The following is a 71268-nucleotide window of genomic DNA, read 5'->3' as shown; positions in this document are numbered from 1 at the left end:
TAGTGATTTGTGTGGACCTATGCCTAACCTATCTCTAGGGGGAGCTTCTTACTTTATGACATTTATAGATGATTACTCGAGGAAAGTATGGGTTCACTTTCTCAAGCACAAGGATGAAGTGTTTAGTGTTTTCAAAACGTTTGTGACACTTGTGGAGAATCAGAGTGGCAAGAAGCTTAAATGCTTACGCACTGACAATGGTGGAGAGTATGTTTCAAAGGCCTTTCAGGACTTTTGTGAGTCAAAAGGTATAAAACGTGAACTTACTGCTCCTTACAATCCTCCTCAAAATGGTGTTGCTAAGAGGATGAATAGGACCATACAAGAGAAGGTCAGAAGTATGTTGTCTAATGCACAGCTGCCAAATGGGTTTTGGGCTGAAGCTGTATCAACAGCTGTTCATCTTGTAAATAGATCTCCTAGCAAGGTTTCGCAGAAGGATTCAGTGCCAGAGATGGTATGGTCAGGCAAAATGCCCTCATACAAGCATCTCAGAGTCTTTGTCTGTGAGGCATATACTCACGTTCCAAAGGAATTTAGGAACAAACTTGAGCCAAAGAGTAGAAAGTGCATCTTCCTAGGCTATGGTAATTCTGGTGAGATGGGGTACAGACTTTGGGATCCCGAATCCAGAAAGGTTGTCCGCAGCAATGATGTTCACTTTAATGAATCCAAATATCATTCTAAACCAGAGAGGATTGAGGAGATTAGAAGAGTTGTCTTCCAAGAAGATGGACCTACACGTGCAAGACAAAATGTCAGGGCTCAAGAGGAGCAAGGACATGATAGATTGGAACCACAGGTTGTGGCTGAGCCTGAGCCACCTATTGTGCGTAGATCTGGACGTGTCACACGACCTCCTGATAGGTTTGTTCCATCTATGAACTATGTCATGTTGACTGATTGCAATGAGCCTTCATGTTACAAGGAAGCAGTGCAAATGAAGGACTCCAGGAATTGGCAATTGGCCATGCAGTCAGAGATGACACCTCTGCATAAAAACAAGACATGGAAGCTAGTTAAATTACCACAGGGCAAAAAGGCTCTACCTTGTAAATGGGTTTACAGGTATAAGATCACCGCTCATGATAGTCAGCCAAAGTACAAAGCAAGGCTTGTTGCCAAGGGCTTTAAGCAAGAACAAGGCATTGACTTTGATGAAGTCTTCTCTCCGGTGGTCAAGATGACTACATTGAGATGCTTTCTTGCATTGGTTGCCATATTAGATTTGGTGTTGCACCAAATGGATGTCAAGACAACGTTCTTGCATGGTGATTTAGATGTGGAAATTTACATGCAGCAGCCAGAAGGGTTTGTTGAGAAAGGCAAGGAAGATTGGGTATGCCAGTTGTTAAAGAGTCTTTATGGCTTAAAACAATCACTGAGGGCATGGTACCATAAATTCCACAAGTTTATGCTTTCTCAAGGCTACAAACGTAGTGAGTTAGATCACTGTCTATATACAAAGAAGGCTAAGGATGGCAGTTGGCTGATCCTTATTTTGTATGTGGATGACATGCTGATTGCTGGCAAGCACTTGGAAGAAATTTCAGCTTTGAAGTCAAAGATGGCAAAATCGTTTGACATGAAAGACATGGGTGAGGCAAGTCATATACTTGGTATGCGCATTGAGAGAGACAGATCAAAGAAGTTGATTTGGTTATCTCAAACAGAGTATATTGACAAGGTTTTGCAACGTTTCAATATGGAGAAGGGAAAGGCATTGAGTGTTCCATTGCCACCATATGTGAAACTTAGCAAACAAGATTGTCCTGTGTCTGTTGTCCTATGTCTGAGGAAGAACAGGCTGAAATGGATAAGATTCCATATGCGTCTGCAGTGGGTAGTTTGATGTATGCAATGATTGCTACTCGCCCAGACATTGCATTTGCAGTGGGAGTAGTAAGTCGATACATGTCAAAACCAGGCAAGAAACATTGGGAGGCACTGAAAGGAATATTGAGATACCTGAAAGCTACAAAGAGTATGCGTATATGCTATGGGAGTCACGAGCTAAGTGTAAAGGGTTTTACAGACTCAGATTATGCAGGTGACTTAGACAACCGAAGGTCTACGTCAGGGTATGTCTTTACATTGGCTGGTGGAGCAGTATCATGGCGTTCTAGATTACAAGATTGTGTTACTCAGTCTACTACAGAGGCTGAATATGTTGCATCATCAGAGGCATGCAAATAATCAATTTGGCTTAATCGACTAGTAACAGATTTGGGAATCAAAGAAGAGATGCCTGTGTTATATTGTGATAGTCAAAGTGCTATACAATTGGCTCGCAATCCAGTTTATCACTCAAAGACAAAGCATGTGGATGTGAAGTATCATTTCATCAGGGAAATGCTCGAGGATAAGCAACTTCAGCTTGTCAAAGTTCACACCACAGAAAATCCTGTTGATCTACTTACAAAAGGACTTCCCTCAGAGAGCTTTGCGCATTTTCGCAAGCAGTTAGGTGTAGGATAGTACATCACTTCTCTACATCTCTTGTATATTACCTTGTATAGTAGCTTCTCCCACACTTAAAGTACCACATTGGACTTTAAGTGGGAGGTTGTTGGGGTATAAAGCCCAATGTGGTCGCCTAGGTAAGTGGGCGGGCCGCCAAGTATGTACACATATTCTTTTGTAAAAACCTAATAAGAACTCACTATGCTCTACACATTACAGTAGAGCGAGTTCACCATATCGTCGTGCTCTTCTTCTCGCACACTCTCTCGTGTCGCACTTCCGCTCGTACTCCTTCAGAAAGTCCTCGACTGCCTCATGGAGGCAACCCATTGCACTTCTGGCCCACCAAAAATCCAAATTTGCACTCTCACAAATTTGGCGAACTATTCTTTGAAAGGGTAACTTAGGAATAGCAAGAGAAACATGCCTCGGGAGATTGTGCAGCTCATGTAGAACATTTTGGTTCTACTCGTACCTTTGACTAGGCATTGTTGCCCGAAGTCGGGCAAGGTTTGCTTGCAACTCTTGAGGATGAAGGTTGGTTGTCTTGCGAGTAAACCTTCCTTGCGGTTTGCTTCGTGTGAGCCATGGAAACAAGTGTTTACCCTGGAAAGCATTGTGGGGAAGAATAAGGAGAAGATTGAGCAATGAGAAGGCTACGTCGCAAAAACTGATTCTGAGAGGTGAGGACAGTCGTCAAACAGCAGTGGGGTATTCAGAAAAGAAACGTTATATAATCATCAAGGACATCATCATCATTACCAAACGTATGGCGGCCACAACTAATTGTGTCACTCATCATCATTGGGAAGAGTGCATCATCGCATGAACAACACGTGGCATACTGCATGTCAACTGGAGTACGAGGCCGACAATGTGGTTGCCGCAACATAAAGCGATATGGGGATGTGCCTTGTTTGGCCAAACCCCCTCCTCGCATTGTGTCGCAACAAGAAAAAATTTCACGTCATTACGTGAGTAGGGAGAGTGTACCGCAGCCAGACCTCTATATTGCGTTTTGGTGCGCCACTCTTAAAGGCGCACCATAGCGCGATAGAGACTAACCATGCCTCTCTATCCCGTTGTGGTGCGACATTTGGATGTCGTGTCATAATGTGATAGGGACTACCCATATCGTGGACATGCCTCCATATCATGTTGTGGAACGACATTTGGATGTCGCATTACAACGCGATAGGGACCACCCGTATTGTGGATATGCATCCCTATCGCGTTGTGGCGTGATATTTGGATGTCACGTCACAACGGGATAGGGACCACCCATATCGTGGACACGCCTTCCTATCGTATTGTGGTGCGACATTTGGATGTCGCATCACAATCCGACAGGGACCACCTATATCGTGGAGAGAGCTCCCTATCGCGTTGTGTCGCGACATTTTTATGTCGATGCACAGTGCAAGCAAGTCAACGGTTGTGTGACATAAACCTACCACTCACATTGTGGTGCGACACATTTTGATAAAAGCTCTTCCTTCATAATCATTAACCAAAAAAAGAAACAAATAGGCAAAGACAAAGGAACAATATATGAAGACATTTGCATTATCTTCAAGGACTCCATTACAACTTCAAGAAAGCACAATCTTGTTTGTCCATTTCAATTATTCTTTTTCCTCCTTTATCGTTGGTGGTTTCTTGTCCTCGGTCTTTAAGGTGTTGTTTTCCTTAGCCTTTGCCTTTTGGTTTTTCTTCTTCAGCTCCTTTCGAAGAGATTTTGCCTCAGCTATTATCTTCTCTACCTCCTTCATTTCCGCCATCATCTTTTGGGAAAGCTTCGCCTTTCCTCTCTTCTTGTCCTCCATACCTCCTACGTTGTGTAGATGTGAGCGAGTTCTGGAGTGTGCAGTCAAGGTGCTTTATATAGCTACGATACTCACCGCATGAAGGACATGTGTCATAGGGATGGTGGAGCTTGCCTCGGTCTTTGTGCTGCATTCATTGCACCGTTTCTAATGCAATCATAAGGGTGGTTGAAATGACCTAATCGAGTTCCTCAGGAGTCTATATATAGGAGGCCAGTCAGTCCTCCCTTCGTACTCGTTAGTGTTAGCCAGTGCCTTCCTACCTTCACCCTAACCGACAACCCAAGTTTTCTTACCTCTCTCCATAAATGGATCCCTTTCAAATCGAGATAGAGGAGGAGCTGCCTTGCTCTAACGAGGCACCCAAAGACAAGTTGTACCATGTTCTCTATAGAATTGGTTTTCAACAGCGAGAGCAGGAATTCAAGTCTATTTTCAATCCTACCTTCTCATTGCAAGAGTTTTTTACTTTTGCGTCACATTTCCTTGCAAAGTTTTCTCAGACATACGATCAACAGACGATCAGCAGCACATTTAAGTTTGGGGGTTTTCGATATGTTCATATGAAGGATAACAGTTCTGATCGTTCAAAGAAAGATATTTTCTACAGAAGCAGTCTCAAGTTGCCACTGCAGTCTCGTAGGAATGACATCAGATGTCTCGTACATAATCGAAAGTATCGAGTTGCAGAATACTATGCTGGGTTCATACTCTTTTTGAATGTTAATCTGGATTATCACCGCGACACAGCAGAGGAGGCTAAGAGCATTCACAATTCAGTCACTGGTGACGAGTTGGTGCAACCACCTGCTTTGTGTGTTTCAGAAGGTGTTCAACTTCGAGAGGGAGCTTTGCCAATAAATGTGCTCCCTACCGTCCCCATTGGTGATCATCATTATGTAATGCTCAATGACATTATGGAACTGTTTGACTTGAGAGAGGACTACTGCCTTGCTATAGTCGCTCAAAATCTACAAGAGGATGGCAATATAATCGACCTTGCCAATGACAAGTATTCTGTCATGGATGCTCATGTAACAGTGGGTGAGTTTATCGAACCAATAGAGGCAGTAGCAATGATATACAAGGATGCATCCGCAGCCATGATTCTTCCAAAACGGAGTCAGAGTTCAGGGCGGTACAAGAAAGGCTTGGAATCACAGAGATGGGTGGAAATGCTCCATCAACGACATTGGCACCGTCCTCATCCTCTGCAAACAAGAGTACACTTGACTTATGGAATGCTGCATTACTCGAGGAAGACAAAAATCAGAAGGTATACTCCTGTATAAATATTGTTTTGCTTCCTTGTATGAGAGTTTCATGTGTATATACCAACACTTGGCTTTTATTTCTCGTAGCTCATAGTCTATGATGATAAGTTCATTCTTAGTCCCCATGGACAAGGTAAAGGAGACTTGGGAAAGAATTCCTCTCTTGGTCAGTACTTGGAGAATTGGAACGCTCCAAATTTCCTCTGCTTCCATTCCAGCTTCTCCGAAGACAAGGCTGAATTTCTCCTTTTTGTATTGAAAACACTCTCAAGATATCTAGGAGGCGTGGCCATCAGATGGAACGCAGACAAGGTGATGCTGCTAGACAAGCAAGCAGCGGTGTCAATTTTTGGTGTAGGACCTGGCATGTATGGGCTGCGCAGTCGCTACTTTTTGACACATGCTACGTATGGTCTAGCTTGTGGAATCACATACCCATGCCAGTTGCCTCAATATGGAAAACATGATCCGTTGAAACAAAAGCAACCAATCATTCAACTTATAGAAGAGGCCCTGTAGGTTGATGCAATTTTGGAGACCCAATTGCTCGACCTCAACATGCTTGTGGCGAATGCTGATGACGAAATGGGTCATTCAAAGAGACCAAGGCACGAGGAAGAGGGTCCTTTAGATAAGGGCAAGAGGCCATAATATTATGTATCATTTCTAGATGACTAGAAATAAATAGAATGTATTTGTTTTATGCATCAAAGTTAGATTGATTATGGAACAATGTCTTGCAATGTAATTTTTTTGTTTTGCAACCATCATTCACAATATGAAAAGTTGAAATTACATCGATTCTTTTAGACACATTAAGTTTGCTGTTTGGATCTTGCTATGACTGAGAGTTATGGCATAACTTGCAACGGTGTTTTCCAAACTCTTCCAACGCGTTGTTTTTGTAGCCGCCAATCCGCGTTGCCTAGCCGCAGACGATAACTCCCATATCTCCTTTATTCGCCGTTTTTTGGCTAATCTCACTGTATGGCCAATCTGACTTTGTTTGACTTGTTCCTTGCGGTGTGGCCTATGCATTAGTTTTCGATACATCCATTGGTGTAACTCCTTTGAGCTATTTGCTTTGTCCGCACCACCTCCATGTCGAGTGTGACTGAAATAACCAGTACAAGCTTGGTAGTGGGTTTTTTCCACGCCTTGTGTAGACCAAACACCCAAGCTGCCATATTGCCTTGCAAACCAAGGCATGTGGTTACAGATAATGTGCTACACATAAAGCATGCAGACATTATAAGGATGAGTATTCATATTTCAAAAGATTATCATGTCTTCAAACAAATTAAAGTACCATGTAGTGAGTAATATGTTGATTTGTCCATGTACTTATGAATGTTTTGTGGTAGGTCTCTATGGCTTCTTGGAAATTTGTGTAGTTGCCATCAATCCATGAATTCAATTTGCAGAACCTGAATATTGCATCCAAAGTTTTCCATACTTTTGCTTTGTGAGTCCGTGCTGCACCATTGTCTGCATGGTTAACTACAGTATTGTGTAGATTTTTCCACCTATTGTATCTTGATGTTTGTCTTTCTTGTGCACTTTGGCTTTTGCGTTATCATCCAGTTGTGGGCACTGAAAGGAAGAGTCGGGCTTTCACATGACCAATGGGTAGCTTCTTTGGAACATCCCGGCCATTTTTTGATCTCTTCTCATCTTGCTCTATCTTAACATGTCCTCCATGCAAACCCATTTTTGAGGAGTCCGTCTCTAAGGCTGAGATTGCCCTTTGCTTCACAAATAGAGGTCGAGTGGTCCAGGCAAAACAAATGTAGAAAAACATTAGTTTTTCTATTATTCTACAAAGTGCATGCATTGTGCATATGTGTACTCTAGGTAGTGGGATATCCAAAATGGGTCGAAAGTTAGGGTCACGCAGATACCTATCCGGAGCTCTCCTCCAAAATGGTTTGTCAAGGATGCGAACCCCTCCCATGCAATACAAGCAAGGGCTTTTGCTTGTTGCTCCTTTGGAAAAGTTGTACATGCATTTCAAGGTTTTTAGGTCTCTAGCCATGTGCCACTCAACATTGTAGGATCCCATGCCCTCCACATCCAATTTCTTTCCATTTCTTTGTTCGCTTATTGTTTCTGGTATGTTTGTTTGATGAAAAACCCAATTCAATATATCAAAGTTCTCAGTGGGCATCTAAAAGGATAATGTTGAACTTTTTACAATGCACATCCGAAAGAATTCAACTGAAACATAATGATAAGTTATCTTAAACATAACTTCTATGAACCTTGAACGTCGCAAGAAGGAAATGTTGTGCTCAGATTGCACACTAAAGTTTCGAGGATCATCTGGTCCAATGCTTGCATCTAGAGCTCTTTTCATAAGTGTGATTGTGACTCGTTCAACCTTTGTCTCCTTTACAAGCTCGCACTCATCTAGCTTGATGACAAACTTCAGGACGTCGTTGCACTCTTCAGCAGTGACATTAAACAACTGCACAATGTATGACTACAGCGCAATTATATCATAGAAAATATTATTATAATTGTCATAGACCATTTATTCTCCTTTTGGCGATTTGTATGTCGATTCAATGTGGAAAGGACTTCCTAGCTTTTGAAGCACCTCCTCATTGACTTCCCGTCTTGTTTTTAAATAGAGAAAGGGTTTGGAAGAAGCGTGTGCTTGATGCAGAACTTTTTGACCTGTCTTTGCACAGACCTGAGTAAGAGGAGTTAAGAATCAAAACCCTTTTCTAGTGGAGCAGCACTGCAAATGATGCTACATACTTGAAAATGGTAGCATATCCCTTATTGGATATACCAGCTTCATCCAAAATTGATTGAACGTCCCGTGCAGAGAATTGGTTGTCCTTTAAAAGGCTGTCAAGCTGTTTAGCAACGATCTTACCATAGCGCTTATCATCCAAGAGGCCAGCTACGTTTTTGCGATTCAATATGAGCCCATAATGGGCCAAGGAGGTGGTTGTGCTATGCTCCACTTCCTTGTCAGGGTGAAGCAAAGATCTACGCAAGCATGTTAGCAGTAAGAGATGTGAGATTTTATGAATATAAACCTAAGAAGGTGGCTTGCACTCTTTTCTTAATTCCTCCCGGGCCAACTTTCAAGTCCTCGATGTCTCTTAGTTTTCTTTCTCTTTGGCGAAAACCTAGCACTGTTTTTTTTTCTCTGAGTTGTTGTGTAAGCTCCTTGATGGTCTCCTTGCTACCTTCAACCTATTGAGCACATTGCACGACTTTCTGGTGTAAGCGGACATTCTTGTTGTATACAATATCTCTCTCTTGTTGCAGAATGTCATTTCTTGTAGTCAACTGCTTAGTGTAGCCATACAAGCCATGGTGGCCATCCCCGACATAGTTCACTAAGGATGTAAATTCCTTAAATGGTGGAGTTGAGTTTGTGACGGGATGCTTTGGATACATTCTACTGTCGAGCCAAAGGTCCACATTTTTCATGCCTGTGATCTTCGGTTCTCTTTCGAAGCTTCAGAAAGCGTCTGCTACTTGTTTTTCTTGTAGAGGGGTTCATACTCTCGTGAGAGCTCTATGTGCATGTGATATACATCTCTCCTATTCCTCGTAGAAGTTCTTTGTGGAGAAGCTACAAGTGTCGACTAAGACATGACTGATCAAAACTGTGTGCAGAAGGAGGTGGAGGCGATTGAAGAATGGCAATTTGAATATCATGCACGCGAGAGAGAACGCAGGAGGGAATGGGGGAAGAAGGAGGCGAGGAAACAGAGCTTAGTTTTCAAAAATGCAGAAGAGTGAGGTATTCGGCATTGAATTCAGTAGCCGCCGCGCACAATGAAGTGTTATCATGACTGGAATACTTTTTTAATAAACGTACCTTGCATGAATAAGATATCCAGATTTTAGAAAGCAGGTATGAAAAAGGGTAAAATGATTTTTCTATTATCTCTCTCTACACTGACATGGCATTTCTTACAAGGCCCAAATTTGAGTCCAAACTTTTCCAAATGTAAGTCAAATATATGCATATGTCTTGCGAGAGATAACTCTCCATTTTTGGGACAAATTTTTGGGTAAACAAAAAATAGCTTACCTAATGCAATGTTGCAAAAAATAGAGTATGTTGGAACTTGATTTCCCACCTATGAGTCGATAGGAGCTTCCTCGTGTACCTCACTTGGAGTACTCCCTTTCACAGCTTCCTCCCTTTTACTAGCATCATAGTCATGACTTGCTCTAGCATGCTTTGAAAAGGGTTTCTTCTCAAAAGAAAATATTGTCTGTTTTGGTGCCATTACTAAATGTTTGACAGTTGTAAAGTGAGTTTATTTGTTTTCAAAATGAAATTTTATATGCAAGGGACTATAACGGGGGCTGCTCTGATATTAGTCTACCAGATTTGTAGCATAAATAGATGTCATGTTTTTTTCTTTAAAATTTTTTTATGGTCTTTTTTATATGGTTCAATCAAATTGAAGCTTAACCCTAGGTGATTCATTCTTAATAATTCATTTTTTAATAAGTTTCCTAGCTAAAAATGTGTTAATTCTTATTGCCTTTTTAACTAAACAATCAATATTTGGATATCAATGATTTTGAAATAATTAACATAGAAAAATCATAGCAAGTTCCAGCTCTGATAATTATCTTACTATTTTTTTAGCTTCTTATATTTTTATTATAGTTAAAATATGTGAAAATAGCTCTGTTTTTATTTATAGTTATTAAAATTACAAGTTTAATTTTTACAAAATTATGAGAGCTTAAACTCATCAGACAAAATCTTAAAAATCTATACTAACCTTAATTGAGTTGGGCATGTAATTTTTTTCTTCATAAAGTATACTAAAATCAAGTCTTATCACTAATTATAATCGATAAATTATTAAATTAATTTTGACATACTTATAAGAGCTTACAATCATCAAAAGAAAGTCCTAACAATTATCTCAATCATAAAATATTATAAATCCAAGTTTAAATCACTATCTATAATTAGTAAGGTTATTGATAATTATGAGAGCTTGAACACATTAATAAAAAAGCTTTGATAATTATATCAACCTTAATTGATCTCTGCACATAATCTATGAGAGCTTAAACTCATTGATAGGATTATGAGAGCTTAAAATTACTAATTATAATTAATGAATGAAAACAAAAATTACAAAACCAAAATTCCACAATCTGAGAGCATAATTGAAGCTCCAAAAATTATTATGCATGATTGATTTCATTTGTACAAAATCTATCATTAAAAAGTAGTCATTTTTTACATAGTTTAAATAGTTATAAGTGACATGTAATTCATCATTGTCCTATCCTAAAATGAGCATGCATTTTGTTAAGATCATGATTATTATTAAAATCATGATTGAGTTTATTTCTTTCAAATCATGATTGAGTTTATTTCTTTCAAATTAAAGAGAAAACAACGTGTATAAAGAGGAAATTAAGAGAAGAGAGTCTTGGTATGGAAATTAGTGCTAATTGTATGCTTAAAAAAGTAATTAAGCTTCACTACCTTACTAATCTGTCTGTATGAAGTGAGTTTGATGAAGGCTCGGTTGGTGTGAGAGTGTTTGCAAGTCCCCCCAAGTGATCAATCCTAAAGGGGGAACCAGTATGGGGAAGTTAGCTATTGGTTGAGTGTAAAGTGGTTGTCTAGGGTTAGGTTTAATGTGAAATGTATACCTTGATTGCAATAAACTACCTCTATAATGTATTGTTTGAATAAAATTTTCTAAAATCAACACTTTATGTTTATTATAAGTATTTTGATTGTGTATCTTTAGGGCAACTCTTAGAGTACTTGAGAGAGAGAGAGAGAGAGAGAGAGAGAGAGAGAGAGAGAGAGAGAGAGTTGGAGTTGGAAAGAGATAACAACCCTTTAAATTAAATAAGATCTCTTTTTTTAAAATAATAGTGTTTGTTTGAAGAAGAAGGATTTCCATAAAAACAGTTGGAGTGGTTCGAGGCACATGCAATGGATCAATGTAAGCACTATTGGGAAGTAGAAGTGCTACATTTGGGGCTGATGTTGGCCACAGATGGTCGATGGATACCTCCTCGATGAAGGAAAGTGGGAGACACAAAGCTATGCAAGATGCGCCACCTGATGGTCGTGTTTTTCGGGGAGTATTCTAACCTAGGGAGGTTCCATGATATGCAATTGAAGCGAACACATTGCTTGCTCAGCATGAAACAGGAGGGTTTGTGTGGCTGATTTTTTGCTCCTGAGGAGAGCAAATTGACCAATGTCACCGCATGTGGTACTATTTATGCTTCTCCGGATGAAGGGCTCAAGGCTTGCGAGCCCCTTGTGTTGTTTGAGGATTGCTCAAGTTGGAGTTGGAGTGAAGAGCATCATATGGGCATGGTTGCCCCTTTTTTCCCTTGTGATGGGGAAGTGTTGATGTATGAGGGAATGCCCAACGAGAGAGCCAATGACTTCCTTACACTACTGCGGTGGTCACCTCTTCGGAGGAAGAAATGGCTTGGAGAATAGATGAAGCACCTAGTAGATTCCCACTCGATGAGGTGGGCTGCATGATGATGTGATATTTGCAATGAGTGGTCGATACAAAGTTCTGCATGCGGGGCACCAGAGGATTAATTTGTCCATAATGCATTAGATGTTGGCGACAACGACTCAACTGGCTATACCCGGTTGATACAAGGTTCACAGAGGATTGAAACTATCTTCGATAATCCAAAACATATTGCATGTGGTGTAATTGACGTTGCTAGTTACCCATCAAAATAAGCACCTTTAGACTCGAAAAAACCAGTATCGTCCACCCCATCAGGCTGTCCATAGGGTCATCATCGACCATCATGCACCTTTGCACATACACGAGTGTCTGCTCTTCCTCGATAAGTTGGCACAAAGGATCTTCCTTTGGCCATACATTTCCTTTAACGCCACTCGTAATACCTGTAGCCTCTCTTCCATATTTGCACTCTAATTCTCTACCCGGCTCTCATCATCGCAGTCACCAGCCAAATTGCGAACATCATCAGCTAACGGGTTTAATATTGTACCCAATTTTCCACCTAAAAACATCGTGTCCGAATAAAACTCGTCGAGATGCCTTTGTTGACCTGTGTCCCACACGTTTGGTACATTTCCTAGCTCAATTGCATGTATACAAAACTCCAACTGAACATGGGGGGCCTCCAAGGCATCAACCTTAGAGCCGAGTCGCACTGGATGCTAGTAGGGTTATGAGGGTTTATTGAAATAAAGTGAAGGCATGTGGTCGCACCCATGAGGAAAAGAAAAGGTTCCTGAAATTTAGGGAAAAAGGCACCACATCTATTGGTTGAAAGGTGAGAGAAATACTCTCCTTTGACGTTCACCTAAAGAATAGCTTAACCCCTTCAATTTTGAATGGGTTAGTGGGGTTAGTGGCAAGCTTCTACATTCACGCACAGGTTCCAACAATAGTGAGATTCTTGCATCTCTATCCACCCACTACCCCTACTCCTCGTGGGTGCGACTCAGCCCTTATCACACATTAACTGGCGACTTAGATTCTCACATAGAAAAGGTCCATTCCTGACACAGTTTTCTTGTCCTTTACTCATAAAATCTAATAACAAGGGGGGGCGGGGGCGGGGGCGGGGGCGGGATATGGTCTAGCCGTTGCTCCCATAAAACGAGGACCTTCATCTATTTCCCAAGGGCCAAGCCATTTCCTCCAGGTCTTTGCCCCATTTTCTTGCTGACTGCAGTGCCGGTTTTTGATAGGTGTTTAGGGATAGCTTGGCTTGCTCTAGATTCATGCAATACATGCGGTAGGTGAGTTTGAACAGGATCACATGCTCTTCTCTATCTTTTCCCTGCATGCTCCAACATAAACCCCTTGCTCAAGTGCAGCATCTCCCGTCGCCTTTGCAAAACATTTCAAATTATAAACGAGGTAATGATTTCCCATTTCACCATCAACACAAATGCCTTAAGAACTATAGCAAGCCATGCTTGATAGCTTGTTACAATTCCATAAAGTTCACAAAACCAAGTGCATTGTGTTGGTGCCACAAGAAGACCGATGGCCGCCCTGATGTGAGATATCTTGTGTTTAGGTACACCACTAGCCCTCATATCTGACCTAACTTGACTATATAAAGCCCTCAAGTTCACTCTTAGCCCTAATATCTAGCCAATGTCACCTTATGTGACCTTTGCGATGTGGTATATCCCCATTCCTCCTTTTATCTTATATCTATATTAAAAAGGCAAGAGAGGACTGCCATGTGGCAGCAAATGCAATAGACCCTCCCTCAGGCAATAGACCCTCCCTTCCAACTAACGATGCCCCTTGCCAGCTCGGACTGAAACGACACGCGCTCTCTTGCTCTCTCGGCGTCCTTGAGTTGCGGGCACGCCCCGCCCCGCCCCCCCCAACCCCCAGCTTCCTCTCTTCGTAGCGCAGAGCCCTTGGGTTGCGGGCTAGGCTTGATTTAAACTGCCACACGCTTCCACGAAAGCTTGCTTGCCTCGAATGTTCAAGCTACACCCGCCTCCCTTCCAGTTCCCAGCTCCCGCCTCCACGTAATCTCTCTCCCTATCTGTGTAGCTTGCTGCCTCAGCGCTCTCTCTCTTTTCTCTCTCTCTCTCTCTCTCTCTCTCTCTCTCTCTCTCCGTATATCTTAAGATGGAATGGCGTCAGTGCTTCCGGCTGTCGTATGCAGAGACGAAGGATTTCTGGAAGAGGAGAAGCTTGGTGGGCATTCTGTTGATCGTGCTGATCTGTGTATCAACGGGGAGCATTACCCTGTACGGTCCAGCTCCTATGGTGACTCCCTCTCCGTGCAGTCTGGGTGCGGCGCCCCCTCTCCCCCATCCATTGCTCTGCTCTGTCCAGCTAAGGCATCAAGCAGGTTGCTGGAGGTCCCTGCGCTACTGGCAATGGCAATCTTTGTTGCCCACCTCCTTCCCTTGCAATAGGGCAGCCACATGCAGTAGCGACGGTAGAGCCGCATTGCAACATTGTAGGGACGCAAGGGTGGAGGGCAGACGTAGGTCGAAGGTAGAGAAACAGTCTGCAGTTCATATAGGCCTGAAGCACTGCACAAGACATGGACATGCCTCTGGTGGCATCATCGGGTAAACCCCGGCCAATTAGGATACGCATTGGACAGGTTGCAATTGGATATGATGAAGCTTGATTGAATGTCATGGCACTCATCGGATGGGAAGGAGACGTTCACTTTGCCGGAAGAACATATGGAGCTGTGATTGGTGGATGCAAGGCATGTCGGAGTTTCCACGGCAGGGCGATTTTAGTCTGACATTTTTAGCCTTAATTTTAGTCTTTCACTTTATTTCAGTTTATTTTTGTGCCCAGATATGACAAGGATTGTATCAATTTGGTCTCATAGGTTCATTTTGGCCTTTTGAAGACGTTTAATATAACATTTCATTTCATCTCTCTCTCTCTCTCAAAAGCGTTGAAGTAGAGAAGCCCGATAGGGGACGGAGTGACAACAAGGAACTGTAGGAAGAGGAGGAGGGAGAGAAGAATCACTAAGGGAAGGGAGGATGCATGCAAGCATTGGCACAGATACCCCCTAACATTATGTGTGTTGTGCGTGAGAGAGAGAGAGAGAGAGAGGGAGAGGCGAATCTTTTGAGTAATTGGTAATTTTTTGAGTAAGTTTTCATGTATAATACAGGTCACATGTTTCTCCTCTACAAGCCACGAGTTAAAATGGATCATTGAGTAACGCTTGGGAACAATTGGATACGACGTTTCATGTTAAATTTAACTCAGCTACGATATTAAAAATTCTCTCTCTCTCTCTCTCTCTCTCTCTCAAGAGTAGCTGAGAGAGGATCTAAATCAAAGTATTGTTATTTCTTAAAAACCAGCAGTCTATTTTTTAAAGTCCCGATTGTAGAAAATTGCCTCCAAGAAAGCTACGCATGTTTGAAATTAAATGATTGATCCTTAGCAAGAGCACTATTTCAAAGCGAAAATTCTCAGAACTTGAGGCTTTTTTTCATACTTCATGCTAAAAATGTAGGCTATTACTCTTAATGAGCATTTAAGCGGCTGCAAAGTCTATGAAGGAAGCTTGAAATTTCCTAGCTCTGTCTTCTATATGCACTTCAATCTATCTAAAGTAACATAATCTGGCGGAAGTGGTGGCCCTTTACACGTCAATATCTGCGACATCTATACTCTTTATAATGCAGCTTAAATTTTTCAAGGAAGGGGAGACACTCCATGTGTCACTCACTGCTTCACTTAAGAGAAAACCTCTCTGAAAGTCTCCTCCATGTGTCACTCATTGCTTCACTTAAGAGAAAACCTCTTTAAAATGTAAAAGGGAGAGTAAGATTGTAAGAAGCTTTTCAGCTTTTGTCAGAATGTAAAATCAAAAGAATTTTTTTTTCTTTGGTAGTAAAAAGTGCTTTAGTCATAGAAAGTCAAATACTTTCTCCTCTACAAAGAATAACTGTATTGGTTAAAATGCACATAATAAAAAGGAAATAAATTTAGTGAAGATTTTATTATTTAATGAAAATTTAAGTTTTGAAGATTTATTTGGTTTTTTCTTTTGAAGAGGTTTTTTTCAAGACCAATATTAACCTTATTATGGTAAAAATTTTTATTTCTTTAAAGAGATTGAAAAAGAAAGTAAACAACTCGTGTGGTTTCGACTTGGGGTAGTTTCACTTTTAGAAAATACATGCAAATGAAGGAGTAGCGGGAGAGAGAGAGAGAGAGAGAGAGAGAGAGAGAGAGAGAGAGAGAGATTTTTCTTTCGAGCTCATAGGGCTCCATCTCACCAAGGACACCCATCAAGCCCTTCAAATTTCTTGGGGAGGTCACTTAATATTTATGCGACTATCGCTTTTTTTTTCCCTCACATTTTCACATACAAAAACATACCATAAAATATAATTGATTTTTTTTTTTATAGACTAAATTGTTTGTAAAAAATTCACAGATAAGGAGTTTAAAATAGTCCTTGAGCGCACATGATATACAAAATTTATATTAAGTGACACACCAAGTCAAATTTCCAAGATAATATGGTTTTCTTAGAGTAATAGTGTATTTTCAAAAGGGTAGCTAACACTTTTCACCCATAGAAAATAAGTAAAATGCCCAACAAAAATCAACCCTCTCATTGGCATCCCAAATAGGGAGAGAGATTGCCCAGTTAACGTACCTTTAACCAGCTCTTGGATATTTTGTCATTTTTGTTGTTAAGAGTTAAATCGTGGAAAATGCTTAAAATCAATAAATTCTCTTAATTTTGATAGGAAAAACTGCCTATAAAAAATCAACCCCACACACGCACGCATACATAGAGAAAAATGTTTTAGCGTCGAGCAAACAACTCAGCAAGTAGAAGGGAGAAGAGGAGAAAGAGAGAATAAAATATTTAAGGGTGTAAGGACAATCTAAAAAAGACGCTAAAGTTACACAACAAGTCTTTAACACTTGAATATCTATGGAGAGAGAGAGAGAGAGAGAGAGAGAGAGAGAGAGAGAGAGAGAGAGAGAGAGAGAGAGAGATGAAACAAAAATAACTTTATTCTCACCCAAGTTGCCATATATATCTTCTGGATTGTTCCTGTGGGTTAAAAATCTCTCTCTCTCTCTCTCTCTCTCTCTCTCTCTCTCTCTCTCTCTCTCTCACACACACACACACACACACACACACACACACACACACACGCGCGCGTGCACATATGCATGTCTTGAAAAATAAAGAATTTAAAATGTTGTAGGAGCGATCCAATGGGATCTCAAAGATCTATTCGATGGTCTGAAGTTCAAGACCTTAGAGAGAGAGAGAGAGAGTCACATTGCATGTGTGTGTGTGTGTGTGTGTGTGTACGTGCACGTGCACATGAGAGAGAGAGAGAGAGAGATATTTTCCTTTCGAGCTCATAGGGCTCCGTCTCACCAAGGACACCCTTCAAGCCCTTCAAATTTTTAGGGGGGGGTCACTTAATATTTATGCGACTATCACATGAGTACCATAAAATGTAATTGATTTTTTTAAAATGTAGATTGAATCGTTTGTCAAAAATTTATAGAGAAGGAGTTTAAAATAGTCCTTGAAGGCAAGTGATATACAAAATTTATATTTAGTGACACACAAAGTCAAATTTCCAAGATAATATGGTTTTTTTAGAGTAGTAGAGTATTTTCAAAAGGGTAGCTAACATTTTTCACCCATAGAAAATAAATAAAATGTCCAACAAAAATCAACCCTCTCATTGGCACCCCAAATAAAGAGAGAGATTGCCCAGTTATGGTACCTTTTACTAGTTCTTGGATATATTTGTCCTTTTCTCTGAATTTTGATAGGCAAAGATGCCTATCAAAATCAACCCCACACACACATACACATAAAGAAAAATGTTTTAGCGCCGAAAGAATGACGCAGCAAGTTGAAGGGAAAAGAGAAGAAAGAGAGAATCTAAAAAAGACACTAAAGTTACACAACAAGGCTTTTAACACTTGAATATCTTTGAAAAGGGGAGAGAGAGAGAGAGAGAGAGAGAGAGAGAGAGAGAGAGAGAGAGAGAAGAAGAAGAAGAAAAAAAATAATAATAATAATAAAATTTTTAATCCCATAAGAACAATCCCAGAAGATATATATGGCAACTTGGGTGAGAATAAAGTTATTTTTGTTTCATCTTCCATCTCTCTCTCTCTCTCTCTCTCTCTCTCTCTCTCACTCACACACACACACACACACACACACACACACACACACACACACACACACACACATACACACATGCGTGCGCGTGCGCACACACACACACAAGTCTTGAAAAAAGAAGAATTTAAAATGTTGTAGGAGCGATCCAATGAGATCTCAAAGATCTATTCGATGGTCTCAAGTTCAAGACTAGAGAGAGAGAGAGAGAGAGAGAGAGAGAGAGACCAATCATAGCCATCTATACTTTTCTTTACAGAGATTGAAAATAGAAGTTTGCTCATCATTTTCATGTGTTGACTTGAGGTCGTCACTTCAACCGCACTACCAATTTTTCAACTACTATACCACGATGACAAGTCATATGTGTATGCACACATGAACTCCATGAAAATTGCTATCCATCTAATACGTGTGTGTGTGTGTGTGTGTGTGTGTGAGAGAGAGAGAGAGAGAGAGAGAGAGAGAGAGAGAGAGAAGAAAGAGAGAGAGTTTGGGGGGGGTGGAGGGGGGGCACGAAGGGAGCATATAAAAAGCTTTGAATGTCATAGTTATTGTACTATAACAAAAACAAGAGGCTTCAAGACGTATGTGACAAATCTTTGATATAAGAAATATATATATGTACACACACACACACACATACATACATACATATACATACATATAATATATATATATATATGTGTGTGTGTGTGTGTGTGTGTGTGTGTGTGTGTGTGTGTGTATGTCTGTATGCGTATGTATGTAGTTATGTATACATACACACACACACACACACAAATACACATATATACATGTATGTGTGTGTGTGTGTGTGTGTACACTCAACTAGGGTATGATACTCATATTCTCAAATTTTCAAGGAACCTAATGTGTACACAAAAAGAGGCTGTCCTACATTGCCTCGATGTCCAATCACACATTTAATAGAGCAACAATTAAGCCAAATGGTTGGTATATTATAGATTGTGCGCAAGGAAACAGGCTCAAGCTGGTTGAATACAATCTGCTGTCTCAAAGATGAATATGGTTTTGTAATTAGAGGATAAGCATAGATTGAGATCAATGGCACCAATTCTAGAACGCACTCCATTTTCAAAAAAAGATTTATTGTTACATTGATTCCAAACGGCTTTCATCTCTTCATACCATGCTAGCTTACCTAATCTATATAATCAACATTGGTAGCATTGCTAGACTAAGATACACCAGAAGGAGGAGACTCTCTCTCTCTCTCTCTCGCCCCCCCCCCCCCCCCCCCCCCCAAATAGAAGTAGAGCACTCCTAAGTTTTTTGAACAAGGGCTAGCATCTTATTGAAAACAATGTCTATAATCTTACATATATTTACGTTTGTTAGAATCTTCCAGAGGTTGTGTAATGCATTACTTTTAGAAATGCAATAGAATATACATGTAGGAATAGAGAAATGCAATAGAATATACATGTAGGAATAGAGTATTGATAGTGTTTCACTTGGAAGAGAAGATATCCCTACAAGATTAGAAGCGATGTTTCTTTGGCCGCAGCAACACGCGGGTCACATACTAATGAAGGCTAAACTCCAAAACTGAGAGAAGCCCATGTGCACGTGATAAAAAGAGAGAGAGAGAGAGAGAGAGAGAGAGAGAGAGAGAGAGAGAGAGCCGCCTTCGCCGTACTAGTCCTAGCATGGATATGGCAGAAATGGTGATCTTCTTTCCTGCTTAGCTGACCTTGGGGATGTGTTAGATTCCTATTCCCCCTTTATGAGGGAATGCGCTGATTGCAGGAGATTCTGAACATGGTCATTTGGGAATGGCATTGAGCTGTGTTGATAGCATGAAAGATGAGGGACGTTTCCCAGATGCAATGACATTTGCTTGTATTCTAAAAGCTTGTAGCAGCTTGGGAACAACTAACAAGGGACTTTATATGCGTTACCAATGGGGATTATGTTTACAAATTGAGGTATTGGCTGGTTATGTACGTGGTTGTGAGGTTGCTCTTGCATCCAGGCTTTTATCCGTGTCATTGACTATTGACTTCCGCCCTTTCCGGGATTATCTTCGGATCAGCATTTGGCCGATCTTGGGGCTTATTTTCTTCAGCCGGCAATATTCTTTGGTACCATCCAATTGAGGCTCTGTCCAGCCCTATTCTGGGCTGATTTGGATCAGTTTTGTTTCAGCAAGTGGTGTCGGCTTCCTTTGCCCATTCCAGATTTGTTTTTTGATCAGCCGATTGTGGTTTTTTTTGCATTGTGTGGAGCTCAATGGGAGTTGTTTTGCTGGTGGGTTTTGGCTCTACACCTGGGTTCAGTCAAGTCAATTTCCTGGCTGATCTTGATCTTGCTTTGTGTTAGTTTTCATCATCGCTTGTGGTAGCCAGGTATGGTTCGATGAGGAGTCAGCTTGTGACAGGTTTGATCCGCAGCTGGCAAAGGGGGTGGAAAACCTCCAGGTGTTGCAGGTTCTATTGGATCGTATGTGGGAGGATGAAACTAGAGGTGGTTACACTCTCGAGGTGTTTCAACTATTCAAAAAAGAATGGATTGCGGCTATAGAGGATTGGAAGGTTATGCAAGATATACATTTGGAATCGCCTCCAAGTTTGCAAAGGATGTACAAAGTATGGAGAAGAGGAAAGCACAAAGACTCAGGGTGCAGACAGGATGGATGGCTTGACATGCGTGATGGCGTTTCACATCATGAGCGGGATGTAGGGATTTTACTTGAAAGGTTACAAGGTTGTTATGAAGAAGAATGCTGTGGAATCCATGGCGACTAACATACTGTGCAAGAAAAAAGTCGCCCTGAGGCTTACGTGCAAGCTTTATGTGAGAGCCATCAATTGCACCACACATGTTCGGTAGGTCCGTAATGCCCTGAAAATATTCTATGATCTTTGCTAATCGCCTTCCCGAAGGCGTCTCTAAGTGGAACCGGGCAAGCATCTCCTGAGTGGTGAGTGCTCTAATGATAAGGTTGGTGTACTTTCTAATGGTAGAATCTCCCATCCCAAATAATTGACATAATGTTCTTGCGGAATGGCCATGTGCAAGTCTCCATAGGAGGCAACCAAGTGCTTGGCCAGCTTCGATGGGAACCCTAGACCATCCATGCACGTCAGGATACGGGAGATGGGGCAAGATCAATTCTTTCAGCTCATGAAATGCCTCGTAAGACATCCTATAATACATCCTAAAAATAGCTTCACAGTTTAGTCACCCTGATGTCCAAATAGTTGAGTGGATGACATTCCAAAATGTCACCTGCCTAGGGAAGCACCACCACATCCGTGGCTCCATCCCAACCAAACCCTCCTCTATCAAACCAAACATGGATGCAATGCAACAGACTACACAACCAATCAAACAAAAATACATAGACTGCATTCTATGCCTCCTACGATCTGCCCTGGGTCTTCCTCGCTAGGGGAAACAAGATGCAAATTTAGCAACAACAAAAGAAGCAGTTCAGCTGCATCAATATCATCCATCCTACATTTCCAAAAAACAAAATAACGCATTAAAGAATAATACCAAGCAAAACTCTGATTCCATTTCATTCCTCCCTCCCTCACTCCCTCCCTCAAAAACAATTTTACGGTGATTAGTAAAGCACCTTGGGTTTGGTGACAATCTATGCGAGGTCAAGTTGAAATTTTATGTACATCTCCATTAGTCGAGCCTCCTCGTCCATCCTGAGCTTCAACAATCTTTCCTCTTGGGCAGCCCGCTCCTTCTCGCAGTCTTTCATTGTTTGGGCCATCCCTTTCATCCCCTCCCCGAGCACTTTGGCAATAGATCCTAGCAATGTGCGTTTGGGATCTTTCACTTTTTGTGCTTTAACTCCAGAAAGGTCATCGACCTGAGGGATTCGTGTTGCATCCCCGTCATCCACTGCACCTGCCACACTCGCAGTCTCCTCTACAATAGTCTCACCCTCGCGTCGACCCTCGCCCCCTGTCTCCCCATCAATCTCTCCCTCCCCCTCATCTCTCCATCATTGCAGCTATCTCCCTGTTGAGTGCCCTGACTCCATGCATGAGTGCTTTGCGAGCTAGCACTATCAAAGGCTCCGGGAATCCCCACACATCGTGGAGTGGATTACCACAAAGTGTCGACCACCTCGAAGTATTCCCATGTGGACCTTACCCCCCCGGTGGTTGTTGTTTTTTATTTTTCTTTTTTATATTTTTTCTAAGAGTGTCTATGCGGCTCCTGACCTAGTGTGGTGTAAAGGTGCTAGTGACCTCATTGTTTAATTTGCTATGTAACTTCGTCCCAATCTTTCGGTCTCAAATTGTCTTTGTTCACATGAGACCATCGATCTTCGTAGTGTTTAAGCAAGGTCAATGTTGCGGTCTCGTCCCACACTGGTATCGCCACACGAGGGCGTTTAGCCCCCTTGGTCGACTCACTAGGTGAGGTCACAGGAGGACGCAATGGAACAATAGATGGGGCAGTGGACAGAATAGAAGGCCTAACATTCAATGCGGGCATGTTCATAGAAGCCCCCATGCGAGGAGGCCTGAAGCCTTGGGGAATCAATGGGGAAACTGATGCACGTTGGGGTCTTGGCCGTATGAAGGAAACACCCGAAACAACCCTTGGCTGGAAAAGGATGGTCGACTGGCTCAATCCTATGTTCTCAATTGACTGACCCTCATTCAATGAGCCCCCCCAAACATCCTCTTGAAGCAACTGCATAAACGTTAGGTCTTTGTTCAAGTGGGTTTCAGACATTGTTTCGTTACCACCCAACCCACTAGTCTCTCTCGAAGGAGCACTCTCTTGGTTGTCTAACCTTCCCTCGTTAACCCTAGCCATTCGTTGACCACCCCTAGGTCGCTTTAGGATGCGTGCATTGTAGTGACTCATTGGATTTTGGCCTGCAAATATCCCTAACGATCAATGACATTCATTCATAGACTGAAGAAGGAATATATGCATTTCACTTATTGGGAGACCCTACTCTAAAACCAAAAGACAATTTACAGAAGCTGTCTTTTTTTTTTTGTGGAAACACATAAAAGAGTACTCTTAAACTAAACATTAAGCTTGAGGTGCAATACTCCTTAGCAATAGTTTTTTTTGGGATACGCAGTACTCAAAAATTAAACATGAAGCTTGAGGTGCAATAATTTATTCATTAGCAATAGTTAGTGACTGTGTGTGTGTGTAAGAAATGCACAAAAGAATTTTGTTTTCTAGAAAAGCATAAGTGTGTGTGTAATCCCGAAGCATGGCGTGTGTTTGGGGGGGGGGGAGGTTGTCAAATCAAATATCTGTTAATTGGTTAAATCTTGAGCTCGTGAAGCTGTCGAAAGAAGTCTTGCACGCGTGTGTGGAGAACCGAAACGTAGTTGCATATGAGGGCTACATCTAAGCGCTTTTGCCGGCAAGGGGATGAGGAGCCGTTGCGCCGTCTTGCTTTTGATTGGCCAGCCAAATATGGCATGGCCGGCTATAGTGGGAGAGGCCTAACTCTTCTCGACAAGTGGCCAGCAAAACAGGGCTTGCCACGTCAGCAAAATTGAAGCTGCCCGGAGCCTTTTCATTCATGTGCTAACTACGAGAGAGAGAGAGAGAGAGAGAGAGAGAGAGAGAGAGCTCTTGTAGTGAGCACAAGAGTGAAAAGGCTCCAGCCGGCTTCAACATCGCTGACGTGGAAGGCCCTTTCTAGCTGGCCGCTCGCCGAGAAGATTTAGGCCTCTCCCACTCTAGCCAGCCATGCCATATTTGGCTGGCCAATCAAAAGCAAGAGAGCGCAACGCCTCCCCATCCCCTTGTCGGCAAAAGCCCTCATATGCAACGCTTCTTCTCTGTTTCGGTTCTCCACACACGCTTGTAGGAGTTCTTTCGACAGCTTCACGAGCTCACGATAATCAACCAATTCACAGGTATTTGATTTGACAACCCCCCCCCCCCCCCCCCCCCCCCCCCCCCCCCCCCCCCCTCAACACACGCCATGCTTCAGGATTACACACACTAATATTATTGCCAGACAGGCTGTTTGATCTCTCTCTCTCTCACACACACACACACACACACACTAACTATTGCTGCCAATATATTGCACCTCAAGCTGAAAGAATTGTTTTTGAGTACTCATTTATGTTTTTCCAAAAAAAAAAAAAGTCTTTTATGCATTTCTCTCACACAATCACAAACTGATGCTAACGATTATTGCACCTCAAGCTTAATGTTTGATTTTTGAGTACTCTTTTATGCATATCCAGAAAAAAACTATTGCTAACGATTATTGCACCTCAAGCTTAATGTTTCTTTTATGCATTTCCTGGAAAAAAAAAAAGCTTATGTAAATTGTCTTTTGGTTTTAGAGAGGGTCTCCCAATAAGTGAAATGCATGTATTCTTTTTTCAATCTATAAATGAATGTCATTGATTGTTAGGGATATTTGCAGGTCAAAATCCAAAGAGTCACTACAATGCACGCATCTTGAAGCAACCTAGGGGTGGTCAACGAATGGCTAGGGTTAACGACAGAGAGTTAGACAGCCAAGAGAGTGTTTCTTCAAGAGAGACTAGTGGGTTGGGTGGTAACGAAACAATGTTTGAAACCTAATTGAACAAAAACCTAGGGTTTATGCAGTTGCTTCAAGAGGATGGTTGGGGGGGCTCATTGAATGAGGGTCACTCAATTGAGAACATAGGATAGAGCCATCCGACCATCCCTTTTCAGTCGAGGGTTGTTCCGGGTGTTTCCTTCATACGGCCAGGACCCCAACCTGCATCAGTTTCCCCGTTGATTCCCAAAGGCTTCATGCCTCCTCGCATGGGGGCTTCTATGACCGTACCCGCATTGAATGTTAGGCCTTCTCTTCTGTCCACTGCCCGATCGATTGTTCCATTGTGACCTCCTGTGACCTCACCTAGTGAGTCGACCAAGGGGGGCTAAACGCCCTCGTATGGCGATACCAGTGTGGGACGAGACCGCAACATCGACCTTGCTTAAACACTACGAAGATCGATGGTCTCATGTGAACAAAGGCAATTTGAGACCGAAAGATTGGGACGAAGTTACATTGCAAATTAAAAAATGAGGTCACTGAGACCTTTACACCAGAGCAGGTTAGGAACCGCATAGACACTCTTAGAAAAAAATATAAAAAATAAAAATAAAAAACAACAATCACTGAGGGAGTAAGGTCCACATGGGAATACTTCAAGGTGGTCGACACTTTGTGGTCATCCACTCCACGATGTGTGGGGATTCCGGGAGCCTTTGATAGTGCTAGCTCGCAAAGCACTCATGCAGGGAGTCAAGGCACTCAACAGGGAGATGGCTGCAATGATGGAGAGGATGAGGGGAAGGGAGAGATTGGTGGAGAGACAGGGGGCGAGGGTGGAGGTGAGAGTGAGACTATTGTAGAGGAGACTGTGAGTGTGGCAGGTGCAGCGGATGTAGGGGATGCAACACGAATCCCTCAGATTGAAGACCTTCCTGGAGTTAAAGCACAAAAAGTGAAAGAGCCCAAATGAAAATCGCTAGGATCTATTGCCAAAGTGCTCAGGGAGGGGATAAAAGGGATGGCCCAAACAATTAAAGACTGCGAGAAGGAGCGGATTGCCCAAGAGGAAAGATTGTTGAAGCTCAGGATGGACTAGGAGGCTCGACGAATGGAGATGTACATAAAATTTCAACTGGACCTCGCAAAGATTGTCATCAAAGCCAAGGTACTTTACTAATCGCCATAAAATTGTTTTGAGGGAGGGTGGAACTAAATGGAATCAAAGTTTTGCTTGGTATTATTCTTTAATGCATTATTTAGTTTTTTCAAAATGTAGAATGGATGAAATTGATGCAGCTGAACTGCTTCTTTTGTTGTTGCTAAATTTGCATCTTGTTTCCCCTAGTGAGGAAGACCCAGGGCAGGATCGTAGGAGGCATAGAATGCAGTCTATGTATTTTTGTTTGATTGGTTGTGTAGTCTGTTGCATTGCATCCATGTTTGGTTTGATAGAGGAGGGTTTGGTTGGGATGGAGCCACGGATGTGGTGGTGCTTCCCTAGGCAGGTGACATTTTGGAATGTCATACACTCAACTATTTGGACATCAGGGTGACTAAACTGTGAAGCTATTTTTAGGATGTATTATAGGATGTCTTACGAGGCATTTCATGAGCTGAAAGAATTGATCTTGCCCCATCTCCCGTATCCTGACGTGCATGGATGGTCTAAAGTTCCCATCCAAGCTGGCCAAGCACTTGGTTGCCTCCTATGGAGACTTGCACATGGCCATTCCGCAAGAACATTATGTCAATTATTTGGGATGGGAGATTCTACCATTACAAAGTACACCAACCTTATCATTACAACACTCACCACTCAGGAGATGCTTGTCTGGACCCACTTAGAGATGCCTTTGGGAAGGCGATTAGCAAAGATCATAGAAGATTTTTAAGACATTACGGACCTACCGAACATGTGTGGTGCAGTTGATGGCACTCACATAAAGCTTGCACGTAAGCCTCAGGCGACTTTTTTCCTGCACAGTATGTTAGTCGCCATGGATTCCACAGCTTTCTTCTTCCGGGCAACGAGGTCGTATATTGTGGGGGATTCAGCATATAAGCCAACGAGTTTTCTTCTAAAAGCTTCTAAATCCAAAGGTGGGCAAGACCTACCACAGAAGAATGTTTCTGATAGACATATTGCGAAGGTAGGGTTAAGGTTGAGAATGCATTTGGTATATTAAAAAATCGATGGCGCATTCTCCGCGACCTCAATGTAAATCTTCCCTTTGCTCCCTTGGTTATTAGCGCTTGCGGCGTATTGCAAAATTTTGTACAATTGAAGGGTGAACCGGAGCCTTTGAAGAAAATCGACCCACACCCCAATGTGGAGGAGGCCTTGACGTGGCGTGCAATGACGCGTCAACGCGCAGCAGGCCTAAGGATGCACACGGCACTATATACGGATTTCAATAGGTGAATCGCACAAAATTGAGAGCGCGAATCTTTATGTGTGAATTAATTGGATGAATTAAATTGACTTGTTTTTTTGTGTGTTCTGCAGAAATAGCTGGATCTGACGGTACGCTTTTCTATTTTTGCATTGTTGCATGTTTCTATGTGTGTGCATATTGTATCATGTGTTTGTTTCATATGCTTGTTTTGTGTGTTTTATGGCTTCATGTGTTTCACTGTTTGTTTGTGTGTGGTGTTTGATTGACGTATGCTTGCATGCCATTTTTTTAATTAAAAAAAGAATATTATCCTTGAAAGGCTTGGACAACCTTTGAGGAGAATGTGTGCATGGCCTGTGGAGGGGTTGGGTTCAAATCCCAGGTGACTTTGATGGAGTGGATCTCCCCCCGTAGCACGCGTCTACGCAACTACAAAAATAAAAGAAACTCAATAAATATTTTTTAGGGAGACCAAGAGCTTATTGTCTCCATCTGGCCACTATCCATGTGCTCAAATCCTCCGGCGGCCTAACGGCCGGGCCTAACGACCGGCCACCAATTGGGCGCTGACCGGCTATCATGTGCTCAATATCGCCGGCCGCCCAGAGTATATTCTTGGAATAAAGGAGCCATGGTATGGCGGCCGTCTGGCCTCATGTGCTAAGTCTTAGCACATCTAGCCGGGCGGCCACTTTCCAGCCATCAAAAGATCCCACGGAATCACAGCCGGCCGGCCGGCAATCTTGAGCACAAATAGTCCGGCCGGTTGACGGTCATCCATTTTTTTTACCAACAAACCTGCCGGCCGTGGGATGGCCACGATGCTTGAGCACAACGAAGGCAGCCAGCCTGCCAGCCAAGAGACACTCTTACAATTATATAGAGCTCCTTTTTTTTGTAGTTCCTTAGGAGCGTGCTATGGGGGGATCCAATCCATTAAAGACACCCGAGAATCAAATTCTGCCCCTCCACAGGCCATGCTCACATTGTCCATGAGGGTTGCCCAAGCCTCCATAGACTAATGCGGACATGCACGTGCACACACACACACACACACAGACGCATCCACACACGCAACACAATGCACCCAATGCAAATATCTTTTGTTCTTTTTATGATTAAAAAACATGGACACACAGCACGCCATAAAATGCTTTTGGGGTTTTCCAAGAATAATGCTCTCACATGCACAAAGCAAAAAATATAAAAAAAAGTATATACATGCAACACAAGAATGCAAGATCACAATCATGCTCAAGACATACAAACCATAAATCTACCACAAAAAAAAAAAACAAAGAACAACCTGATTGCGAGCCTTCTTTCCTCATTCCTGCATAAACCCGCAACGCACAAGAAACAAATTTGAAGCGATTGAATAAACACTCAACACGCATGATCACATGTGCCCCTAGGTACCTGCAAGCATCTCAAGCTCGTTGGGAATTGCATGTCACAAAATCATTGAACAATGCTGCACGCATCTTGAGTCCAGCAGCCCATTGTTGGGTTACCGTTCGCCACCTTAAGGGCTCAACATCATTTGGATGTGGGTCATTAGCATCGCCGGGCTAAGATTCTCCTTTTTCTTGAATGCAATACACAACATTCTATTACCACATTTGGTGCAAAAGGCAAATTCACATTGAGATCACGCAAGATGCGCCATCGGTTCTTCAATATGCCAAATGCATTTTCTACCTTGACCCTACCTTTTGCAACTTGTTTGTCGAATGCATTCTTGGAAGCCAAGTCCTATCGTGCTTTTGACTTGAATGCTTTGAGTAAAAAACTAGTGGGTTTATATGCAAAGGCCAGCTTGATGTGTGTACCATCAACGGCACCACACATATTGGGAAGACCAGTGATTGCTTCAAAGTCACTAATGCAAGGCGTGCTCCTGAAGGAACTACAATCTGATATCTATTCAACATTTCTTGTTTACATAGGACACCCACTATCAATTGGGTGTACTTTCGGATTGTGGAATCCCCTAATCGAAATAATTGTGACAACGTACGAGAGGAGTGACCATGGGCAAAACGCCAAAGCACACAAGCAAGTGCAAGGTCAGCTTGGATAGGATCCTTGTGGAACTCTATCACCTCTCCTTATGGAAAATGGGGAAAAATGAGGTCCTTCAGCTCATGGAAAGCCTCAAATGCCATTCTATAGTACATCCTAAAGGTGGTTTGGTTTTCAACACGAGACGCTCTTCAAAATCCAGAGTGAATGGAATGCCAAAACACCACTTGCCTTGGGTAGCACCACCACATGCGTGGCCGAGTAGACAATAAACCATCTTCCAGCAACATGCACACAGATGACACATAGGACTCACTTTTGTGCCTTGTAAGAAGTTCCACGTCGGCTTAGAGAGAGAAAATGAAAATGTTAAATTGTGCATTTTATGTGATACTTTTTTGCGCCAACAAAAAGTCAAAATGACATTCTTTGGTAGGTAGCCACCGTCTTTATCATTCTTATCCTTTGTTCTCTTGTCAGGAATCCAACTAACCGTATGACTAATGATTTGAAATGCCAACTTACAAGCGTTCCCTCCAGAAACATAAGCCACATAAACTCTATCAACTCTAAACATAAGAATATGGCCTTCCCTCCCAAAACATGAGATATTTCATGAGTTTCGAGTGTCTATCTATTTCTCTATCAACTCTAGGAATGGAGAACGCTTCTTTTTCTGATATAAAAACACCAATTTGAACTTGCAATCCTTAACCCCTTCATTTTCAACACTTACCCAAAGAAAGAACACACATCATCTTCATGTTGATGTATTGCAAGAGTACGCACCGTTGTAGACACGTAGGAGGGAGTCTTTCTTATCTCAATGGGAGAAAGAACTTAGAAGGACAAACAAGGAACATCATTTGGATTTGTGGACCGATGGGTCTATTTATCCAAAGGATCCTACAACAAATGCGCCACCTCCCTTTGCTAATATCACTAACCTCTTAGATTTCACAGGCGATGGCAAGGATGGGCTATTGGGATACACCAAAAATTTTGAATGAGAGGATTGAATGCGGAAAGGAAAAGAAACCTCCTGGAAATGGAGAACATGCAGCTGAAGAAACTTAATGAAGCATGCTCTCAGAAGATTTCATCAAACAAAGAGACAATCCAAAGCCTTGAAAATAAGATCACAAGTTTGCAAGAGAAAGACACCGTGCTTGGTAGTCGGAAAAGAAAATGAGATCTGTGCAACATTGAGAACATGAAGATTGGTAGTGGTGGCCTCAAAAAATGAATACGAGCTTTAAGGTAACTCGAAGTTTGTTTCTGCTTTTGTATCTTCAATGTGCTTCACTAACAAACGGATACACTTTCCTATACATGATCATAATGCATGGTGCTTTTTTGGCAGGTATTTACTGCATCCAAACTCGAACGGTGTAGACTTCAATGCCGGAGTGCATAAGCCGTCTAGTTCCAAAAGAAGTAGTTGAAGAGATGATAACTCAGAAAAAATTCCATAAGTTGAAAGGGAGACTCCTTACCTCCTTCATGAACGAGAATCAGCTGGAAATAATGGAAGTGCAAGCAATACTTGGGCGAGAGTGGCATCTCGCAGATGGGATACATGGCACTCTTCAAAGCATTATCTAAAAAGTCTCAAAATAAACTACAGAGAGGATCATTGCTGCCAAATCCATCACATGTAAAGGCTGCTCGTCGGCACGTAAACAATGTAGGTCACCATTCCATATTGAAGCAACGTTCTTAGGCAAGGACGGTAAAGAGGTACAATTTAACAAGCACAACAACCTCTTCGTTGATCTTGAAGCATTGCAAAGATATGATGTCACTTCTTTGACATCAGTCGAGAGGAGTGCGCTGGGGTTCTCAAGTTTGTTTTGAAGTTCGACGAGTGTGAGGTCCTGAAGAACAAGAAGCTGGAGAGAGTCACCATTATCCTCATGAACAGAGCTCTGGATCCATCAATAATGAAAGAGGATACACGATACTTTAGCATGCAATCCAAAAACAACATTCTAACTCTAGGATCATTTCAAGTATACTTAGTTCACTCTATAATAACAAAAATATTGATTATTTGGTTGTTGATTTTCTATTTTCATTTTTCATTGCAGGTTGATAAGGAAGATTTTAAAAATCCTCGGTATGGTTTTTAGTCAAACCCAAATTACTTCTATCATCAGTCAACAAAGAAACAGAGTCGTTCTTTCAGTGGAAGGATTTGGTGTCTATACAGTGGAATGGAACATGGCAGGTGACTTAAAGACTCTTAAGTGAATGTACAACATAACACACAAAGCAGCTGTGTCAAATCCATGCTTATATTGCATGGCTGATGCACAATATGTTGAGAGTGTGCAATGAAATAGAGCTCCCAACAGACATCTTCAAGATAAAACTTTTAGGCCAGTGCTTGATATTCCTCTGAGTAGAGGTCACGTCTGTACACTTCATGCGCTCTGTCGAATAATTGAAAAGGTGGTTCATTTGTACATATGTTTTGCATGGACATCAAAGCCAGAGAGTGAGTCAAAAAGAGTGATCAAAGCATTAGAGGTAGTGCTCTCAGACATTGGTTTGCATGGAGGCAATGTCAAAAGCGAAGAGGACCCTAAGATGTCTCAAACTCATTACAAGGTACCTAGGAAAGCATCGATAGGCAACGTGAAGGCCAGAAGGTTTCTTGGGTTTAGCCTCAAAGATTCACATAGAGAAGAGAGGAGAAACTTGTTCAACAAATGGAAACAGTTACATAAAGTGGTTAAATACAATGCTGGTGGTGGGGCAATCCAAAATCACAAGGCGAACGTGTGGAAATCACTAGATAAAATTTTCCACTATGTTGAGCAGCATACAGTGGGAACTTTGCATTGTCCTCGGAGTATTCCTTGTGGTATATTATGATCTACAAAACAATATTAAAACATTTATGGGCCGTAAGTGAGATGAGTACAATTGCCAAGTACTTGAATTGTTTCTACAAACCTTTTTGTGGTTGAAACGCCCGATGTAGTGCGACAACGCCGCATCCTTGCCTTGTACTCCAGTGACAAGCCCTTGCCGTGAGCCTCCCGCTCTTCTAAAGAAAATATCGTCATCCACTAGCACCTGTCAACAAAAAGATTGATCATGATATTTCATCACTGGGCCATCTCCAATACCGTCTGAATGCCTTTAAAAATTATCATCTGATTCTCGTCCATTTTTAGTATCGACCTTCCCCACAAGTGAATAGACTGACTATTCATTATCTAAGCTCTGGGTGCCACGGGCCTACCCATGTTTTCCAAGCCGATTTGTTTTGTTGTTGATTGAAACTACTCATCTATTGGTAAATTGGCCTCTCCGGACTTCGCTTCATTGAATGTATCTTTGATCAGTTGCCACCCTGAAGTGAACAATGAGTCGTGGACAGCTGTGTCGACAACAAGATGTTGGTCCACTCCATCATCATCCACAAATCACATGTCTTCCTCATAAAAATTTGCAATTGCAGCTAGGCAATAGTCCTCCCGTATATTTAGCTCATGCATGATGCCTTTGAGCAGAACATAGTGGGTGTCGCCCTCCATAGCAAAGCTAGGAGCACAATTCAGAGGCAAAGTCACTTCCTTATTTGGGCTTTCTTGCTTCCACCCTAATGCTGCATTCGCAAGAGAAGCAAGAGTTAAGCCCACATCAAATGTTTTCTTTAATGCCTCTACCCGCTCTTCTTCTGGATCAAATTGCACCTCCACATCTTCTCCCTCAAGTAACAGATAAACCCGTGGTTGAATTTCACTAAGCGACACTTCTTTAAGTGCTTCATACACTTGTCTTGTACAAGCACTGCACTGGAGGGACACTTTTCTAGAGAGCGATTCAATCTCCTTACTGCACTCTTGTCAGAGTCAAGGTCGGCTGGGTGCACATATCTCATGCCATCAATTGTCATGGAATTGTCACAAATGACTGGCTCATACTGTTGCAAATGAGTTTGTAGGTACTCAAATGAGCAATCTATGATCCTCTGTATAGACAAGTCTGCATTAAACATTCCTGATAGTTCTGGTGCACGGTGATGAGCACGGGCATTGTATAAGAACGTGAATAGTTTTTCTTCACATGTATCCTCGCCCACATCGTTTGTCTCCAAGACTATGATCCCCATGACTAAAAGAAAAAGCAAGACAAAATTGGTATGTATCTGGTGTCATAACCAAGCGAATATTGAGCCTGGAGTATCCCTCAAGGTCTCTATTTGTTTGTTTATGTCCCATGCGCTAATGTCATAATAGATGACGTGACTAAAGTCAGAACCAGGCAAAAGGGGGCCCCAAGAATCTCTGAAGGGCCCTATTCACTTGGTTCTGACCCAAGTTGAATTTACGTTGTACCCATGACCATTCGAAACAGGTGGATTGAAACAGAGCATTTAATGTTATTAGTAAATGCTCTGTATCCTCGCCCACATCGTCTATCTCCAGGACTATGATCCCCATGTCTGAAAGAAAAAGCAAGCCAAAACTAATATTGAAAATTGGTCTATATTTGGTGTCATAACCAAGCGAATATGGGACCTGGAGTATCCCTCAAGGTCTCTATTCGCTTGGTTCTGTTCCATGCGCTCATGTCATAATAGGTGACGTGACCAGAGTCAGAACCAGGAGAATAGGGACCCCAAGAATCTCTGAAGGGCCCTATTCGCTTAGTTCTGACCCAAGTTGAATTTACGTTATACCCACCTCCATTCGGAATAGGTGGATTGGAATAGAGCATTTAATGTTATTAGTAAAAGATATATAGACCTACTCACTCACTATGCCCAAACATAGCATTGAATAACAACTCAGGCACGGTCACATAAGGAGTAATTATTCCAACCATACGGTGCATGGAGAATCTCAACTAATACGTACAATTTGTAACTATGCCAATCTTGAGGTTGCAAGACTACTAATCTTACCCTAACGACCACTCTTTGCCCTTGGAGTGTTGTTCCCCTTGTGTCCTAACCTTGTAACGCAGTGGCTTCGGTGCGCACACAATTAACAACACACAGGCAAGGGGGGAGAGAGAGAGAGAGAGAGAGAGAGAGAGAGAGAGAGAGAGAGAGAGAGAAAGAGAGAGAGAGAGAACCTGTCTCTGCAATATCCAATGGCGCCGAGTTGGATGGTGATGTTGCAGGTCGCTGAGAGCAAGACAGAAGGTGGCCAGGAGGAAGAGGACAAAAAGGCAAAGGCAAGGGTGATGGCGATGCGACAACAATGGACTCAAACCAGTGGAGGTCGCTCAATGTAGGATCGCAAGAGGTGGCCAAGGGGAAGAGCGCAGAAAAGGCAAAGGCAAGGGCGATCTTTTTGTTCTACTTGGAGATGGAGATGGCGACTGCAATGATGATCGGGCATCTGATCTAAAAGCGACAACAATGGACTCAAACCAGTGGAGGTCGCTCAATGTAGGATCGCAAGAGGTGGCCAAGGGGAAGAGCGCAGAAAAGGCAAAGGCAAGGGCGATCTTTTTGTTCTACTTGGAGATGGAGATGGCGACTGCAATGATGATCGGCATCTGAGTCTAAACGGTCACTCGAAAAAGGCACGTGGGTTGTGCTCACAAGGACAACTAGTTTAAGAGTAATAAACTGGCTCCACGCCAAACATTTTAACTATACCCTCGCCCCAGATGAGCGCTCATGCAGTGAGCAAACAGTAAAAGCTTGATCGCTCTTCTCCCTCTTTTTGCATCCTCTACTACCCAGCGTTTTAACTCTGCCCCCGTCGATGCTATGCAGTAAGCAAACCATCTCTTTTGTGCTCCCAAACCTTTTTGTGCATCCTCATCTTATTCTTGTTAGGAAATAAAACGTAGCTAAATAGATATTTGAGTAGATTACTTAATGGAGAGATATAGATTTCACACACAAGAGATTATAGAGTAGAGAGAGAGAGAGAGTACACACGATATATGTGGTTCACCCAATGTGGGCTACGTCCACGAGAAAGCAGCCACTCAATGGCTTTAGCACTTCAAAAGAAGAAGTAGTTTACAAAGGGATTAAACCCTTAATAGAGCTCCCGCCTTGCTTCACTCTCACCACCTCACAGTCACTTGTTTCATCAACTTCACACTATGAAATGTGTGTAGAAATGGCCTCCTTTTATAGGCCAAAAGGGCTGCCCTCTCTTATGAGAGACAGCCATGTGTAGCCGCCCTTGTGCGAATAAGTCCAAATCGGACCCTCCAATCCGCCCATGTGTGACCGCCCTTGAGAAGACAAGTCCGCTTTTGAATTCGGCCACCGGCCACCGGCCATTGACTTCCAACCACCGTCCATCGGCCATTGACTACCGGCCACCGGCCAACCGACCGGTTGTTTTCTGACCACTTTCCGGCCGCCGGCCGGCCATAATATTCCGGCAAAAAGGAATATTCCGGCAAAAAAAAGTCTCGGCCTCTAAAGTTGCCTCTGATTCTTGTCCGTGAAAATTTTGGTTTCCGGTGAGTGATTTTCCTTCACGCACGATGGCTTCTCCTCATAATGGAGGCCTTACAAATGTGCGCTTTTACCACAGAAAATTACAAGGGTAAATCAGGCTCCATACTTAACAACTCTCTAGTGCTCCTCCTTTTTGCGCATCCTCCTCTTACTCTTGTTAGTGACGCAGAACTCTACACACAATGAAGAGGTATGCTACTCCACTTTTGTGCACTTGTATTTTGTGAGGTCAGCACCAAGGAAATAAGGGAAGGCAAACTCTGTTCGTTGCACCGTTTCGCTTGGTACTGACCATCATCTTTATTGATGATGTTTGCTATTATACATTTTTGAAGTCAGCACAAAGCGAATAAGGGAAGGCAAACTCTGTTCGTTGCACCTGTTCGCTTGGTACTGACCATCGTCTTTATCAATGATGTTTGCTATTATACTTTTTTGAGGTTAGTACCAAGAGAATAAGGGAAGGAAAACTCTGTTCGTTTCATCTGTTCGCTCGGTACTGACCATTGTCTTTATTTAATGATGTTTGCTATTATACTTTTCTAAGGTCAGTACCAAGCAAATATGGGAAGGAAAACTCTATTCGTTGCACATGTTTGCTTAATATTGACCATCGTCTTTATTAATGATGTTTGCTATTATACTTCTCTGAGGTCAGTACCAAGCAAGTTGAGGCAATACAACCATATTTGGTGCACTTCTTCGCTTTGTGCTGACCCTAGAAATCTTAAGTCCCTTGTGCAACAAATGACATGTTGTTTTTTGTTATGCTATTTGTAGAGATGCCTTGTGCAAAGGCCACGCCTAGAAGGGCAATAGGTGACTCTTTGCATGCTCAAGCAAGAAGGCGCTGATATGCGGCGCACACAGGTGTCCTGCAAGAGCTGCAAAGGATCAAACGACACATGCAACCGGCCATTCCACGACTTCCTTTCCAGCGAGTAGTGCGAGAGACTTGCGAGCATTGGAGAGTGGACATGCGATGGGCCAGCAATGCACTTCTCTGTCTGCAAGAAATTGCAGAAGACGACCTCGTTGAATTCTTCAGTGATGGATATATCTTGGCTGCCCATGCACACCGTGGTACTATCATGCCGCAGGATTTTGACACTCTTCGGAGGCTCCTCTCCGCTACAATGGGCTGCTTCAGTCAGTACCTATCCGGGATAGTAGAACCATGGATATTCTTAACATCCCCCCTCTCCATCCTCCTGCATGATAGACAGAGCCTTCTAGGGCTGAATCAAATAGCAGAAGGACACGATCACGGGTCGAGAGAAATGACACAGATGGGCAGGCTGAGCCAGCCGATGAGGGGCATGAGCAAGCCAGGGTGGACCCTGAGGCGGTCATTAAAGAAACAGAGACAGTTATGGAGGAACCGGTTATGAAGCAAAATGAGCAAGGCATGGAGGATCTAGATACAGTTAAGAACGATCCGGAGTCATTTAGGGAGGAGCCTCATTTAGGGAGGAGCCTGTGCCAGTAAGGTTGGAGCCTGTTAGAGAGGAGCATGTGCCTGTTAGGGAGGAGCTTGGGCTAGTAAGGGAGGAGCCTGTGCCAGTAAGGTCGGAGCCTATTAGGGAGGAGCATGTGTCAATAAGGGAGGATCCTGTTAGGGAGGATAGGGAGGAGCCTGTGCCAGTAAGGTTGGAGCCTGTTAGAGAGGAGCATGTGCCTGTTAGGGAGGAGCTTGTGCTAGTAAGGGAGGAGCCTGTGGCAGTAAGGTCGGAGCCTATTAGGGAGGAGCATGTGTCAATAAGGGAGGATCCTGTTAGGGAGGAACATGTTCCATTAAAGGAGGAGAATGAGGCAGCCACAAGTAAAGCTCAAGAAAGGCAAGGAAAAGGCTCTGCTTCACAAGGGCCATCCAATGAGGAGCCTTTATCAGACGAGTTGATTATTTTAGAGCAAATCAACAAAGAAAACAAAGAGGAGTTGCAAGTTTTGATCAGTGCAACACCTCTGCATGCACATATACTACTGCTTGGAAGGTCAGAGGAGGCCTGCAGTTTTAACCTCGATCAACAAGACTTCCTGTGCATGCGCAGTTTCTCCAACTCCAACACAACGGATGCAGTCGTCAACATTGCTATGTGGTACTTCTCAAGCTCTTTATAAGTCACACTTGGCTCATTAAATGGCTCACTTCCGCTATGACATGGGTCAATACCAAACGAGTCAGTGGCTTATGGAATTGGATAGTTATACCACTCGCTCAGTATTGACCCATGTCTTAGCGGCAGTCGTCAACGTTTCTATGTGTTATATATCAAGATTTTCTTTATAAGTCATGCTTGGTTCATTAGATAGCTCACTACCTCTAAGACATGGGTCAATACCAAGCGAATCAATGGCTTATGGAATTGGATAGTTATACCACTCGCTTGGTATTGACCCATGTCTCCGCGGCAGTCGTCAACGTTGCTATGTGTTACGTCTTAAGCTTTTCTTTATAAATGATGTTTGGTTCGTTAGATGGATCACTACCGCTAAGACATGGGTCATTACCAAGCAAGTCAGTGGCTTATGGAATTCGATAGGTACCCCAATCGCTCGGTATTGACTCATGTGTTTGTGGAAATGATAGCCCGCTGAAATATCTAAAGTCTAATCTCTGCCATTGATTCATGTTAGGCACGCTATCTTGCTACTTCCCGCTGATGTTCCTAGCGCACGAGCAAACATCCCTAGTGATGCACGCTTAGGCTCCTTCACTTTTTGTGATTTTACTCCCGGACCCAAAACCTCGCTACTATCCTGAACTATTGTGCCATTGCTTCTCTCCCTTGTGGTGCCACCTGCCTCCCCATCCTCGTCTACATCCACCTATTGCCCCTCCTCACCGTCTCCCTCACCATCCACCTTCTACACGTCGGGGGTCTGTGAGCCAGAACTATCGAAGGCTCCTGGAATGCCTACACAACGTGGGTTTGTTGACCATAAGGTGTTAAACAACTCAAAATATTCCTGGGTGGACCTCACCCCTCCTGTGTTGGTTGTCTTTCCCTTCTCTTTTTTGTATTTTTTACGCAAGGTGTCTATTTTATTCTTCACTTGCTCACAACTATATTCCACTTCAACCTCTTTGTTCAATTGGTTTGTTACTTTATCCCAATCTTTTGGTCTCAAATTACCTTTCCTTACATGCACCCACCTCTCTTCGTAATGCTTAATGCATGCTGCCATAGTAGCCTCAGTCCACTTTGCATCGACGAGGCGGGGCCTCTTTCCCTTGTTTTGTGACCTAGAAGTTTCCGAAGGTGCCATGCTTTGGGTAGACATTGGAGCAATCGGGGAGGTTCTAACAATAGTAGGAGGTTGAGTCTCTACACCATGGGCTGCAATACCAACCTGTGCAATTGGAGGTCCACTACCAACAATAGAAGGCCTAATGAAAGCACTAGTAGAAGAAGGCTGAATAGAAGCACTAGCAAAAGGCGAAGGGGCCACTCCAATAACCTGAACATAAGAGCCCAAACGTCCACCAATCGGCGGATGCATGGAAGGCCTAAGAGGTAAGGTTTGGTGATTGGGAGCAGTAGTTTGCAATTGGGGTGGTCGACTAAGCGTAGCAGCCCACAGGAAAGTTTTGGGACTCAACAAGGTTTACACGATGGTTTTGGGATCCGACAAGGGTCTCATCAACTTGAGATTGCTACCAATTTTTGTCTTGAAGCATACTCATGAAAGTAGAGTCACAATCCCCAGTTGTGTACCCAATACTACATCTTCGTTCGGAGACTCACTCTCTTCAACCCTATTCGGTCTAGTTCCCCCTCGTGCACGTTTCGGTACACGGACATTGAAATGGCTCATTTGACAACCCTGGCCATCCACACACCCGTCCAAGTCACAAGGTGTTAAGGTTCAATAAAACAATTCTTATTGTGTGTGTGTGTGTGTGTGTGTGTGTGTGTGTGAGAGAGAGAGAGAGAGAGAGAGAGAGAAGCTTTATAATCACAAGAGAATTTGAATAAAAGTATGAGAATCAGCTCACACTACTTTAGAATGGACAAGCATAGAATAATAAAGCTTTAGAATGGACATGCGTTCTGAGAAAGAGCACTACATTAGCACAAATTGAAAACACTAACAAATGATTGCAGCAAATAAACATTTTGCAATAAAAAACGTAAAATGCAACTATTAACATGGCTGTTCGATGACCTGCCTGATTGCTTCCAAAGACAATTAACTATGAGCAGTGTCTTGCATAACGTCGAATAGCAGGGAATGAGAACACCTCACCGCATTCACGAGCATAGGCATAGGGAAGTGGGTGATCTCACCTCAAAACAACTCGAAGGCAGCTGCAGTATGAAGCGTTGTAGGCTTGCATGCGATATGGAGTATGAAGGCTCAGTATGAAGCGCTGCAGGGATTGACAATGGGAAGCGTGTTAGGACACCAGCAAGGCCGGACTAGACAAGCGCAGGCCGGGCTAGGCGGTGTGGAACGGGGAGTCCAACTAGGGCAAAGGGCCAGGAGCTTGCCTATATAATGGGTGGTTGGGTGGTGGACTCTCAGTCTCTAGCTTCCCTTGTCTTACACTGGTATCAGAGCTTAAGTCTATTTTGGGAAAGGGGGAAGGGTGTGGTGCTTTCTAGCCACTCAAGGCTTGCATGTCGAGGTCATACACAGTGGGGATCACCCCTTAGCAAGGTCGACGACAGTGCCACAGCCCCTGGGCACACTACCTTGGCAAGGGAGGACCGCCGGGTGCAGGAGCACCAAAGCGGTTGCGCTTGGGCTCGTTAGCGGCCCAAGGCCGTGCTGGGGATTTTACGACACAGGGCCAAAGCCCCTTGGGCTTCGCATCGACCCCCCTAGGCTCTCAAGCCTCTGCGCACTGGCCCGTTGGCGCCATAGCCGACTGTGAAGCTCATTTTTTTCCACTTGAAGGGCGCCCACCCCCTTAGGGGTAGTGGCCATACATAACAATTTTAATCTTAAGGGGTGGTACCCACAGTGGGTATCCCCCCCCCCTACTCCACTCCGTGCGAGTACGGCAAGGCTGAGTTAGGCGGCATCAACGAAGCCGGCATGCATTCCGACGACAATTTCTTGCGTATTACGCAGAAACTCGGAAATTTCAAGACAACCAAATTGGCGAAGTTGCAGTACAAGTTTTTGTTGGCATCAATTATCGCTTTCAAGCCTAAGTGATTCAACTATCAAAAGCTAGTGGAATTCCATATACGACGGACAATTCAAATCATTTTCCACCAGATTACTTTCGATTTTGATGGAGTTAGCAAGGCTTCTATAGTTTGTGAGTGCTCTCACTATCATGTATTTTTTCTGAATACTTTCACCACACTGTGTAGCCATGGATTCGGATATCAATATGACATTCGATTTTGAGCAAAGTACTCCTGATCCTACCAATGATGACCCTCGGCCGGCGGATCCTCTCAAGGAGAGTACCCACGATGCTACGGCAGAAGAAGATACTTACGAACTGCTCAATATTCAAGAATTTTGTGCACTTCAGACACGCATGACAGTCATGGATGAAAATTTTAAAGCTTTAAATGAAAATGTTACTAAAATATCCACATTAGTGATTCAATTAATGTATCAGCAGTCTAAGAGTCCCGCCTGACACCCACATGCATGAGCACGTTGCCACACAAGGGCAGGGCATTTCTAATCTAGGGCAAGGCCCAAATGCTGATACGTTGCATACTCTGCCAAAGAAGTGGATGAATTTTTAAAGAACACTAAACCACCAATTTTTAAGGGAGAAGACCGAGACCGCAATAAGGATGCAGTGAATATCTTTCTCAGCAAGTGGGATGGAATTCACGCCTTGCGGCGTACTCCGGATACAGTCATAGCTCTGCAAACAAGCTTAACTCTGGAAGGCAAAGCCTACAAATGGTGGATGTCTCTAAAGGAGAAGAACATCATACCACTGTGTTGGGCAGCTTTTGAAGCAATGTTTAGCAAGGAATTTTTAAATGAGGCCAATCGGAATTGGACGGCTTGGGACACATTTTCCAAGCGCCAATACCCATCACTCCTTGAATACATCTCTCACTAATGGGACGTTATCCTCAAGTTGGAAGGCTTGGATACCTTTCAACAAGTACGGGGTTCATACAAGGTCTGACACCCGAGCTTAAGAAGTACGTCAAGACCCAAGACCCTAAAACACTTGAGGAAGCCATAGTGAAAGCACATATCCATGATGATCCTGATGAGAAGAAAACACATAATAGTCACGTGCCTGCTAGCATACATGGTAATACACGCACTTAGTATGGGCACAATAAAAGAAAATTTCTAGTTGCTAATTCAGATGCATCTAAAAAACCCAAGGGGTCCAGGGGTCCTCTTTCTCCTGAGGATTTTGATAAATCCAAGAAAGAAAGTTTATGTTTTCAATGTTTAGGGAGAGGCCATGGCAAAAAGGATTGTCCCAAGGGGAAATCTGCTGCTCAGGAAAAGGAGAAAGCAGTGCACACGGTGCAACTGCTGCCTCTTGAATCTTCCTCAAGATTCTCTACAGTGGAAGTAACACACACTGAGGTGGTGCATGAATGTTGTCTCACAGCTTCCATGTGGCAACCAACCTTTGGACCACATGAGTTAGTACATATGCACGGATATTTGCAAGGGCACAAGGTGCGCATCTTGGTAGATGACGGTGCTACGCACAATTTCATCAATTACGGATTGGTGAAAAAGCTCAAACTGCCTCAAAACTCCGAGTACCTACCGCTACAAGGTAGCAATGATGAATGGACATGATACTGAAATATGGGATACTCAATGCCGAGCTGTTCCATTGGAAGTACAAGGGTACTCTACTTGTTTGGATTTTCATGTTATGAACATGGAAAGGGCTGATGTGGTTCTTGGTAGGGAGTGATTGCATAGCCTAGGACCATCACTGAAGCGTAGCTATGAGCACAGCAGCTTGATGTTTGAATCCCATGGCGTACATGTGTTGTTGTTAGGAGAAAAAGATATACCTTCATCACCACTGATTTGTACAGCTGAGCTTATGCATCTCGTTTCTGATAATGAAATAGATCAGGTTTTCTTGCGTTACTCACTGTCTCATTTTCTTTCTAGCATTGAGTCTGTTGAACATTCCTCAACGCCGCATGCTTCTCTCTCCTCTATTCCACCAAGTGCTAATTCTAAACAAGCAAACGTTTCTAGTCAATTACAGAAATTATTAAAGGAATTTCAAGATGTATTTCCTAATGATTTGCCATCAGGATTATCGCCAACACGATCAGTACACATAGCATTGACGTGGCTTCACGCTGTAAACCTGTTAGTAAACCACCTTATCGTATGAGTTATTCAGAGGCTGCTGAGGTGGAACGTCAGCTTGCTGACTACCTTAGCAGAGGGTTTATACAACCCAGTTCTTCACCATGGGCTTCGCCTATCCTCTTAGTGAAGAAAAAGGACGACAGTATGTGCATGTGCATAGACTACCGGGGCTTAAATGCGGTTACAGTTAAGAACAAATACCCATTGCCCAGAGTAGATGAGTTGTTTGATAAGCTCACTCATGCTCGCATTTTTACGAAATTGACTTGCGGTCAGGATATCATCAAGTCCGTATTCGGCTTGCCGATATACCTAAAACTGCATTTCGAACACGGTTTGGACACTACGAGTTTTTGGTAATGCCCTTTGGGTTAACCAATGCGCCCGAAATTGTAATGACACTTATGGATAGTGTCTTGAAGCCATATTTGGGCAAATTTGTCATTGTTTTCCTCGATGACATCCTAGTCTATAGTGCTTCTGAAGAAGAACACTAACAACATCTCAGGCAGATGTTTGAGTTGTTATGCACAAACAAGTTATATGCCAAGGAATCTAAATGTGATTTTCTAAAAGATGAAATTCATTATTTAGGGCATGTTATTTCAGCTAACAGCCTTTACATAGATCAATCCAAAGTGGATACCATAAGGAAATGGCCTCCTCCTAAAAATCTGGAAGAATTACAAATATTTTTAGGATTTGCAGGTTTTTACCGAAGGTTCGTTAAAACCTATGCTCAAATTGTTGTTCCTATGACGGATCGACTAAAAGGCAAAGGGAAAGCTTTTCAGTGGGGATCCGCTCAACAGCATAGTTTTGATACACTCAAGGATGCATTAGCTACAGCTCCTACACTGGATATTGTAGATCCTTTGACACCATTCATTTTGGAAATGGATGCCAGTGACCATGCTATTGGAGCAGTCTTGTTACAAGAAGGACGGCCGATTGCATTTGAAAGCAAGAAGCTTGATGCAGCTCAGTAGAACTATTCAACTTACGAATGTTGGAGAGGGGGAATAGGGAACACACCCAGCACACCAAATATTTTCCTCTCTATAGCCCAGGGATTCCACAACACCCCTAACCTCTCAAATAACACCTTCAAATTGGATAATTTGCACTAACAACTCCACTTTAGCATACAAAACAACTATCTCACACCTTGCAAAAAACACCCCACAGCACAAATGCACCCACATTGCTCAACTCACCCTTTCCGACTCACAAAACACTCATAATCTACCCTCTTGGTAGCACCTCTCGAGCTGCAGGCAAACCCTCTGCAAGCAATCGCCAATACATGAAGAGCGAGAGAAAATGAAGGGAATGGGGAGAAGCAACACAAGAGATTGGGACAAATAAGTGGTATTATTACATAGGGAGTAGTACAATCAAGTATGTAGCTTCAATGGAAACTTAGCAGCACACAAGCTTCAAGCTTCCAATCACACACTCCGGCAAAAAAGCCCTCAATTTTTTGCATTTACAACTTTTTATAGGGGTGCCTCTAGGAGGTTCAAAAAAGAAATGATGGGTGAGTTTCCCCTCGCGTGGCCTTCACTTAGAGCTTCAATTAGAATTTTTTTGCATTGCCAACACTTGGCATAGTTCATTTTTGGAAATATTTGCATGGTGTACACCTTGGGTTTTGGTCCCTTCCCTTTGGCCGCCCGGATCTCCCCTTGGGCCTCTCTTGCCTTGGCTCGCTCTTTAACTCCCCCTGTAGGCTCATCTCTCTGCAGCGGGACCCCTCCCCTGTCGAGGCAATAGCGATGTTGCTATTGGGGGGGGGGGGGTTACACCCCTTTCCTCAAAAAACTTGGACCCTTAGCGGGCGTGGGCACCGGCCCTTAAGTTGCCATGTCACCACTGTGAAACTCCATCCCACGCGGGCGCCCGCGAGCGCGCCACCTCCTCTGCACCTCCAAAATCGCCACCAAACGGCAACGTAGCGCCACGCGCAGCGCTCAGCAGGGCCGCCCCCACGCACGCCATCGCCATGGGATGAGAGCTCCCCACTTGTGATACCTAAAGAGCTCAGGCCGTGGAATGTATACCGCGGCTCTCGTGTTACCATATACATGTGGTAGTGATGTGTGTGGACACACTAGGACCGCCGGGGCATTTTTTCCCTCTTTAGGAGGTTTTTTCCCCCGAGCATTGTATATACACCCATCACTCTAGGGCTATCTATCTTTCCATTGCACACTAAGTAATACACTCTCTTTTGTGTGCCTTGAGCTTCCTTCGCCTTCTCCAAGCTATGTGCGTTTCTTTGCAACCCTAATTCCAACAATTGGTATCAGAGCACGTTGCGTACTCCCGGGCTTAGTCGCCAGCTGCTCCAGCACACACCTGCTCACTATCTCCGATTTCAATGAGGTGAGCTTTGGCAAGCGTTCGCAGGTCGACAAATACTTCAGGAGAGCTTGTAGAGCTTGGCCTGCTCAGATTTTTGATTTGGGCTCATTTCCGCCTCCGTTTCCCTACAGGCAGTACTGCACAGGCTATTTCGTCATTTTGTGCAAAATTTTTGTCAGTGCCGTTTTCTGCATAACAGATGCCTTACACTCTTCTACGGTTTGTGCTATATAGCACGTGTTGTTCCTGCTCCATTTCTCCTATTTTCGGGCAGTTTTCACATCAAGTGCATCATTTACCATGGCTGACAACAACAACACAGATGTGTTCAAGATGTTTGTTGCTGAGGACATGTTGGATGGGGACAACTACCCTATGTGGGCTTATATGATGCAACATGTTCTTGTGTCAAAAGGCGTCTGGAACATTGTGTAGGGCATTGATGTACGTCCTGGTTCTGAGGATGTAGGCGATGTTGAGGATGTTGTAGGTCTTGCTACAAGGATTGTTGCTGTTAGAGTTGTTTTTCCTACGGCAGAACAAGCTCGTTGGGATGTTAAGGATGCGCAGGCTCATGCATTGATTGCATTGTCTGTTGTTGGACGGATATGCCGCGACGGACGTCAGCACAGCGAGAACTCACCTAACAAGATTTGTCAGCTAAGGACGAAACTCGACCCGCAGGCGCGTGGAAGCAAGCATAGGGTGTCAACCTACACTCGACCGACTCCTAACTAATTCCTACAGAGGTCTCTGCCCAATGTCTAAGTCACAGCCTTCAAGAGTACATGAGAGGAAACTTCCTACAACGCTTTCTAGAGCCGAATACCCATGAAACAATCTCGAAACACCACAGAACTTGAAGGAGACCCTACTAACACCAATAGGTCGCTATCCTTAAGGTCTTGAACCAAAATCCTAACCCAAAACACACGGTGGATGTCTGGCCGAAATTTACAGGTCTTCGTTTCTAAAATCTAAAGTGCCTAATATGTAGCTCTACTCAATGCGAACGCGTGGATATGCTGCAATGCAAAATCTAACAACGTATGCTCACCGAATCAACAGATGAAGCTCATAGATGGAGCTCGCAAAACCGGACCGTACGCACACAATGTAGGTATTGGCGCGTAGCTCTCGTCGTGGGCAACACGTTGTACTTCTCCGCACTCGATTCCGACCATCGGTACGCGCGTAGCGTCAAGATGAAGCTCTCACTCTCTCTCATACACAGTACGCTCACTCACAGACTTCAAAACTTTTTTAAAAATGACAAAGGTTTTTCTCATTAAGGTCAATAAGTGGTATAAATACCCTACAATTCTCAAACCCTAATGTTCCAAAATAACGATCTACTCAATCTAAATGTCAAAACTGGCATACAATCTGGAAACTTCTGTAAGCCCCAATATTTACAAGGTGAAATGTCGGGTTTTCTCAATAAATGAATAATTACAAAAAATGATGATCTGGCAAGCCATCATTGTCCGTAGGGTGTGTCCAGCTTCTAACAGTCCCCCTCTCCTTGCTCATGTCATCCCCGACATGGCTGTTGAGCTGCATCTTCAACTTATGGTTTCTCGCATCTTGAGCAGCGACTCGTATCTTGCATGTAAATCCAGTAGTGTTGGGCCGAATATGTCGGTGCTGATGGTGAAGAAGCCAGTGTAGAAAGCTTCTTCAAAGGCCTGGAGGTGATAGGATGGCAAAAACATGATCCTTTGATACAATGCATGTATCACCTCCTTGGAAGGCTGACCAGACAGATCATATGCACATCTGTAAGTATCTTGAAAGAAGAAGATATTGTCTGTCGCCTGGCCCGGTTTGAACTTCTCGAAGACTGCCAGAAGGGTTTTGTAGATCTTTCTCATCATAATGCAAGAAAGGTCAGGCGAGCCAGTGAACAATTTGATGGCGCTCGTTAGGGTTTTCACCATGTATTGAACACTTATTCTCTCGCCTGCCTTCAAGCCTGGCAGCTTCGGATAGTTTAGCCAAGTGGGTTGGCTTCTTTGCAGCAGCTCATGGGCCTTCCATGTCCGCATCCTTGGTAGAGGGCAGTAGCTTAGGTTATCTCTGATTATTTTGGGTGCCTCTACCAAATGGATTAGGTACTGTGGATACTTCGTCATCCATGCCTTTCTCCACCTGAGCTGGGAGTCGACGATCAACTTTGCCCCTTCAGGCTTCGAGATATCTGCGGTGTAGAGTGGCATTGTTGGCTCTTCTCTGATTCTCTTGTTGATGGTGGCGGCTTCGTACTTTAGCAAAGGCTATGGGAGAGAGGACTGTAGCCATTCACGCCGAAGGTTGCTGACGTCTATCTTCTGAATGGTCATGGATTTAAAAACCCTCTGCTCCCATTCCAAGGCTTCCTTGGCCGTTTCTATGATTTCTGCTTCTATGGCCTTGCGCAGCTTCTCTTACTCTTCTTGTGTCAGATCTTGTGGCTCTTGAGAGGGTCCTACAAGGATTTCCTCTTGCATGGGTGTGTCCACAGGATCTACCACATTCTCTAGGTCTATGCCTTCCATGGCTACTGGCCCTTTGCTTGCTTGCTCTTCTGCCTGCCGGCCTCTCAGCTCTTCTATCTTCTTTTGGAGTGTCTGTTTCTCTGCTTCACCTTGTTATCCCATGTTCACGAGGAGGTCGTTCAAATCGTGTTTATCTTCTCCACCTCCTCGAGCTTTCTCTTGATATTTTCTAGCTCATCTTGCATTGCCTTCTGCTCTTCTTCCATGCGTGTTTGCATAACCACCGACCCTTCTGCCATCATCAACCTTTGCTTCTTCTCTAAGGTCAACTCTTTCTAGAGCTCTTTCATTTTTTCTTCATAGATCTGGCTCTCTGAAGTGGTGTGAGTCGAGCTAGTAGCTCTGACTCTGGCAGGAGATGCCCGTCGTCGTTGGATGGTTTGATCTTTAACTTTAAGCTGGTCCTTGAGCTCAAGGACCTCATCCTGGCTAGCCTCCTGCTCTATTTCTGCCTTCTCTTTTTCATTCCACATTGCTTCAACTTCCTTGGACTCCTCAGCAAGTTGTAGGGTTAGGTTATCCCTTTCCCTCTCTGCATCTGTCAATGATTTGCTGAGTTGTCTATATTCCTCTTCAGCTCCTTGCAGTCTTTGAGCTGCTTCCTGATTTTCTCTTTCCATTTCCTGGCATCTTTGCAATGCCTTTGCCAGAATGGCTTGCAACTATGTCTCTCTCTCTATCTGCCTTTGGCTTTGTTTTGTAACGTGTCAATTTCAAGCTTTATTTGCACTTCAGTGGCTTTGAGAGTTTCCATTTCACTTTCTGAGGCCATTGAATGTGCTCTTAGCCCGGTTAGCTTGGTCATCACCACATCCCAATCATTGGTGGGTGGGTGCAGGTCCACTGTATCAATGGCCATCTCCTTTAGCTCCACTAACCTCAGGCTCTGCATTTGCTCTTTGGGCCCCGTGCTTGCCAAGTCAAAAGTGACTGTGGCAACCTTTTCTTTTGAATATCCGGCAACCAGTAGGTCTAGAAATGTGTTATACCTTGCTTCATTTGGCTCTAGCTGCTCACTTTTAGGCTTAGCCTCTTCTTTTGCTTCTTGCTCTTGGCTTTGTTCTTGCTTTGACTCTTCTTGATTTTTAGGTTTGTCTTGCTCCTCTTTCTCTTGAGTCTGTGGAGGGCTACGAGGAGGTGGTGAGGGCGGTGGGTTGGACTTAGGGCTGGACGGTGGAGTTGTCGGCTTTTTCTTGAAATCCCTGTCCGCCTTCGTCTTCCTTTCTCTCTCTTGGCCTTCCTGCTCCTCTAGCAGTTGCCGTCGGACTTGCTCCACTTCTGCTTCTGTAAATAGTACATGTGGGATATTTTCCATTGTGGCATCCAGAATCTCAAAATTCTTAATATAGTCGTCGAATCTGTCTCTGTGCACCCTTCGGGATAATCCCGACATTGCTTCTAGAGACAGCTTCCATAGCTCATTCAAATCTCCTTTGAGGGCTCTTTCGGCCCTGAAACTTTCCATCAGCCGCTCTAGCCGTGCCGCTTTCTATGATTTCGTCTCTTTTACTGGCACTTGGACAGATTCCTTCTTTCCCTTCTTCAGCTCTGGCTTCTCTTCTTGCACGGTTTCTAACCGGCGTATCAAACGGGTTGCCACCCTTGGTGCTTTGGGCTGTTCCTCTTCCTTATCTTCCTTGAGCCTCAACCAGTCGTTCTGTGAAGGAGGGTCAAGCCATATCCCCTTGGCGTGCAATTCTCCATAAATCACCTTCGTGATTAGCTCACCTGGCACGATGTATGTGGGGTTCTTATTCCCCATCTTCACCAGATTATCATGTATATAAGCTGCATAATTGATTACTTTCGGCTTGCTTTTCTGCATTGCCCAGGTGAATGTTGTGGCAATTGCTCTAGGCGGCATTCTGTACTTTTGTGGCCGCTTGGTACACATATGGAATACTGATTGTACAATTGACTCATGATTGCCACTTTGGGGTAGGCAATGTCTTCAAAGGTATAGTTGCCTTTCTTTTCAGTGTACACCTTTACTTCGTCTCTTCTTTTGGTTACACTATCCCCTTTGTTGGAGAGGTCTAGTGCAGCTACCACCACTCTCTCCATGATTATAATCTCCATGCCTGGCTTGCCCCACAGATCCGTAACTCTGCCACTCCGTCTTCATTGATTGTCGTCACAAATTCCCATACTCTTTTTATGTCAATTCCTGTCGGCACAACTTCAAAATAATTGTGGAGATCAATCTTCTCCAGATACTCTGCCATCTTGCTTCTCACGAACTCATTGAGCTCCCGTGGTAGCATTGGTAGCTCTATCACATTTTCTTCGGTGTCTTTGAGCACGCCGTGGTAGATCTTTAGATCATTTGACTCTAGCAGGTCTTCTTGGATCCATGTGCTGATTGGCTTTAGCGTTCCTTCTGGTATGACGAAGGGCTCTACTTCTTCCAAATAATCCTTTATGGTCATCCTCTTCTTCTTTGCCGGTGACTTTGTGGCTGCCATAGATCCTGTTGCACTCAGTAGTCCGAAGTTAGCGTTTTTTCCATATCAGCTGAGAAACTGAGTTTTAACTGTCCAAATGACTTGAAAATTGAAAATAAAACTTAAAAGAAACTTGTGAAACTGTGCACATGCTCACGGTGCAATTCTGGCCAAAACTTAAAAGAAACTTGTGAAACTGTGCACATGCTCACAGTGCAATTCTGGCCAAAACTTTTCAGTTAGACATGCTGGTGGTCCTTGGCCTATACAACATGGCTATGTGATTGGATTTGGATTTGGGCATCAAAAGTGGATTTTTGGGCAGATTCAGGCTTTAGGCTCACAAATTGGGTAACAGTCCACTACAGGTAGTAAATGATATCCAAAAGGGTTGAAACTTGATATATGGGCTCCTTGCACCATGGTAATGGCTCCCATGATGTCATTCTTTGCACGGAAGTGAAGGAGAACGAGCGGAAGTGCGACGCGAGAGAGAGTGGGAGAAGAAGAGCACGACGATATGGTGAACTCGCTCTACTGTAATGTGTAGAGCATAGTGAGTTCTTATTAGGTTTTAACAAAAGAATATGTGTGCATACTTGGCGGCCCGCCCACTTACCTGGGCGATCACATTGGGCTTTATATCCCAACAACCTCCCACTTAAAGTCCAATGTGGTACTTTAAGTGTGAGATAAGATACTATACAAGCTAATATACAAGAGATGTAGAGAAGTGATGTACTACCCTACACCTAACTGCTTGCGAAAATGCGCAAAGCTCTCTGAGGGAAGTCCTTTTGTAAGTAGATCAGTAGGATTTTCTGTGGTGTGAACTTTGACAAGCTGAAGTTGCTTATCCTCGAGAATTTCCCTGATGAACCACATCCACATGCTTTGTCTTTGAGTGGTAAACTGGATTGCGAACCAATTGTATAGCACTTTGATTATCACAATATAACACAGGCATCTCTTCTTTGATTCCCAAATCTGTTACTAGTCGATTAAGCCAAATTGATTCTTTGCATGCCTTTGATGCTGCAACATATTCAACATCTGTAGTAGACTAAGTAACACAATCTTGTAATCTAGAACGCCATGATACTGCTCCACCAGCCAATGTAAAGACATACCCTGACGTAGACCTTCGGTTGTCTAAGTCACCTGCATAATCTGAGTCTGTAAAACCCTTTACACTTAGCTCCTGACTCCCATAGCATATACGCATACTCTTTGTAGCTTTCAGGTACCTCAATATTCCTTTCACTGCCTCCCAATGTTTCTTGCCTGGGTTTGACATGTATCGACTTACTACTCCCACTGCAAATGCAATGTCTGGGCGAGTAGCAATCATTGCATACATCAAACTACCCACTACAGACGCATATGGAATCTTATCCATTTCAGCCTGTTCTTCCTCAGACAGAGGACAATCTTGTTTGCTAAGTTTCACATATGGTGGCAATGGAACACTCAATGCCTTTCCCTTCTCCATATTGAAACGTTGCAAACCTTGTCAATATACTCTGTTTGAGATAACCAAATCAACTTCTTTGATCTCTCTCTCTCAATGCGCATACCAAGTATATGACTTGCCTCACCCATGTCTTTCATGTCAAATGATTTTGCCATCTTTGACTTCAAAGCTGAAATTTCTTCCAAGTGCTTGCAAGCAATCAACATGTCATCCACATACAAAATAAGGATCAGCCAACTACCATCCTTAGCCTTCTTTGTATATAGACAGTGATCGAACTCACTACGTTTGTAGCCTTGAGAAAGCATAAACTTGTGGAACTTATGGTACCATGCCCTCGATGATTGTTTTAAGCCATAAAGACTCTTTAACAACTGGCATACCAAATCTTCCTTGCCTTTCTCAACAAACCCTTCTGGCTGCTACATGTAAATTTCCACATCTAAATCACCATGCAAGAACGCTGTCTTGACATCCATTTGGTGCAACACCAAATCTAATATGGCAACCAATGCAAGAAAGCATCTCAATGTAGTCATCTTGACCACCGGAGAGAAGACTTCATCAAAGTCAATGCCTTGTTCTTGCTTAAAGCCCTTGGCAACAAGCCTTGCTTTGTACTTTGGCTGACTATCATGAGCGGTGATCTTATACCTGTAAACCCATTTACAAGGTAGAGCCTTTTTGCCCTGTGGTAATTTAACTAGCTTCCATGTCTGGTTTTTATGCAGAGCTATCATCTCTGACTGCATGGCCAATTGCCAATTCCTGGAGTCCTTCATTTGCACTGCTTCCTTGTAACATGAAGGATCATTGCAATCAGTCAACATGACATAGTTCATAGATGAAACAAACTAATCAGGAGGTCGTGAGATCCGTCCCAATTTACGCAAAATAGGTGGCTGAGGCTCAGCCACAACCTGTGGTTCCACTCTATCCTGTCCTTGCTCCTCTTGATCCCTGACATTTTGTCTTGCACGTGCAGGTCCATCTTCTTGGAAGACAACTCTTCTAATCTCCTCAACCCTCTCTGGTTTAGAATGATATTTGGCTTCATTAAAGTGAACATCATTGCTGCAGATAACCTTTCTGGATTCGGGATCCCAAAGTCTGTACCCCATCTCACCAGAATTACCATAGCCTAGAAAGATGCACTTTCTACTCTTTGGCTCAAGTTTGTTCCTAAATTCCTTTGGAACATGAGTATATGCCTCACAGCCAAAGACTCTGAGATGCTTGTATGAGGGCATTTTGCCTGACCATACCATCTCTGCCACTGAATCCTTCTACAAAACCTTGCTAGGAGATCTATTTATAAGATGAACAACTGTTGATACAGCTCAGCCCAAAACCCATTTGGAAGTTGTGCATTAGACAACATACTTCTGACCTTCTCTTGTATGGTCCTATTCATCCTCTCAGCAACACTATTTTGAGGAGGATTGTAAGGAGCAGTAACTTCATGTTTTATACCTTTTGACTCACAAAAGTCCTGAAAGGCCTTTGAAACATACTCTCCACCATTGTCAGTGCGTAAGCATTTAAGCTTCTTGCCACTCTAATTCTCCACAAGTGTCACAAACGTTTTGAAAACACTAAACACTTCATCCTTGTGCTTGAGAAAGTAAACCAATACTTTCCTCGAGTAATCATCTATAAATGTCATAAAGTAAGAAGCTCCCCCTAGAGATAGGTTAGGCATAGGTCCACACAAATCACTATGAACAAGTGCCAACTGTGTATCCCTTCTACTGCTTCTATGCTTATGTGGCTGCTATGTTTGCTTACCATACAGACAATGTTCACAGAATTCAAAATCTTTAAATGACAAGCCAGGCAAATAACCAGAATGAGACAAGATTTCCATTCCCTTTTTGGACATATGTCCTAACCGGCTATGCCACAAAGAAAAGTTCGACTGCTCGGTTACATTGATTACATTTTTAGAGACATTTGATACATAAATCATGTAAAGTCCTCCAGACTTTACTCCATGTGCTACTATCATAGACCCCTTGGATATCTTCCACATGTTCTGTCCAAAAGTGGTGACGTAGCCAGCATCATCAAGTAAACCTATGCTGATCAAGCTCTTTGTAATTGCGGGAACATGTCTCACATTCTTCAGCGTGAAAGAAGAGCCATTCTGAAACTTCAATTGAACATCTCCAACACCTAAGATCTCACTTGTCTGCCCATTGCCTAGCCGAACATGATCTTTAGTGGTCACATAAGAGGTAAACCACTCCTTGTTTGGAGACACATGAAGTGATGCCCCTGAGTCTATAATCCAGTCATTCAGTGCATTTCCATCAGATGCTGTAAGAAGAGTTGAGTCCATCGTATTCTTCAAGAAGTAGATGTCTCCTGACACTAGATTGTCATCCTCTGCAATAGTGTTTGTCACATTTATTTCTTGAATCTTCATTGAGGACTTGTTCTTCTCACCATGGTCTTCAGCTTTCTCTTTGCCTTTTTCTGCTTTCCATTCTCTGCAGTCTCTTTTCATGTGACCCTTCTTGCCACAATGATAGCATTCTATGTCACTCTTGCCTTTAGCACTGCGGGACTTGCTACGAGACTGATTCCTCTTTCCACCTTTGTAATTTTCTTTGGTCCTTCCCCTGACAACTAAGGCTGTTCCTTTGCCTTTGTCCATTGTCTTTTTGTTGGTTTCTTCAGTAAGCAGACTGCCTTCTACCTGCTATGGTCAAACCATCTGGAGGTGCAGAATTACTCAAAGCTGTGCGAAAAGTGTCCCAACTTTCCGGCAATGTGATCAACAGGAACATAGCTCTAACAGGTTCATCAAACTTGACACCTTGAGCTGACAACTGACTGTAGATGGTGTTGAATTCATTCAGATGATTGGACATAGGTGTCCCTTCTTTCATCTTCAAGTCAACAAGCTTCTTAAGCCAGTATACCTGTGAAGCTGCACTCTGCTTCTCATAAAGATCACTCAGCTTTGTCCATGCTTCATAAGCCGACATTTTGTCTGCTACATTGAAGTAAACGCTTTCTGCCAAAGTTAGCATAATGGTAGAAAGTGCCAATTCATCCATTTTGCTCCATTCATCTTCGTCCATATCTTCTGGTTTTATCCCCTTGAGCTTTATAGGTTTTATCTACTTCTTACGTGCCAAATCTGCTTCTTCCACAAAGGGAAATTGGTTCCATCCAGCTTCTTGATATTGTAAAGAGCAGTGTCCTGTGATCCAGCCATAACTACGCTTCACAGTAGTTTACTTTCTTGGGAAAAATTCGGCAGAGTTTCCCCTGTAAACTGACCTCTGAACCAATATCAACATGTCAAATGAACCAAGAAAGCTTCAGATTCTGAAGAAATTTTGGCAGAGTCTCCTTTCTAAAATGGCTCTGGTGTACTCAAAAACAACTCAAAAAACTATTGTCTCTCTAACACTATAAGCTGTGGGTAAACCTGTCCTGCACATGTACTGTCTCTCACTGTCCTATAAGCATAGACTGCGACAATGCCTCAACGGCAGTAAAGCAAAGATACAATCCCAATTGTCTAACTCACAGTCAATACATCCTAGCTGCCTATCTAAGGGTGCTCGAGACCTGTATCACCAAAAGGATCTCAACATTCGAGAATCCCCCAGCTCAATAAAACCTCACTCGACCCTCAACAAAGGCTGCAGTAAATCTGACAATACATAGACTTCCCACAAAGTCATACATCCACAAATTTCCCACTATATGTTGTAACCGCTGCAGCGGTTGTTTGCTGTGTGACTCACAGCCAGCAAACCCTCAACAGACATACATCATCTCTGAAAATACATCCCATGTGGAAGTACCTGCAATGTCAGGATGAAATCTGGAATATCAAGCAGCAAACACAAGCTACCTGATGAACTAGTGGATATCGCCTACAGTCTGTGTGTAGGTGCGCCCGTGTCTTATGTGACACGTCTCCAAGAACTGTGAGTCGTCCTTCGTTGTGTAGATAGCCACAAATCAGCACTCTGGAAGTGCAGATATCCTCAGCACTTGCAGTCGTAGGCCAAAACCCCAAATTTGCAGAGTCGGATCTGCACCCGCCGAGACCACGTAGTCAAAAATGGCCTGCGCAGAACTTTGTCGAGGCCGAACGGTGGTCGAGATGACCTCAGAATGAAATTCTCAGAACACCGAGCCCCTCGGGCTCGCGCACAAGATTTGGGGCCGTGTCTTCGCTTGTCAAATCTCACTCCAATCTGAGCAAGTGACTCTAGCTTGCTGCAATGCTTCCCCAAGCCTCAATCTGAGCTCTGATACCAGTTGAAGGAGTACGAGCGGAAGTGCGACGCGAGAGAGAGTGCGAGAAGAAGAGCAAGACGATATGGTGAACTCGCTCTACTATAATGTGTAGAGCATAGTGAGTTCTTATTAGGTTTTAACAAAAGAATATGTATACATACCTGGCGGCCCGCCCACTTACCTGGGCGACCACATTGGGCTTTATACCCCAACAAGAAGTTCAAAAACATGCTGGAGACATCGAACGCGTAGGATGTCTATTTCATCAAAATGGCTTGGGATTTGTACTGTGGGTAGTCCTTGGCATGTGGAACATGGCCATGCTCTTGGATTTTGATTTCGACAAGAATTGATGTTGGTAAGACCCTGTGTAGTGTTTTTGGGCTCAAAAAGTGTATCTTGAAGGTGTTGGGGGTCAAAAATGATTAGAATGGCTTCAAACTTGATATATGAGCTCTTGAAGGTGATATGATAAGATCTGGAATGTAAAAATACCCTCTATAGGCCAAAATTGTCAAATAGACATCCTACGCGTAGGATGTCTACTTCATCATTTCTTGCAGGTGACCACACAGATTGGTTGGCTATGTGCTCATGAATGTGTTGTGCAAGTTTCATGTGATTTGGACAAGTTTTGGTAGGTCTATGGCCCATTATTGCCTCTATGCCCTAACTTTGCGTTTTTTCATGCATATGAGGTCAATTTTTGTCAAAATGTGATGAAACTTGGTGGTTAGCATGTAAAGGCTATTTAGAAAATGTGTGTCATGAGAAATGTTGGGTTCCGTGCCCAAAAATGGCCTTGAGACATCCTACGCGTAGGATGTCTCCTGATGATTTTTTCAAGGAAACTATCACTAGTGCTTGCCCTTAGTCCCCCTGAGTCCCTTTTAAGCCTAATTTCAACAAAAAAGTCAAATAGATAGAAAATAACTCCCTGTGTGGATTTCAGAGCCTCTGAGCCATTTTTTTGACTTTTGGAGTGCTTTTCGGCGATGAAATTTTTTGATGTTGGTCTCCATAGCTTCCCGATCCCTTGGGGATCCTTGCCGTATGGTTTTTGTCGACTTTGGCTTCACCGGAGCTCCATTTGGCAATTTGTCGCTCTAGAAGCACCCGTGGTTACGTTTACACGTCTTCGATGACTTGTGGTGGTCTACCACCATAGGACTTGGTTGTTGATGGTCTAGGAAAGCCGCTCGTGAAGTTTGGTGACAAACGGACATGCGGTTTGGCCGCGAGAGCTATTTGACGCTTTGTGTGTCTGATGCCGTTTTTGAAGTTTAGTGTCGCTTCGGGTCACCTTTTGGTCATGTGGGCTACATAGACTTGTCGAGCATGTCGAGATGCTCCTACCCATGAATTTTGGTAGCATTTGGGCGCCTCTCCGCCGCTCTCCCATTTGGTGGCCTCTTACGGGGTTTTAGGAATTAGGGTTTTTTCCGATGGTTTTCTACTGCCTTTGGACATCCAAGATTGGTCTCCTATGCTAGGGTAAGCTGCCGATGAAGTCTCGTTGCTTTTGGGTTATCCATTATGTGGCCACTTCTAGTTGTAGGTCTCTACTGCCCGCTTTCTGTGTGAACCCTACGCTAGTTTTCGCGACAAAACGACAAACATGCATGAAAAGCTCAAGGTGGTGAGCCTACCTCTCATGTCTGAAGCCCGTCGGGTAGTCATGGGCATCGTAGAAGCTGCTGGAAGTTCCGCTCGTTCTAGGTGGCAGAAGCTCTCTCTCAAAGGTCAATAGTGAAAATGAGCTAAAAATGAAGTGAAAAATTCTTATAATGGAGGTCCTCGAACCACTTTTCATGAAATTTGACATGTGATCCCAACTTCTTGCGAGATGCGGTTTACGCTCAAAAATTTCTTGATTTGGACTTCATTTGCCCTGTTTACCAGAAATTTGGCATTTCGGTCAAAATCTAGCCAAAACACGCTTTCCGCTCCAGTCTCATAATTGCACCCCCACTGTACCATAGGTTGTCCTATAGTCACTGATCATCCCCATATTTTTTTTTTCGACCGTTTTTCACCTGCTTTTTGTATTTTTGAAGTTTTTCTGTCGAAAATTAGCAAAATTAAAAGGAAAATAGCAAATCAAACCCAAAAAATACCCAAAAATCATAATAAATCAAAAACATCACCGAAAAATATTATATACACTCACATGCAATTTTTATGGCCAGATTTCTCCGTTTTACCAATATTTTGCCCGAAAAACGGCTATTTTTACTTATATACACACACCTAGGGGCTTGATTTGGCGTATGGCCCCATATACCTGTAGATTCATGCTGTATAAGGTCATATGTACTTGGGTTAGTCCAGAATATTTCGCAATCAAACAACAACCCTTAAAAATAGTCGAAAAACATACCCTTTTTTGCTCTTTCTGCCATTGGGTCCGCATTTGAGAATGCCTCCCCCCCTCCTAGTCGGAGTCCTCCGGGACAACAAGGTATCGCCTTGGAGTATGTGCCGTGCATAGGTTGAAACAATTGTGCTAATGCTTGCCCTTGTAATGTGGCTCTATTTTATGCATACTCGGTCAATGCATGGAAAAATTAATGTTGTGCAAGAGAAGGGTATAAGCAAGATGCTTATTGGCATTCGCCGTCGAGGTTTCGTGTTTTCTTTGCAAGTAACAGCTGTAACTCTACTACTCTTTGTTTGATTGTTTTTCTTGCAAAAGGCAGTCGCTTTGCCGCTACTGTTGGTATGGACATAGTCATCTCCTTGGAGAGAATTTTTGTGGCAGAATTGGTTGTAAACCTTGTCTCTTTTGCTTTCCATTGGTAACTTGTTTTTGCCGGTTTAGGGTTTATTGCTATTGCATTGGTTTCCATTGTTTGGCTGTGATGGGCATCCATATAAATTGGTTTGTTGGTTTCATATGCAGTTGTCTGCATTCCAATGTTGCTTGTACTGAAGGGAGTTCTTTTGGCTTCTGTATCGGGATCCAAATGCGAGTTGCATTTGAGTTATTGCTGAGCATTTTCTTTGGGATCCATATATGTTTTATTCCCTTTTTTGGTTGAACTATCGGCTTATGTTGACTTCCTCCGTTGTATTGTTTTTTGTCTGTCATGTCATTTCTATTCTTCCGCACCCATATTTGTTTTGCTCTTGTTGGTAACTATGATCTGTTCACTGCGGTCGGTGACTTGTCATACTTGTAGTGAACTATGTTGGTAGTTCCCTGTTTTGGTATCATTTTGTTCTTTAGTGGCACCCTTCCCTTTGACTTTTTATCCAGTGATTGCATTGCTGGCAGCGGATTATTCCGGGGTTGCTGAGCAAAGGCTACCACTTGTTGTTCTTGTGCATGCTGAATTTTGACTGCATTCGCATTCCAATCTATCTGCACATTGTACTCTTTTTGCCAAGGTTGTCCCAACATCATGGGGTGTTGTGTGCTTTCATCCTCGACTACATAAAATTTATGTGGGTAAATATATTGATGTACTTGTACATGCAATATAGTCGAGCCCAATGTTTGTAATGAGTGTGATGTACTACTTTCCAGCACTTGTGGAGTAGGATGAAGTTGACCTGTGGACTTGAGCTGTTTGTATAATCCGTAAGAGATTAAATTTGCTTGAGCTCCAGAATCAAGCAATGCCGTCGATTCAACTTGATTGCTATCCACTTTGACTGCAATTATTGGCTCCACTGTGTCTTCATCAAACCTCGTTAGCTAGTCGAATGGATTGATTTGCAATGGTGCTCCACATTGTTGTTGTTGTCGTAGAAGCCTTCTTTTTGCAATGCGTTCTTGTGCTTCTGCTTGAGCTTCTTCTCGTACCCTCTGTTTCTCCTTTATTTGTTGTTTTCCTTGATGGATTTGTTGCAGCATATCCTATGTTAGTGGTAAATGATATTTCTTCAATCGACACCCACTAATCCAATTTGGCATTTCTTCACCTGCTAATGCAGCAAGCTTGACAGCTCCGCTTTGTGATAGGTCACTAATCACAAAGGGTCCCATCCCTCGCTTTTTAAGTTTCTTGGCATATTGCTTCAAGGTATAAACAAGTACATACTCACCAGTTTTGAACTCTTTCGTGCGCACATGCTTGTCAAAAAACTCCTTTTGCCTTCTCTTTTTAGCATAAATCGAAGCTACAGCTCTCAAGCGGAGTTCATCTAGCTTTTCAAGATCATCTATTCTTGAAGAGAGCTCATGTCCTGTCCATTCTAAGCGTTTCGCTACTCGTAGAGTTGGAATTAAAAACTCTATGGGTAATATAGCATTTAGACCAAACACCATGTTGTACGGTGTCGTTCCTATCGATGTTTTGTAAGCTACCTTGTATGCCCATAGTGTTGAGTGTAGCTGTTGATCCCAATCTATTCTTGACTCTGACACAATTTTATTGAGAACCGTGCATAGTGTTTTATTTGTGGCCTCAGCTTGTCCATTTTCCTGTGGATGGTATGGAGCAGATTTTCTATGTATGACCATGAACTCCTCTAGCAGATATTCAATGACTTCATTAAGAAAATGTGTTCCATGATCACTAACAATTTCTATTGGTAAACCGTATCGTACAAAGACATTCTCCTATAAAAATTATGCAATGGTTCGTGCATCTGCTTTTTGTGTCGCCTTGGCTTCCGCTCATTTTGTGAGATAGTCTGTAGCCACAATGATATATTGGGTATGGGTGCGATATGCAGGGAGTGAAATAGGTCCCACAAAATCAATGCCCCATTTTGCAAATGCCCTTGCTCCCATCATTGGCCGTAGTGGCATTTCATCTCTCCTTATCGGCACCTTGGTGCGCTGACATGCGTCACAACGCTTTACAAACTCTTCAACATCCATATGCAATGTAGGCCACCATATTCCTTGGTTAAGACAATTTTTGTCGTCTTATCGCCTGAAAAATGTCCTCCACTTATACCTCCATGTGCATGTTCTAGAATCAGCAGGTATTCACTTTCACTTGCACAGATTCTAAGTTGATTATCCTTTCCTCGCTTATAGAGTTGGTTCCCAATTAACTGAAAGTCACGAGCCTCCAGCTCTATAGCCCTTTTCCGTGCTCTTGTTATGTTTTCAGGAAACGTCCTTGTGGTTAAGAAATCAATGATATATTGACTCCATGCAGGTGCAATGTTTACCTGAAACAATGTCGCGTGATCCACTGGCTGTTTGGCACTACATATAGTACAATTGGTAACATAAGCATGTGTTTCCACGTACATAGTTGGCCAATAAACCCCTAACTGTTTCAGCCTCTGGTGTGTTTTCACTGTTGAACAATGAAATGCACAATCCTCAACATGTTCTTTTTAAGATAACACTCGAATTCTTCCAGATTTATACATAATCGTAGAATTTGGTCGGATCCTAGATGATACAGCCGTCCTGCAATCAACTGGAAGTTTTTTGTTTGTCGAATTGTTTGTTGTTTGGATCTGTCTTTCGTGTTATCAAACCTACCTCCAAAGGAAAGAATGCTAACAATTTCTTGAGACCATTTGAGCATCATTTCAATATTGAAAAGACAAGCATCTGGTATGCCATCATCTACTCCTTCAGGAGCTTCCCCGTTGTGTATCCTTGAAAGATGATCCGCCCGTAGATGAGTTTTACCCTTTTTGACTACCACTGTGAAATCAAACTCTAGCAATATAATAAACCAACGTACAATCCTCCTGGTATTACATGGTTTATTTAGTAGATACAAAAGAGCTTGATGATCTGTGAAGAACACAAATTTGTTTGCGAGCAAATAATGCCGAAATTTCTTTACAGCATAAATCATTCTTAACCCCTCTCTTTTGGTGGTTGTGTAGTTCTTTTCCGCACTGTTTAACTGTCGGCTTTCATAACAAACTAGAAAATCCATTGTTCCGTCTCCAGGTTGAGCCAGAATACTCCCGATTGCATATGCAGAAGCATCAATGTGAACATGGAATATCTTTTCCCAATCCGGTGCTTTAAGTACAGGTGCTGATACAAGGTTTTCCTTCAGCTTTTGGAATGAAGTTTCACACTCCTCAGTCCCAATCAAAATTGACTAACAAACGATACAGAGGTTATGCGATGACTGCATACATATATATGAATCTTTGATAATACCCACAGTGTCACATGAAGGATTACACTGTTTCACATTAGTAGGCCTGGGTAGGTCTACTATGACTTTGACTTTGTCTAGGTCAGTGGTTATGCCATTTCTTGAGACAATGTGTCCTAAGATGCGGCCTTGCCTAACCATAAAAATACACTTTTTCGGGTTAAAACAGATTCGATATGTTCTACATTTTTCAAATACCTTTTGCAAATGGCCAATATGTTCCTCTCGTAGAAGAGAGTGTACACAAAGATCATCCATGTATATTTCTAAGAATATTCTCAGGTATTCTTTGAACGCGTGCGTCATTCACCTTTGAAAGGTAGCTGGGGCATTAGTTAAGCCAAAAGGCATAACTCGATACGCATAAATTCCCCATTCTGTGGAAAACGCTGTTTTGTGTTGATCCTCTATTGCAATTGCCAGTTGGTTGTATCTTGAAAACCCATCTAGAAAAGAATAAGCCCGTTTCCCGGCCACCCTCTCTAGTACATGTTCTGTGATTGGCAAGGGATAATTATCCCTTATGGTGGCTACATTTACCTTTTTGAGGTTTACACATACTCACAGTTTTCCGTTCTTTTTGGGGACTACCACAATGGGTGACACCCAATCTGTATGTTTGATTTCATAAATGAATTCAGCTTCCATCAACTTGTCAATCTCCTCTTTGATTCGTTTAGAAAATGTGTCATTATATGTATAAGGACGATGTTTGCTAGGTTTTGCATCTGATTTCAAAGGAATTGTATGTTGGCATATCGATGGATCAACTCCTTTGAGGTCTTTGTAGGACCATGCAAACACATATTTATACTTCTTGAGAAGTTGTGTTAGTCGTTCTTCTTCTTGAGGCTCTAAAACGGTTGCGATATAGACCGGCTGAGGCTTCTCACCTGGTTCCGTGAGCCCATCATAAGATTCTTGGTTTGTTCTTTCCCTGACTGGTGGTGTCATTATGATTTTTCTGTCCTGGATGGTGAATTTTCGATAGTATGATGGTACATTCATGTTTTCCTTTTCTGACTCCCCTTTACCAAAAATCTTCCTCAGTAGTCCATATCTCTCGTAAAGACCTTTTCAGTTCTTGGTATTTCTGTTTACGCTCCAGTTTGGTCCACTCTTGGTCTTTCGTTGTTTCTTTTTTTTATTTTTGAGATTTTTGTGATTTTGTTTCTGTTTTAGTTTTTCATACTTGTCCTATTTCCTCTCACGTTCTTTCCCTTCGAACTTTTGAGAATCTTCCTGATATTTGATCTTTTACACAATCCCCTGCTCTTACAAGCATCAGATAGTGAGTTTTACCTTTTATCCTGGGCATCAGGTTCTCTCTCGCTTTGTTTTCTCCTATAGCGTTCCTGGCGTCTAGGGTGCTGATTAGCAAAATCATAAAACTTGATATTCTCTGTTTTTCCCCCACGCTCACTTGAGTTGTCTGAACACTCATTATGTGCATCATTACTTCCATATACTTAGAGGAGTTATAAAACTCTTCTAGTTCTGGTGGTTCCACCATCTCATTTCCTCCTGGTATAATGCTTACTATATAATAGGGTAGCACATCATAGCCATCCTTATCGCAAAATTTTGTTGTTGGACTATCTGTAATGGTACAGACATCCAATGTTGCTAGTATGTGTTCCCATTCTAGAGGTTCCAAGGCATCTTCAGGAAAAGGTTCAGGAATATAATCCTTGTCCTCGATCGCTCTTTCTAAGACGCATTCTTCTCTTTTTAAGCTCCCACAATGTGAAGCTCCGCACATCCATAACTCTTTTTGTTGCCCTAACCATGCTGGGAGTTTCGACCGTGCTAATGTAGCTGAATCAAACTCTTCCAGTGGTGTCTGGTTCACATCCTTGTAGCTATGGTCTTTCAAGTGTATTTTGGTTGTTGTCTCGCTATGTCTGAGATATATGTGGTCGTAACCCCAATCCTGGACCATCTTCAATTGTCGCATGAACAGTCTTCCCAAGATGATCTCGTAATTGTTCTTTTTGTTAAAATAGACTATTGCAAATGTATGCTCATACTCGATTCCGCACGAAGTGACAATCACTTTTTCTAAGAGTCCTAGAGGCTTCTCCATGAATCCATCTACCAATTGCAATTTCATTCTGGTAGCTCTCAAAGCTGGTTTTCCCCATTTTTTCCAGATTTCCTTGGTGGCGATAGCAACTCCCGCTCCATTATCAAGAATAGCTTTGGAAACTACTCCTTGGAATTCTACTGGTAGCGTGGTGTTTCCATCTTCTCCCTCCCAATACTCTCCAACCTTGTTTAAAGGTACTGGCCTAGTATTCAGTTGAGTTATGTCCAATTCTCTAATCCCTTTCTGAATCTTCGAGGTGGGGTCTTTCACTTCAAATTTTTCTAGGCATTTTTCTACTGTGGTCCACATGTTTGGTCGTAACCTTAGGAGTTCGGCTAATGTGATTGTGCATGCCACCGGGGTGGACAATAACTCAATCAACCCTTATAAATCCATCACTTTGTTAGAAGAAAGTCTTTGAGATGAGATTGCTCTCACCTCGTACTTGGCTTCATACTCTCCTAGGTAAGAGGGTAGAGTTTTCAGCGATTCTGGTTGGCTGTGCCCCAAACTAATTGATCCCTGGTCTCCCCCTTGTGAATGTATGTCAAAGTTCATTTATGACCTTGCCTCAAATTCTTCAATAGGCGGTAAGATTTTGTTCTTCTCTTTTCTCGTGCTGTTCATGTGGTTACTCACCCTGTTAGCTTCGTTGTCCTCACGGATTTGCTTCCACAGATCATCTAAACCGTTACAATCCTTTCCCATTTCTGTCAATGTTTTAAGCTGGATCCTGTCACTTTCCTCATTTGTTGTATTTGGCACTATGATAGGCTCTCCCTTAGACTCATAGGCATTCATGAGTCTTTTCTTCGTTTCTACTTGTTCCTCTAAAGGTAATTTGATAGGGGTTGGAGCTGGTACTTCATGCCAATTTGTGGGTTTACCAAGCGGATTTTCTTTCAAAGATTGAGCTGTTTCAATCATCTTTCTACACATTTCCAACCTTTGTTTTTCTATTTCAACATATGGATAAGTCATCCATCTTTGCTCTTGGGTTTGGTTCTTTTTGAGTCTGGCTTCATAAGCTTTTAGAAGTGCATCTAACTGCTCATTTACCTTGTCTGCCAGTACTGATCCTCCTGATCCTGCACTTTTGGCTTGGGTGCTATGGTTGCCGCGTTATGTGAGCTTAGGCTAGCTAGATCCTCTAACCGTTCTAATCTATCCTTTGTTTGTTTTAACTCCTCGGATAGAGATGTTTGCTCTCGTTCTTTCCTGGCTTTCATACGTGTCTTTTTAGCTTTCCAAATGCTTCTCTGATTTTTTGTTTCTGAAATTGGGGCATCGGTTTTTGGCTCTTCAATTATGGGTTCGTTCGTCATTCTTTGAGCTTGGGCTCGTGTCACTGCCTGAATAGGTATGATTGTCTCGTTTTCTGACCCCCCACTGGAAGGCACTGCTTCTAGTATGTTCAAGGTAGTTTTTGCTCCTTTGCTAGGGTTCTTAGGGCAATCCGGAATCAAATGAGTAACTCCACACTCGGTGCAATATGCGTTGACTCGAATGATTTCATCATGAGGACAGTCTCTTAGCCAATGGTCTCCACCACACTTGTAGCAGGGTCCTTTAGGCTATTGAGGTGCTCCTTGAGCTCCTCATTGCTGGTATGCATGTCAAGGTCCGCCCATGCCTCCGTTGGCTATGAACAACAGTGTTCGTTCATCTGAGCTATATCTTCCTTCTAATGTTACCTGTGAAGCTGTAGGTGGTCGTGTATTTCCTATCATGCTCCATGGTTCTGGTGTTGAGGGTTCTTCTGGTGGATAGTAGACAGGATTTGTCGCATATCCATTGGGATCTTCATAATATGCATGCATAGGCACCAAAGCCTTCTCTTCTGATTTTGTTACGGTTGGTGTGTATCTTATGCCGACTGGTCATAATCCTGGTAGGGGTGGTTGTTGCCCCAACACTGGTTGTGGTCTTTCTACACCTACAGGTCCTGGTAGGTTACCTGTTTGATACCTAGGCATCGGTGGAACTTGAGGAGAAGCTACCTGAGCTTGGGGAGCGTAAGGTCTCTCTCTCACATATCCCTTGTTATAATAACATTCCTCCGTCCCATGGTTTGTCCATTTTTGTTCAATAGCACACCACTTGGGTTGTTTGGCCTGGGGTTTGGCGTACAAGTTAATCTTTTTTAGCTCTTCCTCTACAAGCTGCTCTTAGTTTACAACTACTTCTCCTTTCGGTGTTGTCTTAGAAGACTTGCCTCCACTTTGTTGTGAAGATGAATCGTCGTCAAGATCCTTGAACTCACCTTCTTTGTAGACCGCACAATTGTCCACAAGGTAAAGAGCCTCCTTGGTTAACTCGTGCAACGTCGTGTTCCTCTTCATATGTAAGTTCTTCTGGAGATCTGCATTCCTTAGTCCTTGGATAAATATAAGCATAAGTCTGGACTGAGTTGGCAGTTCTTCCACAGGGCATAACTTAACATACCTTTTTAGTCTTAGGGCTGCCTTTCGCACAGATTCTCCGTCTTTATGTTTGAATTTATGGATTTGTGAGACCATATTATGAGCTATTCCCCTTTGTGAGAATTCTTCGATAAACGTGTCAAACACTTCCTCCATAGACTCAAAGTCTCTACGCTCCACAGAGTCAAATCAAGTAGCAGCATCATCCTCTAAGGTTAGTCCAAACCTTGCAAATTGGGTAGGGAAGTCTAACACCTCTTTCGCTCTAATTACACACACAAAGGTAGCTACATGATCTCTTGGATCTCTGTTTCCTTTGTATTTCTTGTTTACCCATTTTTGCACTTGAGAAGGTCTAATTCTACGATGGTCTACAAATCTCATCATTGGATCTCCACGTCCTAATCGATATACCTCCTCTGGTCTTCTGTAGTAGGTTGGTTCCTCTCCCATTGGTGCTCCTAAGCCATAATTTCTAGCGGTTATTGCAAGAGATGGTTCATCTCTTCGAACTCGTTCTATGGGTGGTCTTCCAGGCTCTGTTGACCCTTCAGTTTTTGGCTTACTTTCTCCTTGATACCTTGAGTGGAGTGGTGGTTCTTGTAAATTCCTTAGCCCTTGTGCGACTTGACCATCTCGGTTTTGTTCTTGCTCTAATGTTGCACTCTGTCGAAGCCATGCCTACAATGATGGCTAAGTTGCTGGTTGGTTTTTATTGTTGAATGTCTACGGTCGGGTAGAATGTGAGGTCGCGTCATACTCCTCTAAAAAGGGATTTGTAGACTTGCTAGGGGTGTAGGTGGCTCTTGGCACTTCCTCAGGGGCATATATTGATGCTCCTGGAACTGTTGCCTTTTCTACCTCCTCTAGGAGAATACGTTGGTATTCCCGCTCGTACCTATCAACAAAAACTATATCCTTCCCCATAGCAGTTTCATAAGAGAATAAGTAAAGAACCTTGTCTTTGCTTAACTCGTTTGGGTATAGTTCTTTGCAGCAAAAGTAAGAGAATATTCCCTCGTTCTCATGCTTGTAGATTCCCACATTCTCATTATAAGTTGAACCCCTGGTTGTTTTCTTATCATACATAAATTTGCTCCAGGTCGATCAATGTTTGGTGGCGGTTCTTGAGTTTTTGAAACCATTTTTCCTTTCGCCACGTTATCTCCATATCTGTTGTAATCTTCAGGGTTACTAACTATCAGATAGTGGTTCCCCTTTTTGTCTCGGAATCTATCTCCATCATCATAGACTCGAATTATCTCTAGTCTCTGAGCCGGCCTTTCTTCAATACAAATACACTTGCGTCCTCGATAATCAGAATAGACTAAGGCTCCCCTCGAGTTTGTTCCTTCTAAGAAGATCACAGTGAACTTGGAATCATTCAATGGATTTAGGGAGGTGCTTCCTCCTGGCATTGGTCCGTCATAGGTGAAACCTCCTGGCTGTTGACTACCCATCATGAAGAAGGATTTTTTTGATGAAGTGTCAGTATCACTACCCTCCTCAATAATTGGTGCTAGTGGATCTAGCCTTGCCTGAGTTAGAGTCTCCTCGGTGGACACTAAGCTACCTTGGTCACCTGCCACCTTTTGGTCTCTAAAAATGTATCTTCCTGACCTTAAATTCATCAAACTTATGAATGCAATTTATCACAAATCCAACCACTCACCTGGCAAAGGATCAGTCTCCGCACAACTTCTTGCTTCGCTGCTGAATATACCTGTACACAAGCATTTAATTTCGGCAATTGAATCAAAGCATTTAACCGCTAGAGGTGATCTTAGTAATGATTGGTATAACTGGAGAGTTAACCTCAACCACTACTATATTTTATACACTTCTGATGTTCTGGATTAGGTATGCTAATCTGGAACTGTACTTCCCTCGGATGTTGGTCAATTTACGTGAAAAAGTATGAATTCAGTCTTTGCTCCATCAAATGGCCAAACAAGGTCCAAATTCACTTCTAAAAGAAGTTCTGGAACCCTTGAGCTAAATGGAACCTCACTGTCTAAGACCAGTCAAATTTTCTCTTCACTAAGCCCCAGTAGACATCCTATGCGTAGGATGTCTCCTGCTCTGTTTTGCCTGGATTCTTGGACTATGAATTCTCCTTGATGTGTTGAGTCCACAGTTGTTTTTACTTTTTGATTTGGACACCTATAAGCTGGTCAATGGATCAGAAATCTATTCCGACAGCCTGCTGCTAGTCTTGATCGGTCTAATCAACTTCAAATTGGACCAAAATTGACTAGGAGGCTTGCCTCAGGCTATACAACACCTTGCTATGCCCACAGTTAGTATCTGGCTACAATTTCTTGCCTTAAACATTCTACACGTAGGATGTCTTTTTACTCAGAATGGCTTCAAATTCAAAGCATAGGCTCCCCTTGAGGTGCTGATCACTTTGGTATGCTCAAATTTAAGTTTGGAGTGCAAAATCACACAGATGACATCCTACGTGTAGGATGTGTTTTTGGCCTGTTTGACCCCAAACTTGACCCACATCTTCCCCTTGATGTCAGCAACCCAGTGGTATGCTTAGATTTTGGTTTGGATTTCAAAAGTCCCCAATTTTAGCTGTTCTAGCCTTTTTCAGTCAAAAGTGCTAAAGTCTGCTTAGAGCCCAATTTTCTCACGCAAATGAGATGAAACCTCTCTCGGTCACTCAATATATCATGCAGATCATGCTCATGCAGCCATCCTATGGTTTTGGTCTTAAAATAATGCTTTGGCACAATTTGGGTGGGATGTCTGGCAATTTCAGTTTATCTGGCCCTATCCTGTCAAGATATGGTCAAATTTCCACTTTCCAAGTGAAAATAGGGTAAACCCCACCTTTTGAACACACTGGTCAACTCAAAATTCCAAAATTCCCACCAGATTAGCCTGTAGACATCCTACGCGTAGGATGTCTCCTGGCTTAAAATTAAATTTTTTCCTGACAGAAATGCTCCTCATGCTCTGCAGCTCTATCAGAAACACTCACAGTAACTTTTAGACTTCACGTCAGTTTTCAAACACACTTTTGCGTCTTTTTGCATCTTTTACAATCTTGTGATGAATCTACCAAGCAAGTATACATGCATGAAGTGCTCTAGATCCTGAATCATGATGTCCTACTTACTCTACTCCTACTCATCATGTGAAATGGTGATAATGGTGTTTTGGTTACTTTTTGGCCTCTTCGGACACTCAAGATCTCCTCTCACCGCTTCTACCACTCCAACTCCTACTCAAGAACTCAACTAATATCTAAAACTATCTCAGTCTACCTAAATCTACCTAAGTCAAAGGATCTAGGCCAGACACACGCTCCCTAGACTCCCTCTAAGACCTAAAGAGTCCTCCACCCTCTGATCCTATCTAAATGTAAAATGAGACTCTTGGCAAGCCAAAGAATCCCTATCCTCAAGGACTAGTCTCGGTCACCTACCTAAGGTTTTCGTCCCCGGCAGCGGCGCCAATGTTGGACGGATACGCCGCGACGAACGTCAGCACAGCGAGAACTCACCTAACAAGATTTGTCAGCTAAGGACGAAGCTCGACCCGCAGGTGCGTGGAAGCAAGCATAGGGTGTCAACCTACACGACCAACTCCTAACTAATTCCTACAGAGGTCTCTACCCAATGTCTAAGTCACAGCCTTCAACAGTGCATGAGAGGAAACTTCCTACAACGCTTTCTAGAGCCGAATACCCATCAAAAAATCTCGAAATGCCACAGAACTTGAAGGAGACCCTACTAACACCAATAGGTCGCTCTCCCTAAGGTCTATGAACCAAAATCCCAACCCAAAACACACGGTGCAAAATCACATAGGATGTCTGGCCGAAATTTGCAGGTCTTCGTTTTCGAAATCTAAAATGCCTAATGTGTAGCTCTACTCAATGCGAACGCGTGGATATGTTGCAATGCAAAATCTGACAACCTATGCTCACTGAATCACCAGATGAAGCTCGTAGATGGAGCTCACAAAACCGGACCGTACGCACGTAATGTACGTATTGGCGCGTAGCTCTCGTCAGGGGCAACACGCTGTACTTCTCCGCACTCCATTCCGACCACCGGTATGCACGTAGCGTCAAGATCAAGCTCTCACTCTCTCTCCTACACAGTACGCTGACTCACTACTTTAAAACTTTCTAAAAAATGACAAAGGTTTTTCTCATTAAGGTCAAAAAGTGGTATAAATACCTTACAATTCTCAAACCCTAATGTTCCAAATTAACCATCTACTCAATCTAAATGTCAAAACTGGGATACAATCTGAAAATTTCTGTAAGCTCCAATATTTACAAGGTGAAATGTCGGGTTTTCTCAATAAATGAATAATTACAAAAAATGATGATCTGTCGAGCCGTCATTGTCCGTAGAGTGTGTCCAGCTTCTAACATCTGTGAAGCGCACCATTGTTCCTCACATGCGTTCAGCAAAATCTGCAAAACAAACTTGGGATATTCTAGCAGGTCTTTATGCAAGCCGCAATGAGGCTAAAATTGCTTTGTTGCGTAAAGAGCTGGAGTCGAAGATTATGTATGAGGAAGATGATATGGACAATTTCCTTGCTAGTGTCAAGGATATCAATGAGCAACTTATTTCTGCAGGAGAAGTCATTTCAGACAGTTCCCTTGTGCAGACTCTACTTGATGCCTTACCA

General features: G+C 43.0%; 3 pseudogenes; 1 reads left to right on the top strand and 2 right to left on the bottom strand.

Annotated features, from left to right (window-relative positions):
• Nucleotides 1–21821: 21821 nt before the first annotated feature.
• On the bottom strand, nucleotides 21822–22732 carry LOC147435468 (uncharacterized; annotated as a pseudogene).
• A 2277-nt stretch (nucleotides 22733–25009) lies between these two features.
• LOC147435467 (uncharacterized) lies at nucleotides 25010–25923 on the top strand (annotated as a pseudogene).
• Nucleotides 25924–38246: 12323 nt separating this feature from the next.
• On the bottom strand, nucleotides 38247–39122 carry LOC147435466 (uncharacterized; annotated as a pseudogene).
• Between the last annotated feature and the right edge of the window lie 32146 nt (nucleotides 39123–71268).

The sequence above is a fragment of the Adiantum capillus-veneris genome, chromosome 18 (assembly GCF_014529385.1).
Source record: "Adiantum capillus-veneris isolate H3 chromosome 18, ASM1452938v2, whole genome shotgun sequence".
Classification (NCBI taxonomy): Eukaryota; Viridiplantae; Streptophyta; class Polypodiopsida; order Polypodiales; family Pteridaceae; genus Adiantum; species Adiantum capillus-veneris.
Note: the sequence above shows the minus strand (reverse complement) of the source record. Positions and strands in the feature narration are given on the sequence as shown.